The sequence below is a fragment of the Elgaria multicarinata genome, chromosome 2, assembly GCF_023053635.1.
Source record: "Elgaria multicarinata webbii isolate HBS135686 ecotype San Diego chromosome 2, rElgMul1.1.pri, whole genome shotgun sequence".
NCBI classification, from domain to species: domain Eukaryota; kingdom Metazoa; phylum Chordata; class Lepidosauria; order Squamata; family Anguidae; genus Elgaria; species Elgaria multicarinata.
In genome coordinates this window covers 110,328,861-110,400,949 of record NC_086172.1, presented here as the reverse complement: position 1 = coordinate 110,400,949, position 72,089 = coordinate 110,328,861, and positions in this window count along the sequence as shown.

The window sequence follows — 72,089 nt, the reverse complement described above, 5'->3', positions numbered from 1 at the left end:
AAATGCACACTCCATTGGATAAAAGATCATCACATGCTTAACTGTCAGTTGGCTAACAGCCAAGAGTCAACCAGAAGGATTAGAGTTAATGGTAAAGAGTGTGGGGAAAGACTATACATTTTGTTTCCCCTTCAGCATCACTTTCTCGCCTCCTCCTCCTCCTACTCCTCCTCCTCCTCCTCCTCCTCCTCCTCGATTTGATATTACAAAGCAGAAGATGATCACTAGGGGTTTAACAAACTCAAAATTCCAATGGTGGTTTTAAGGACTTTGATTGAAATAAATAATTGTTCTGGGAGCTTCAAGCATGATTTTTGGGTTTAGGATATTGATCCCACTGAACCACAGTTGCGGAAGAAGTTGCACTTCTGTTCTTATCAGATCATGTGTTGTGCATGAATATGAAAATAAACTCCCAGCTTTCACAGACGTCTTCTTCCAAGAAAAAAATGATCACCCAAAATAGAAAGAAAAAACAACAGAAAAAAAATGTTCTCGTATATTTTCACATTGCATGGGCTAATTAGTACAGCAACGACCCTGAGGCACCCAGTGCCACCCATTTCTAGTCAAATGAACTGACTGACTCTGGATTGTGGTTTGTGCTATGTGAACGCATGATGTAAAAGAACCTTGAAACACTGAGAAAGCATTGTGCCCTTTTGTAATGCAAATTTCGAGCAGCATTGGATTGGATGCTGACATGGAAGCCAGTGCCAGTTCCAGGTTTTTGGAGGGCCCTTGGGTAAGAAGCTTTAATGGATTTCTTTCAGTGAATGAGAACATCCCCCCCTCTTCCCCACTGTGTTGCTAGGATCATGGGAAGCTACTTTATACTGAGTCAGACCATTGGTCCATCTAGCTCAGTATTGTTGACACTGACTGGTAGCAGCTCTCCAGGATTTCAGGCAGGATTCTTTTCCTTGCCCTACCTGGAGAAGCCAGGGATCGAACCTGGGACCTTCTGCATGTAAAGCATATGCCTCTTCCCAACTGCTGCCGCTGCCTACTTGCTTCCAAGTGACACCACCTCTTGTAGAGAATAGGACAAGGCGTGTGGTGATTGGACCCCGTCTCTTTACCCTCCCTTTCTCACTGCATATTTGCTCAAAGAGGAAGATTGCATGGCTTTTAAACCTGTGAAGCCCCAAGGTGTTATGCATTTCCATTTTAACCTCACAACAACCCTGTGAGGTAGGATAGGCTAAAAGTTAGTGACTGCCCCAGAAGTCACCCAGTGGCCTTCATGGCCATGTGAGGAATTAAATCTGGTTCTCCTGAGCCACAAAATACAAAAAACCATAACTTCAGAGATATGATTTAGTGGGCTGGTTTGCATGATCGCAGCTACCCATCGTGGCTTAAATAAGCCATGGTGGATTGTGGCACGTGATGGCCACCATTGTGAATATTCCAACTGTGGCAGGCAGTCGCTGCAGCTTATCATGATGTGAAAACCCGGGCAGAGTGTCACGTTGCTGTGGTTAACAAGTGACTCAAGAGCCTTACTATAGCCCATGGGTTCTGGTGGCTTGGCCATGTGAATCAGGTCAGAATCTCATTTAAAACAACAGCAGGAGAACACTATAGTAATCTGCATCTCACTTTAAAAACACACACTCAGACACACTGTAGTGGGTATGGGGTTAAATATAGAACCTTTTAAAATAAAGTGTTAGATCAAGGTTCCACCCTTTGAATTTCCCTCCAAGTCCTTTCAGTTTCTGCCCAGTGCATTGCAGCAATAAAGAGATGGGTTTTTTTAGTCTGCAATAAAGTGTGAATACGAGTTTTGCTTGTATATTAAATGTTTTCTTTTTAGACAGACAAACATTATACCAAAGATGTATAATACACTCCAGGCACACAAACACACCTGACAACCTTTGGAACACTGCCACACAAGGAGAAAATTCCCCCAAATTCTCCCCCTCCCTGTGAAAGAGGCAGAAAATATAATGCCTCTTTCACAGGGAGAGAAAAAAGTTTCCAAAACTAGGGGGCAGGATTCAGCATAGCACTATTTTAAAGCCCTAAATGGCTTAGGACCAGAAGGCATCTTTCCTCCTGCATGTACCTGCTGAGACCCTGAGGTCATCTTTGGAGGCTCTTTGTGTGGCTGTAAGAGGGAGGGCCTTACATTGTTATCTTTTCAGCATCAAGCATTTTAGAGACCTAGGGGCATGGCTAGATGGGGCGATATACCGGTGATCACCCTGGGATCATCCCTGTGCATCCACATGATGCACAGGGCATCCTGGGAGCAGGGAGGGAAGATTTTTCTGCAGTCTCGGGATGATCCCGAGACTGTGGAACATGTGGCCCACCATCGCTGTTTTGTCCCTGCTCCTCGTGAGTAAAAGCGAGGAGCCGTGAACCAGGCATGGGGCACAGAGAGGAGCTCTGTGCCCATCGGGGGTGGGGGGGGAGAGGGAGTTGTTGTTGTTGTTGTTTTAAAAAAACACCTTATGTGGCATTCATGCACTCCTTTTCCTTTAACAAAACCAAAACCAAAATGGTGGCTGCAAGGTTGTGCACCGCGTGTAGACAAGGGGAACAATCTTGCGATCATAAAACTGTGAGATCATACCCCTCCAGCCCCCTCGTCTAGCCGTGTCCCTAGTTCGAGATTTTCATGGCTCTTTCATCAATTCCAGCGCTGTCTGTTGCATTGCATTGTATTCTTTTAAATACATTTCTATTGTATTTTATGTTTTCGTCTGTTTGAATGGCATTTTGCCTTTTAACTGTTCGCAATCCTTTCAGAGAACACTGGTTATTGTGTGGATTAAAAAGACAAATGAATAAATAAATACAGAGGAACACAAAATGTAGAATCACTATCCATTGTCCATCAACTTCCCAGTCAGATACTGTGTGTAAAATTACTTAGAAGTAAGTCCTACTGACTTCAGCAGTATTTATTTAAGTGTGCCTGGGATTGCAGTTTTGTTGCCGTTTCCTTTTGCAGATGTTTCTTGCCAGGAGGCTGCAACCAATCAGCAAGGAGCACTTCTACAGCTTATTTTCTGTGTTTGATCACTTGGAAGCTCTCACTGCATAGCACATTTCACCTGCAGCTCATTGTTCTTCCCAATAGAATTTAGCAACATTTTCTGAGGAAATCACCCCTCCCACGCAGTCATTTTTCTGTGCCTTGCCTTCCCCACAGCCTCTGTCTGTATAAGAGCCATAAACTGCATCTTCTGTTCCCTTAAAATTCTGCAGTAGATTCCATTTACTAATACTAACAGGAAATCCCATGAATCTGCCTCATGGCCTTTTACTGACTTCACAAATCCAATTGATACAGACAGAGCCAATTTCTGAAACTGCAGCTGTCTACACTTACAAAGCTCTAACTGTTAGATAAGGAAGTGCCAGCTGGAACAAGAAGTTTCCCTTACTACTCTCGATGCCATATTCTTTGCCAAGTGGGCAGCTGTCAGCTTGGGTGGTGGCAAAAAACGACATAAATGGGAAACCCCGAGATCTGATCCTGCGCCCTCGTCCCAAAGCAACGTTCTGTTGTAGGTTTTCAACTTGAACCGGCAGAGAATGAAAAGTGAGCTAAGTCCTGACTCTGAAGAATCAAGGGACAATTGTGCCTGTGCCTTAGATTCCCTGCATACTGTTGTGTGTTCCCTAAAGGCCAACAGGAGGGAAAGATCTGAGTCCTGGAGGTGAGGCTATTCAGCCCACATGCCAAGGTAACCCTTCTCACCTACTCTTATGGAATAAAAGGAAAAAAGAGGCATTTAGCAAAAACAGGAATGTTCGTGCCTGGTTTCAGATAAGCATGATTGCTGTGGCTTAATTATATATTTTTGTTTTTATTTTATTTAAAATTATTTTTCAGAATCACATTCTGCATGTGTTCTGATTGATCCATATTTGTGATTCCAAGTTATTTCATTGAGAAGATCCTAGATGGTGAAACTAAGAGATAGTCCTGTAGTTGGATAGAAACTCCAGTTGTATCACTTATTTTTGAGGTAAGCCAGACAGACAAATGGAGTTTTAAAAAGATAAAAGTAACACATGAAATAACTCAAGTGCCTAACTCACCTAACCTTTCTCCATTTGACTCCACCTTTGACTGTCATTTTCATTCCCCCTGAGCACTCCTGGAATGATTCTAACATGGGACATAGCTTCATCCAAAGGCAGCTTCTGGAGGAAAAATGGCAGCTACCAGTAGAGGTCACCATTTTCCCCTCTAGAATCTACCTATGAATGACCCTGCATCACAACCCAGCATCATTCCAGGGGCACTCTGGATGGAAGAAAATGGTGGCTAGAGGTTTCCATCTATCAGCAACACTTCGAAGTTCCAAGTTTTCAAAAAAGAAAGAAAGAATAAAAGGAACTACTGCTTTGGTGCTGCTACCCACAAAGGTAAAGGCTCTGAAAAATCTTGGCCAGATCTACACTACTGCTTTAAAGCGCTTTATAATAGTTTTGAAAACGGTATATGGAGTGTGTCCTGGGCCCCAACAGTTGTCAAAACTGTTATAAAGTGCTTAAAATGTTTTAAAACAGTAGTGTAGATCCTGCTCAAGGCTCAGTTCATAGCACAGATAGGCCATAAACCTAAGCCAGCCAGTTCAAAAATCCATCTCTATGTATACTGGACCACATGGGCTCTCAAATGAAAACTAGAGATGAATGGAAGCATTTGTTTCTGTTCCGGAAAAGTTCTTTTGGGTACAGGTTTTCATTCTGATGTCTGGCATCCAGTGGCTCCAAAAGCTTTCTTCAGTGAAGTCAGCCTCCTAGCTGAACATGCACAGAGGTCTCCCACACCCACGTGGCATGATGCCAGAAACCTCTGCATGCATATAACTTTTTGTGTGTGGGTGGTGGATCATACCATGCCAGGAGGGTAGATCATCATAGCAAGGGCCTGCCTAATAAGCACCCTGTTTTAGAGGTATGCTGCTGCTGAACATAGAGGTCATTCTCATGATTAACAGCCAAAGTGAGGATCACTGTGCCTCAGAAGCCTCCAGAACTGGGACAGAACTGCAGTAATTATTGGTGACTTCCCACTCCATTCCATCTCAGTACTGGCGTGGTTAGAATTGCAAGTATGCAGCCGAATGCTGTCCGTGATGGAAATCGGTTGGCAACATCTTATAAAATTACTCTGACGACGATAGAGTTCTCTTTTCATAATCCGTACATTCACTGTTGTAATTTGCTGCCCGGGGGAAAAAAAAAGAGTTCTTGAAGGGAATAGTAACCAGTGGTTGAAAATAAGCGGCGAAATCTCAAGCTGTAAATAAAGCACTACATGTGTTTTAATGGAAACTTTATATATGGACCCATACAGGTTGCGTCTTTGGAAAGTAGCTTGTGGCTTTGTGGGATTCCTAATATAAATATCTTTGACATAAAAATTACTATCTTAGAAGGCAATGTGAATGGATTGGAAAATACTTTCTTGTATGCAGACCAATGTAAACTATTTAATAACTAGGGAGGGACTTCTACACATTTTCTGAGAGAAGCCCTTCACTCCCCACCCCCACTCTTGCCAAGCCTTCGGCACCCATGCAATCTTCTACCTCTCACTCTTTTCTCTTCTTTTTTTACAAAATTGATCCTTCCAGCATAGTAATCAGTTCCAAGGCTTGCCTTTGGCTCAGTGCAAATTGCTTCTTCTCTCCTCAGATTGCTAGCTTTTTATTCCTTGAATTCTTTTCATAATGCCATAATTGCAACAATAGAAGACGAGCTTAAGAGAGCCACTTCTGAGTGCCAGGGCCACATAATAACTTAATTAAATAAACAGAAATATAATTAGTATGTAAATATTTCCTTTCTTTAATTCCTAGATATCCTGAGAGCATGGTAAGTGATATATATATATATATATATATATATATATATATATATATGAAACAACATTCAGCTGTTCCCCTTTTCACTGTATTTCCAGTCCTGCCTGCTTCAATGGCAGTGAACATAGCCATTTTTCTGTAAAGACAAATGTGTCCTTGAACATGAAAGGCTCTGATAGCTAAATGTGTTTATCACTGGAAAGGAACCAGGAGGAGTAAAATGTTCTGTCATGTATAACTGCTGAGTTCCTTCCTCAAATTATTTGTAACCAACCGTTTTTTCTGAGAACATAATGCTTCAGTTTTGTAAAGGAAAAGATGAACAGATTATAGTGTCTTTTGACACGTACACCACAACGGATACCTCATGGAGCTGCCCTAATGAGGTAAATGAGGTAGGGTGGTCTTTCTGTTTTGTGACAGAGGCACTGTGTCTTATTTATTCATTTACTTACTTACTTATTTATCTTTCTATCTAGTGCATTTACAGTATGTACGAAAGACAATACTAAAATTTAATATATAGTTCTTTACAAAATCAAACAAAAGGCCTCTCGGGCCAAGTGAAATTCTCTTCAGGAACTGATGGAATGACCTGCCTGTCCTGTCCTTCTCCCCTTCTGGCTTCCCTCAGGGCGCACAGTCCTTTAGTAGCTCTGGCAAATGTGGTGGAGGGGTTGCATCAACATTACTCTCAGGCAATTGATGAACTTTTCAGCAGCTGGCCTACAAATTGGCCTGAGCTTCTCAGCTTCTTTAATAGGTGCATGAGAGGTATTTTCATTTCATGGGGATGTGATGGGGAAAAAAGCCTTATTTGTACTTGTAAGGTAAAAATTATCATAATCTGGGGTAAGGTTATTCTTCAGTCCAGAGACTCCTGCAGTTATTTAAACATTTGCCCACTTTCTTTCAAGAACTGGTCAGTGATAAAGTGATACCAAGTATTGTCTTCACCAACATTGTGTGATACAACAGAGGACCTATCATCACGTTTTGAAAAGCACAGATGGAAGGACCTCTTCCATAAGTGCAACCTTCCTTTCCTTCACAGAGCACAAAGTTGGGATCTAAGCCATTGTTGTTTTCACAATTTTTTCCTCTGCTCCTTCTCTACTTACTTCCCTTGATGCTTTATCATTAGAAACCCTAATGCAGCACAGCTGACTTACCATAAGTTGAAATGAGGTAGTGCACATTAGCATCTAAAGATCCCCACCACACAAGAACCATAAAGAGTCTAAAATGATCTAATTGCACCACTAGCCAATACTTCAAATTGTGCCACTTTGAACTGAAAAAGAAAGAGCTATAAATATGGTGCATACATGATGGGATTTTGAGGAGGTAGTGATTCCAGAACCCAATGCAAAGAGTCAATTTTTTGTTTTAGCTGGAAATGGAGCACAGGAACCAGGATCACATGATGAACATGGAGGTAAGCATTAGTACCTGCTATGTCTGCAAATCACACTGCCATTAAAGGTGCAGGAGCAGTCAACAACCTAAACAGGGATTGTTCAAAGGTATGGATATGGTTGAGCAGCTAGAAAATTATAACCATGATGTATTTATACAAGCCTTGGAAGCTGGAGAAAAATAATATCATTCTATCAACCTGAGTTCAATAACCACACTTAAACATGAAACCCATGAAACCCACTGGGTGGGCACTATCTGTCATCTTAACCTGTCATGTGGATAAAGTGGCTAGAGGAAAGACCCACCCATGCCACCTTGAGTTGTTCTGAGGAACGAAAGAGTAAAAATGTAAGGGAAATATTTTCTAATTGGCCAGATGAAAAAGTGAGAAAGACCAGAAACAGCATAAATTCTAGGAGGTAAAAGGTAAGGAACACTAGTTATAAAGCAGGCAAAGCAAGCTAGACTTAAAATTTATTTTCAATGATGGCAATCTCTATGTGATTAATTGGTTGGATTAAAAACGCTTCATTAAATTAGAAGGCTGACCCAATGAATCCAACAGCAGATTATTATTTTGAAAAACTGAATAAAATTTGCATTATTGAATAAAATCTGCATTTATTTGCATATGATTTCAAATAGCTCTGGGAACCTAAACAGCAATGTTTTTCTTCAGGCAGGATTTTATTTTATTAGCCACCTCGAGCAGTATTTTTAGTTGAAAGGTGGGATATCAAATAAATGAATAAATAAATGTATCTTTTAAAGGTATAGGAGGAGCACTTATGAATCATAGAAGCTGTATGTATGTATATTTATTACATTTCTAATCCACCCAATTATGAATGTTCTCTGACGGGATTACAGAAAATTAAAATACTAAAATGCCGCAGAACAGTTATAAACAAAATACTACTGTTTTAGACAAAAGAAGGCATCAGAGAGGTACCGACCTACACTTGAATTATTATATTCAGGAGAGAAAGTGAAGAACTGTCAAGGTTTGACATGTAAGAAAATTACAAATAGGTCAGGCTGCAATTCTATACCCACTTACCTGAGAGTAAGCCCCATTTAAATTAATGACTCTTACTTCTCCGTAGACATGTATAGGATTGTGCTAGTAGGGCCAGGCGAAATGCAAAAGTTCTAGAAGAAAGGTAACACAAATAAGTAGCTTTATTTTATTTCAAAGGTAGCCATGGTTCACATCTATAATATACTGCAGCATTTCCCCAACCTGGTGTACCCCAGATGTTTTGGACTAAAACTCCCAAGATTTCTGACCATTGGCCATGCTGGCTGGGACTTTCAGTAAAGGTAAACAAGGTAAACATGATTAAGGCTAAACAGGCCAATGCAACTCTAGGTTGCAACAGCAAAAGTATAGTGTCTAGATCAAGAAGTAAAGGTGCTACTCTTCTGCTTTGGTCACACCTGACCAGGAGAATTGTGTCCTGGTTTAAGAAGTATATCAACAATCTGGATTGTGTCCAAAGAGGGCAACTAAGAGGATGAGGGACCCAGAGACGAAGCCTGTGAAGAAAGGTTAAAAGGGCTGGTTATATGTAGCCTGGAAAAGAGATGACTAATATCTGAAGGCCTGCCAAAGAGATGAAGGAGCAACTTTGATTTTTGTCACCAAGGAAGGCAGGACCTGAACCAATGAGTTATTAAAAAATCAAGGGGGTATCAGCTAAACATTAGGAAGAACTTCCAGATGATACAAGCTGTTTGACAATGGAACAGACAACTTCAGAAGGTGGTGGACTCTATTGGAATTGTTTAAGTAGAAGTTGGCTTGTTGGTCGCCTATTAAGGATCCTGCAATGGCAGCAGGTGGACTAGATGACTTTTGAGGTACCCTCCAATAGTACCTCCAATTACAATTTTAAAAAACAAATGATTCACGTCACTGAATATGAAAGTCAATACCGATGTGTGCATAGTGATCATATGTTGAACAGATCTTGGCAGACTTTGGTCTGTAGAAATGAGGTCACAATTTCCACACCACCATCCAATCTACTTTGCAGTGCTGTGCTCAATATTGGTTGAGATGCATCCTTCAGCTTCACCAGGTGTTGCTCTGAACTTTGGATCCTTTCAACCTGCATTCTTAAACATGTCAGTTGGGCGCTATGATGTGCCCATGCCAAATACAAATATAAACGCCACTGAGCATCCATGAAACAAATACAGTTATCACAATGAGTTAGGTGTTAAATGAAAGCAAAACAAAAATGTTGTACAAACGGAGCGTTTTCCGGTGCTCTTTCTTGTTTCATGGAGCCTGTGGTGTGGAGGGCCTTCTGGGAGAACAGTAGCAACAGGTGCTTACTTGGACACTCAGAATGGCCTTCTTCAGCAACAAAAGAATCAGGACTAGCAAGTTACAGAACACTAATTATAGCCAAACACTTTCCTTGGAGCTTCTGGCATAGCTTCCTTCATTTCACAGTCTAATCCCATTACTTACAGCTGACAGCAGCTCTCTCTCTCTCTCTCTCTCTCTCTCTCTCTCTCTCTCTCTCTCTCTCTCTCACACACACACACACACACACACACACACACACACACACACACACACACACACTGCAAATGCCAAAAACCTTAATGACACTCCTCAGTTTCCTATATCAGCATGTCCAGCCATTTTCCCTAGGACCCAACACATAGGTATACTAAATTAATTCCAAGCCAGAGTAAATGTCTTCCCCTTCTCATCCCTCTTTAGACTGCAACTAGGTTCCCCACCACACACACACACACACACACACACACACACACACACACACACACCTCATTCATAAGACTGAGAGCACTTTTTTCCCCATGAATCGTGTGTTTTGAAAGAATCCGCTGATGAAATGTCTCACATCACTGTAGGGGAAGTAGTGATGTAATCAGGCACAGAGCTTAAAAATAGATGTCGGGAAGCAGCAGCTTTGTTCCTCAAAGGGAAAAAGGAAGATCATGTGTTACTGCCGAAATTCATATGACCTATTTGATAAAGCAGCAGTGTGTCCACATTCCTATAGCAGCAGCACTCTCTCACACATGGAAGGAGGGGGGGCAGGCGGGAGAGAAAAAGGCACCAGAGAAAACTGTCAGCTAGCACAAATTCCAGCTGTCGTCTGCACTCACTGCTTCCTCAAAAGGCTTTAGTTCTTTCCCTCCTAACATAAACCTGTCAGTTTTCCTTCAAACAAGTTACATTTCCTAAAAGATCAATGAAAAATGTCTCTTTTTCTTATTACAATGTATACTATGGAGGGATCTGATGGCTCCAGACAGGATCGGAATACTCTTTCTTTTTTGTGCTGAAAAAACATACACGCACAATACCATAACATTTCAGTGCTGCAGCCTTGTCTGCTGGATTGGTCCTTCCACTGCAGTAATGGACATGTCCAGAGGAAGCTATATTTATGCGGGTTTGCATTGTGCGCTGTTTGATTGTTTTGAAGTATTCATCTTTCTAATCGACATAATAATGCCTTGACTGAATCCAAATATATAAACTCTTAAATTAAAACATCTGAGATGCCCGCTGCCTTTCTGAATGGTTCTTCCCATTCACTATATACTTTTTGCAATCATTCCAAAACCTCCCATATATTCTTTGGAAGGGAAGCCAACAATATAATCTCTTCTCCTTTATTTATTTATTGCATTTCTATACCGCCCAATAGCCGAAGCTCTCTTTAGAAACTTCTGTTCATACACTTAATTTCTTCAAGATATATAGAATTTGTAGATGACCTGGGGGGGATCCGCACGTCACTCCCAGAGCGCTTCTATGCGACTCCAGTGCACCCCGAAAACGATAGTCTGACTTCCCTGTAAAAGAAACGACGAAGAGCCGTCCATGACGAGGAGGAGGAGGAGGAGGAGAGCTTGGCAAAAGAAGGCGGGGTGAAGAGCAGAAGAAGCTCTCTACCCCACCTTCTTTTGCCGAGTTCTCCTCGCCGGTGGAGAGCTCTCCTCCTCCTCCTCGTCGGCGGCGGCATGGACGGCTCTTTGTCGTTTCTTTTACAGGGAAGTCAGACTATCATTTTTGGGGTGCACTGGAGTCGCATAGAAGCGCTCTGGGAGCGACGTGTGGATCCCCTCCTGCTTGTTTCCTGCTGTCTATTCTTTTCTATCCCCATCCACAAACACCTAAAAAGATTGCTCCTACTAACCTGAGCAATTTTGAGTAAAGCTGTACTAGTATGGCATGCATAACATTTTGTTACCATTCTGAAAGCACAGTGGTTCCTTGAATTAAAAGTGGCTTCCAAACAAGCTTCAAGTGCAATGGCAAATACTAGTAATCTAGCAATAGCCCCACCTCTGTGTGTATTGGTGATGTGAAACAGGGCCTTGTCAGTGGCTGCTCCCTGCTTGTAGAACTCTATTTCTGCTGTCCTTCGACCAGCAGGCAAAGACCACTTTATTCAAGCTGGCCTTTGGTGTGTAAGCGGGGCTGTTGGACTAGAGTTTGTTTTTCTCTGTTATTCTTGTGTTTTTACTTGTTTCACATTATTTTTGATGGTTTTTAATTGATTGTTTTATTATTTTTATGAAGTTTTATTAGTGATTGTAAGTCCCCTTATCCACATTTTTGATAGAAAGGTGATGTGCAAGTCAAATAAATAAATAAAGCAGAACAACCCTTGCTTCTAGGAGAAAGCCTTGTGGCTGGGGAATCAATACATTTTTGTTTGGTTGTTTGCTGGAGACATATTCTGTGGGAGGGCAGCAGTTGGAATTCCAAAAGCAAAATTAAAATAATATAGACATCCATGTTCCTTTAACCAAATGGCACAGATAAGCAATGGCAGAACATATAAAGACAATATCATTTGGGAGGAAGAACTTGGGATTAGTAAGTTATTATTATTATTATTATTATTATTATTATTATTATTATTATTTATTTATTTATTTATATAGCACCATCAATGTACATGGTGCTGTACAGAGTAAAACAGTAAATAGCAAGACTCTGCCGCATAGGCTTACAATCTAATAAAATCATAGTAAAACAATAAGGAGGGGAAGAGAATGCAAACAGGCACAGGGTAGGGTAAGCAGGCACAGGGTAGGGTAAAACTAACAGTATAAAGTCCGAGCAACATCAAGTAATGACACAATCCAGGCTTTAAGAATGTGCAGAAATGGAACAGGCCTATACAGAGTTTCTCCTAATAAAGGATTTGGGACAGACTTTTACTGTCCTTCCTCCAACTAGGGAAAAACCAACATAAGAACACAAGAAGAGCCATGCTGGATCAGACCAAGGATCCATCTAGTCCAGCACTCTGTTCACACAGTGGCCCACCAGCTGTTGGGCCTACAAAGCAGGACATGGTACAACAGCATCCTCCCTCATTAAACTCCAATCCCTTAGGAGGCAGAACGGTTCTGCAGCTATCCTCAACACAATCTTCAAAGTTGTTTCCCTGCGTCTGGTAAGTCTTTCAATTTGTGGGGGGTGGGGTGGGGTGGAGCCATTCAACGGCCACTCTTCAGCAAATCAGTAAAACCACTGCAGTGTCCCACAGATTCAGTGTCACATAGTATTGCAAGCAACCACTACTGACCAGGGTAGAGAAAGTTGGGTGGCCAATTGTCCTCTTTCTCAGAGAACAGCCTACTATTTGAAGGGCTGCCAGATGACTGTCCTCTATTTCGATGGAGTCCTCTATTTTGATAGTCCTCTATCAAAGTCCACTTGAAAGATAAAGAACCACCAGAATAAAGAGCTGGGCCATTGATGTTGCCCATCTATAGCACCTGGAGAGCAGATTGAGCAAGGCATGTGGATCACCTGGTCACATTCTTCCACACTATGGTGAGATGTACCATATTTCCATTTAAAGCATAACAATAATTTCTAAATGTGCATCTATACATGTAAATTAGCATATGCACATTTTATGGCCTCTTTTGTCCTACTTCTTGGTGATGTGTGACCACTTTTTTGGCAATACATAAGTGGCCACCCCAGAAGAAAGTCTGTCCTGCCCTGTGTTTTAGTTAATTACAAGGCCATTGCTTGGCTGGCTAAACACGGGAGAGAAATACTTTGAGATTTTGAGTTCAGCCCCTGATGACAGTTATGTCATTGCTGGAGATAGAATTCCAAACATGATTTAAAGTTCTATTGTGGCGAGGTATGGATCGGGGAGTGCACAACAAAGATAATTTTAAAGAAAGGTTTTACAGAGAATGTGAGCTTGATAAAAGGTACGAAGTTATTTGGAATACAAGGAAATGGCATGAAGCTCAGAGTACTGAATATATAGGAGAGTTATTTTACATAGGATTGCAACCATATGTGCTATTTCAGTGATATCTATTGGATCTAGGACAAGGTTATAGTCCTCTGCACACTTACCTGGGAAAAAGTCCAAGTGAACACAGATCAGACTTTCTTTTGAGTAAACTTATATGTAGAATTGCACTGTTAGATGATTGAGGTTCACAGAAAGAGTTGTCAGTTTAAGAGATGAAAAGATGGAATCTAATCATATTGGAAACACAATGTTGAAACTAGATATGGACTGAACCTAAGAGATGATTTGCAACTAGGCTCGAAAACTGGAATTCCTATATCACCTCTCTTTACTACACCTACATACTTTTCTGGTAATTAGATCAGATCAATAAGTAAAACCCACCAATGACATTACAGGCCTTTGGGCCAGATAGTGGATAAGGGCAAGATAGATGGTCAAGATCGTGAACCTTCCAGATCGACTCCCAAGTATTAGTTTTAGGTAACTTCCCACAGATGGATTGGGTTGTGTGTGAGTAAATGAGACCAAGAAAATAAAGAACCAGAACTGTAATTTCTTTCAGACTATAATTAGCTGCATTTCCTTTTGTAATCTCAAAAACCTAAGAAGTGTGCAACCCTGTCATTGGAGCAATAAGATAATTATTATAGTACAAACTGTTAAAAGTAAAAATGTCCTTCATTTTTCTTTGATGTCTAAGGGAGAATAATTAATTCAAAGACATGCAAAAATTAGGGGAATTGAAAATACAAAACAAATGTAGTCTAGTCTTGTCGAGATACAGTGCGCCTTTTATAGACATTTTCTAGCTTGCCCCAACCACAATGGAGCCCCTGTAGCTTTTCAGATTTACTCTACAGGGTAGTCAGCTTATCCTAGAGTACAGCAGCATAATTAAACTTCTCCAATTAAAATGGCTCTGACTTTAAAGGGCTCTTTTCGGCAGCCCTGTGCTCCTGCTATGAACTGTGTCACTTCCGGAATATGGAACTTAAAGGAAGGGGAACTTACTCCTTCACACAATAGATCCTATAAGACAGAGTAGTCAAATGTTTGGGGGGGGGGGTTATGCCATTGCTGGACAGAGTTCAGGTTTGTTGAATCTGTTTTGTTTTTTTACTAGAATCTCAAGATTCACCTACCAGAGTTAGGTTCAAGCCCAACACACACCATGCACAGAGTGCTTCTGAGTTTAGGAATATGTTGTTCGTACCAGAACAGCCAGTGTCGTGTAGTGGCTAAAGTGTTGGACTGGGAGTCAGGAGATCTGGGTTCTAGTCATCCCCCCCATCCACCATGGAAACCCACTGGATGACTTTGGGGCAGTCACAGACTCTCAGCCCAGCCTACCTGACAGGGTTGTTGTTTTGAGGATAAAATGGAGAGGAGGTGGATTATGTATGCCACCTTGGGTTCCTTGGAGGAAAAAAGGCGGGATATATATGCAATAAATAAATAAATAAATAAATAAACAAAAATAAGTAAACTGAGCTCGCAATCATTTCACACATGTAAGTCCACTCCTCCTGGTTACCCCAGCACCTTTCATTCCAGAAGCCTAATAAGGTGGGAAACATTTTGTTGTTGCCATTGTTAAGCACTAGGGAGTCAGAAACCCTTGTCCATCTCCTGCAAGTCACCCAGACATCTACAATCTGCTCCACCCCTGTTGTAGTCTACTCACTACTGCAGCTCTTGTGAACCTAGTCCATTGTTTAAGGGCTTCTTTCAGATGAAAGGAAATGCCAGCACAAAAACACATATTGGGTTATACTTTGTTGTGAACAGAATCCGTGGCAACCTGTGGGAACTGCCTTAAAAGTACTTTTTTTAAAAAAAAAATGGCTTTGAGTTAGCCTGAGAGTTTTTTACATCAGGTGTAGCAAATCTTTTTCTGCCCAGAGGCCACTTCCCAATTTGTGAAGGGACTTGAGGGCCACATTCCAGCAGTAGTGGGGCTAAGGGCACAGGGGTTGCGCCCTTAGCCCCACCACTGAAGAGTTGCTGCCAATCGTTAAAGTCAATGGTGAGCTAGATGGTCTGATATGGTAGAATAAGAGTCGTGTTCCCATAGAATTAGAAAATTTAGCATGAGCATTTGGAATTCCAACACATCCATATCTCTATGCACAGAAAAACATATATAATTTTCCCCTCCACTTCACTGCTTTGCCATGAAATTTGCATATATTCACCAATCCGTTGTTGATGTAGGGACCAAAGAAATAAGATGTTCTGCCACAAAGGTGACTGGGAAACATACTAGGACCTGGCAGGAGGACTGAGGGGTGGGGGGAACAAGCCATGGAAAGCTGCAGAGTGCCTGAACACAAGTAAACAACGAACACGATGGCTTCTGGGTTGCTTAGCATGATGTGTGAACTTGGTCAGTATTGAACTGGGTGGACCAATGACCTGATATAAGACAATTTCTTAGATTCCTTGATGTGTAATGAAAATATCCTTGAAATGAAAAAGCCAAATGCTAACAGACCATATCTGTGCTGTTTTAATTGCAGTGTGACACTGATGTATGGCAAATAACTCCAGTTGTTTAGTCTAATGGTTGCTTCCTGTTAACTTCCTCTAGGTTAGAATAAAAGGTCATATATCTTCCGTCTGGACCCATGTTTTGTCACACTTTATCAAACATTGTGTAACGATTGATTATATGGCTTTTAGTATAAAAGTCTTCAAATTCAGTAATTCTGATATATGAATTTTCCTATCATTCTAAGATTTCCATATGATTAAGGGAGTGGCTACTTGAAAATGTTGACTGGGTTTGCCATATAAAAAATGTACCTTAAAACTGTTCCTAATGGGGTGTGCAGAGTGGGTCTGCTCCTGCCCGAAATTCGGGGTGGAGCTCCAATAGACGATTCCCCACCCTGATTTTTGGTGGCTCTGTCTCCCTGCACCGATGTATTACTTATCGGAAAACCACTCCGTTTTTGGAGATCCACTCTATTAGCATCAATGGGAATTAACAAAAATGCTTACATCTCTGTCATTTATTTGTGAAGATGGAGAGTTAATACTTACATTTCTAACATTGCAGCCATGTAATAAGCAACGTTACCAATATAAAATACCCCCAATAAATCTTGAATGTAGAAATGCATGTAAAGGATGCACCCATAAATAGTGAATCAGATCTGATAATATACAAAATATAATTTGTAAAGTGAATAGGGATAGGTAAAAAATTTGTTTCAGTTTGGGGTGTTTTTAATATAAAAATTGCCATAATTCGCAAATGTCTTCATATTTGTGATGGGAAAAACTTCAGATTAAAAAAAAAAAAATCTGCATTGGGAGAAACCAAAAACTGAGAGATTCATCCATCCAGTCCCAGGGTTTTGAGTGCTTAGTTCTTAAAAGTCTGGGTTTGAACCCTTCTGAATTCAACCATATTATCACCGAATAGCATTGCCAATGCCACCTCCTTTTCCTGGCAGGCTCCTCATCTTTAACAGTGATATGGCTGGCAGGTATAACATGGTCCTTCCTCTACTGGAAATATCTGAACCTATTGAATGCAGCCGATGCATTCAGTTCTTTTTTCATAAAAAATCATCAAGATTCACACATTTTCTCATATCCAGGATGGAAAGAACTTGGGATTTTTTAAAAATAAAAATCCCTGTGGGAGAAACTGGAAGATTCATTTATTCCTAAAAGGGTGTGTGTAAAGCTGTAAAAACAGACAAACAAACAAACACAAACCGCCAAACGGTGGAGTAAGGTAATGCCTTACTACTGAAAGAAAATCCAAGCTACATTGCTGTGAATGACTTGTATGTTGGGTGTATCTACAATATATTCTTAACTGTAAATGTTGCAACGTGTTAATAATTGCTTAGTTCAGCTCCTTGACTCCCATTGAAATGTAACGAAGCGATGTGACCTTATAACAAAATTGTATGTTAAGGTGGCCATCCTCAAAATTTTTACTCTGGAATCTAAATAACCTTGTAAATAAATCAAGCATTCCCACTCATTTCAATGGGGCAGTCCCAGTGCAAGTAATTTGAGGCTTGCAGCTTGAGTATCATTTCAGTTCAACCAAATTTATTGCTGCGTCTAGGGAAACTGGAATGCACTCTCTTTGGTTTTGTTTCTGCATTGATTTGCAATTAAGTTCTGTTGGCCTTCGTAAATGAAACAGCATGTCTATAATGGAGGTACATATGATGTATATTATGAATACAGAGAGCACACCAAGGTTTGCTTCAACTGACAGTCACAAGTAGAGCATTTTACTCATTTCAAACAGGAATTTGTAAAATTCTCTCTGCAAAGCTCTACATTAAACAACAAATGTCCATTGTTTTTGTGATCTTCATCATTAAAGGGAATTGTTTTATTGTGTTACCAGTTAGCAATAGAAGAATGCTAAAAAGAAAAAGAAAAGGTGCTCACAATAGTCTTTTGCTGGTTGTTCTGTTTACTTATTGAGCTTCATCCCATGTACCTGCTTCCCTCAAATTATCTCCGTAGTGCTAAGCTTTTGTCGTTGTTGTTGTTGCTACTGGGCGGCAGTGATCCTTTGCATACCAGGAAGTGAGTTTAAGGGGGGAAATGTAAAAAAATCATAAAAAATCAACCGATGACCCAATCCAATTCAAATTTGGTATGCTTAAAGCTCTCCCTAATATCTATTACTGTACCAATTTTGGTATCTTTATCTTTAAAGCTTACAAAGATGTAAGCATTTCTTTAAAATCCTTCTCCTGCGCCCCAGCGGCGGCTTGGAAAATACGCTCAAAAAGTAGTGGCTAAATATGGCGAGTCTTTTGGCTTTATAGCACAACTAAGGCAGGATGCATGGGAGTACTTCACAATCAAAGCAGATTATAAGGTGGAAAATTTCTGAGTCCTTTGCACACAATTTGCAGTGATTGCACAGTAAAACGCTGGTATGATAAAGCTCATTATCTTAATGTTCTTTTCTACTTTTTGTTCTATCCAGATAAGCAGAATGGTTGCATGAACCTACACAAACTGCCTAGGCATATGTGGGGATGGGCTCAATGGTTTTGCAAGGAGGATAAGAATTGATGACTCACTCAGACCCCCCAAGCAAGTTAACTTTTCATCTGAATCAGTATCCTTGTTATCAAGGGTGTCTTTGTTAAAAAAAATGTATCTTTAGTTTAACTTCACAGGATATTAAAACAAGAAATGAGATAAAATTGGAAACTTCTACTATGTTGTTGTGGGAAGTCATAGCGGTCGTTGTTGATGATGTTATTATTATTATTGCATTTATATCCCATGTTTTCTCCTCTTGCAAGGAACTGGAGGTTGCTCACATGGTCCTCCTCTTCTCCATCTTATCCTCAGTTGCAGGGAAAGCAAATAATGAAGCTAACTAATGAAACCGGAGTGTTTTTAAAATTTACTGTCATGATGCCCAGAGAGGCTGGCATGGACTCAAAATTCTCTCTTAGCCCAACCTGCTAAATTACCTTTTTTTCAGTCTCACACAAGTGAATGGGTAAAACTGTAAAAAAACAAAAAAAACCCATAAAACACAAAATAATGGAAAGTATTCGTGCATGATTATCATAAGGAAACCCAAGATCATTATGAAGGAAAATGTAAGTATGAGGTAGGCTCCCTTTGGGGAACTACATCCGATGTTTCTTGGTGGTGCTATACTTTTACTGCCATGGGTAGGAGTCCCATTTGTGGGACACCCTGTATAGGGAGGGGACACAGACATTTATATTAAAAAAAAAATCACCATGGGTGTGTGTGAGAGAGACTACTAACGTTCTCCAAAGAGGAGAAGTCAATCCTCCAAGACATGGGTAACAACTGTTGGAATAGCCCAAGAGATGAAAATATCTCTTGCTGTTGACCAACCCTGTTCTTCTCCATATTCACAAGTACCTGTACATTTTATTCTCCTGAAATCAAATCCAAGATGCTAGCTTTGGACTGTTTTTGCCATTCTTTTCATATCGGGACCACCTTGCACCCTACAAATAACATGATTCCAGGAATCTGTGTTCTGTTGTGCTTACACAGAACATCTGGTTCTGATTCAATCATTTTCATTGAAGAAAAAAAAATCATCTAAAAGCAGTGCGGCAGCAAAAACTAAAATAAAAAAATGTGGAGGCCCCCTGCAAGAGAATTCATGGGGGGCCTTTTTCAAGACATCAAGCAATTGATCAGTTTATTTGCAGTGATACCTGTTTTCATAATTTATTAATTTTATTACTGAAACTATATTCTAGAGGAAAAAATGTATGTTTCCAAACAAAATTAACTGAATATATGGATTATGTAGTTGTACATTTGTATATTATGTATAACAAAATGTTGTTTTTTAAAAAAGGGACCAAATATTCTCAGAAGATTCATACTTATTACATTAGTTATTTGCTCTGAGGATAATTAGTGATAGACAAATCCCCACGGCTCTATTTGGGATTGGACTGAGTAAACTGAGCTATTTTCCTGAAAGGTTAAAAAACTACTTCAGTTTTTCCAAACCCAAATATGAACTTTGAGACCTCATTTTGCACTCTGAATGACAGCATTGGGAGCACAATGGAATTTCTTCCCACAACTTCCAGAATGCACAGTATCCTCTTCCCTTCTCTCCTTGCCTGGCCAGGCTTGGCAGTGGCTGCAGCAACAGTGGTGGCAGCGGAAAAGAAGATTTGGAAGCCTGGGGTGCTCCTTTCTCACACCTTCCTGTCATCTTCCAGGGTTAGGGTGGCCATGTACGAATTGCCGAAGAAGAGGACCCAGATTGGCATAAAATGTGTGTATAGTCATTTATACATATAGGTGCAAATTTTAAAATCAAATTCAAATAAATTTGAATGGAAATACAGAATAGGAGAGAAATTTGGAATAGAATAGAAATACAATACATCTTAGTATAGTACAGAAGAATGTCAACAGGGGGTGCCTATATGGCACTGGGTTGCCACTACATTAAACAAAACCCAACACTTTCTCTGCTGTGGGGTGGCAGCAGCGAATCCTGATGCAGAGAGAGGGCATGGGCTTTCCAGCAGCCATTCCACTTGCTGGGCCCACACTCTGCCTGGGCAGACAGTGACCAATCAGCAGAGAAGGTAGAGAGATTTCAAGTGTGAAGGAGAAGGTAGAGAGATTTCCTTTCCAACTCAGATTATCATACAAGCCAGGGAGGGAATTTTGGGAAGCAGGGTGCTTCGTGTGTGCATGTTTATGAAGGAACCGTCAATCTGGTGAACTCCTTCACCTGCAATTAGAGCTCATACAGTACAGCCATAGGTTTTCCATCTCCATGAGTTTTAGGCCTATGACAACTTCTATTATCATACCCATAAAGTTCAGCATCCTATAAATGTTAGTGCTACCTGTATATAATTGACAGACACTGGCACCTTTCAGTAATTATCCTCCATGCATTCAAAACATGGACGGAGAGGACCACATATACTAGCCTCATCCCAAGTGTCATAATCTCCTTGGCCTCTACCCCTGTATCATCATGTGTTGAGAGAAAGGCTTTTAAGGTAGGGTGACCATATTTGGGAAACCAAAAAAGAAGACACCTAGTGTGTGTGTGTGGGGGGAAGCAGCTTTCTGAGTCCTGCAGAAAGTGCGTTATTTCCCCGCCACCTTAAAGTACCCGATTGGAGTGGAGGAGGGGAAAGGATTTCATTCTGCACCACCACCATCCACTCCAATTGGGGCCTTTTCTATAATGTCCACAAATGACCCACTTTCCCCTTTAAGACCTCAATTGGAGCTCGGGGTGGGGGAATGATGTGCCTCAAGAAAGCATGTCATTCCCTCCTGCCATGCTAATGGCAGCCTTAAAGAGGAAGGTGTGTCATTCCAGGACATTATTGAAAATTATAGAAAATCCCCTCTGACACCATGGAAAGAACAAAAACCAGGACAAATCCGGGGAAATCCTGACAGTTGGTCACCCTATTTAAGGGGGAACCTACCTGCATAGCTGAATGCACATTGGCTCCTGCACACAACTGGGAGGCCCGATTGTGCACGTTTGTGGTTGGAGCTTGTGGAGACAGTGGCTCTGAAGACAAACAACAGCTCTGGGGAAAGCACCTGTGCAGGCATAACGCTAACTGTAGTTAACCTACACAAGAGGGGAGGTGGGGAAAATCCTGTAGGACATTCTTTATCTTCTTACCCAGCCATTTGGGTCGCAAGAGACAATCCATGAGCACCCCCAAAGTGCACCCCCGCCATCCAGAACTGGCTATATACAGACATGGGAACCATCTACCCATCTAGACCAGATGGTGCTCTAGACATCTTCACTGGAACTGTATCCATAGTGGTGTCAGGTTCAGAGTGAGAATACAAGCCTCTTTATCATTGAAGTGCTTAACAAATTTGTCAAAGCATTCCTTAAGTTGTTCCAACTTCCCCTTCACCGGGTCCCCAGGGTCCTTTCATCACTTGAAAAAACACTATTGGATGACTAACCTGAAGAAGTGAAATCAGTTTGTTTCAACATTCTCACCACCACAAAGTAGGCACAATAATGTCCTCTTACGTGTGTCTTGATGTAGTTGTTAAATGACTTGGGCCAACTGCGTTCTAATCATCATCTTACTTGTTTCATTGCCTACAGCTTTCTGGTAAGGCAGAAGACTGGTGGGGGTTAACAATGCAGGAAAGGATGTTTGGGGGGTGATTGTGTCAACAGCCCTTCACACCTCACTATTCCATAGCAAGATGAGAGCTCTGTAGGAGTATCAGCCATGTCTACATAAAAGTTCCCCAGAATATTCAGGAATCCATTGGTTTCCATAACTGTCCAGGAGCATACTAAGGCCCAAAACAGATGTTACTTTAAAGCAGGGATGGGCAACCTTTGATCCTCCAGATGTGAACTCCCATCAGCCCTAGCCAACATATCCAATGGTGAGGGATCATGGGAGTTGTAGGCCAAAACATCTGGAGGGCCCACATGTTGCCTATTCCCACTTTAGAGTGACTTCCTTTGATTTTTACTGTAGAGTTCATGTAGGGATGCTGATCCAGATTGTGACTGTAGTGTGCATGGTGTTGGCAGGGCCGGTGCTACCATTAGGCCAACTAGGCAGCCGCCTAGGGTGCAGACCTCAGAGGGGTGCTGTACTGCCCTTTAAGGGTCACAGTTTTATACAAATTAGCTGTTTTAAGAAAAAAAACATAATAAAAGGAAAATATAATAGTTCAGAAACTCTTCTTGAACAGCTGAACCGAAGTTGGCAATTTTTTTGGGTGGGGTGCATGTAGCTCACCTTGCCTAGGGTGCAAAATAATCTGGCACTATCACTGAGTGTAGGGGGACTATCTCTGTGCTATGGGCCCAGTCTGGATTGGATCCCCTGCACCTGCCATTTCTATTGCAAAATATTTATCCATAAAGGAAATGGTAATATCTATTTTGGCCCCAAAATTAAGCCTGGCACTCCTATAGAGGGGGAAAGCCACTGTCAGTCTCAACTTTACCAGGAAATAGTCTGATATAACAAAGGAGTTACCGAGTGTGGGTAGGGGACACACACACTGAGTTCTAGATCTCCCATTCAGTCAAGTAAACTAGCTCAAGGATGTGTCTTGCAAAATGTGTTGGACCAATGACATATTGAGATCATCCCATTGTTGTCATGGCAACCACAAAGTCCTGAGCAGGCTCTCCTAAACTGGCCCCAATGAATGTAATCAAGTTAATTGGGGTTTGGATCAAGCTATCCATGGTTCTGCATGGACATTTGAAGAGGCCTTTTATCTGAGCTACCAAATGCTTGAGTAAGCAAAACTCCAAATGTAGTACTGATAGAACAGTTAAAAATTGACTGTTACTGAAATGGGCAATCTTATATTTGGTCTGAATTAAGCATGCTTCAATATTTGTGCTACAATGGATATACTATGCACAGAAAGGCAGCTCATATAGGGTACAGGGCAAAAAACGGAGGCTTGAGGCTCCAAATGGGGAAAGTTAGAGGAGGGGGAAAACAGAAAACCCCCAAATAAAAAATAAACCATATGGAATCCACACTCAGATGCCTTTAAAACAACCACAAACATTCTTGCTGCCTCAAGCTGCAAATGTCGTGAAACAATTACTGGGCTGGGGGACTTCAAAGGTTCACTGAGAGCAGCAGATTTATTTTTCAATCAAACACAGGAATGGCCTTTTTTCTCAATGAAACTGCAGCCAGGCTTCCTGATTTCAAAAAACCTTGTTCCGCTTCGCTTGACCACTCCATAACCTTAAGAGAAGCTCAGAAACTTCAAAACAAAAACTGTGAGTCATTTGGAGAGGGCAAAAAAAGACATTTTTATAAGTTTCATGAAAGTTTGGAAACTGCTGCATTCCATGTTTGTGAATTTATAGGAAAGGTACTTAAAGTCTGCAGCTGCTGAGTGTGTTAAATAACTTTCTAGTATAACTCTAGATGGGTGTTTAATTAGTTGATGTGGCAATTAATGATGAGATTCACAGCATTGATAGAATACAGAATGAAGTTTTACTTAATACCATTCCCTAAAATACTGTGATTTTTTATAAAAAAAAATAACATAAAAATAAAACAGCAACATTTTGTTTATGAAGGATCTACTTAAGAAAATGATGCCATTTTATTTTTATTTTAAGGAAAATTGATCTTTGTATTCTTTATGGATAGAAGTGCAATCCTAGCCCCTTCAGATATTTGGTATGAATGGGTGAAGGGGCTGTCCAGAACAAGTGGGCTAGCCTCATGCAATAGCCAGCCAATAATGCTGAAAAAACATTATTAACTTTCACTTGAATAGGCTTGGCGGCTGCATAGGACATGGATGCTGCCCACGCCCTATGTTATAAAATGAAGCATCCACAAAGAATGTACTGGCAGTCCAGATCGACTTATTTACAATGGAATTAATCTTGCAAAGGGGAAGGCAAAAAATCTTGCATCACCTGCTATCTCATTCCTCCTTCCTGGCCCCCATACCTGTAGGGATGGAAGGGTACAGGGTACACACCATGGCACAAACCACTAAAGTGAACCCCTTTCCACTATCCTGGATGTGGCCAGCTGCAGCCTCCATGTTGGTCTGGTCTTGGGGATACATCTCAAAGATCCCTTATGAGAATCTCCATCGTGGCGTAGTAGGGAGCTCAATCCTGCTCCCCCTCAGCAATGAATCTAGCCCAATGCCTGTCATGCTTCCATAGTTGTGAGAAACATTATGTAATGAAGCATCCACAAAGAACTTACTGACAATTCAGATCAACTTATTTACCATAGAATTAATCTTACAATGAGGAAGGGAAAGAAACCCTGCACCATCTTTGCCAAACTGTATGCAGGTAAAATTCCTTCCCAGGCCATTAAGTATCAACTGCTTCTGCCACTGCAAGAAATCTTGCTACACAATGACTGCAATGCTGCAGCCACCTCAGAGGCCTGCTTTTTGGGGCCTCAGGTTGAAGTGGAATGAAAAGAAAGCAGAGAGATCTCATTCTGGTGGCCCCACCCCCATCATTGGAGCTCCAATTGGCTCAGCAGTCCTCTCCTTGGGAAGACACTGACACTGTGGCTCCGCAACCACTCCTCACCAGCCTTTCCTCTTTTTGCTGCTGGCCTGTGCAATCGCACAAATCACAGCTCTCTGGCAAGCAGAGAATTCAGCTTATGACCATCAACTTTTACAATTTTAGTCTTTCTTTTCAGGAAGTTCCAGTGCTGCAAAGAAAAAGCCTCAACAAAAAATGTAGCTTCTGTCTGTTTGTGAGGAAGTAGTTAGGGCATGAAAATTAGAGCTAGAGTCAAAGTAAGCATTCAAATTCAAATACAAAACTGCCAGTACAAATACCAGAGTTAAAACTATTGCAGCAGCAGCAGCAGCAGCAAGAAGAAGAGGAGGAGGAGGAGGAGGAGGAGGAGGAGGAGGAGGAGGAGGAGAAATGTTTGTGAGTTTTGACTTTTCGCTTCAAATTATGAGATCTCAGGTTTGGAATTCCAGGCTTTAGTAGCATAAAACTTCATATTCAAATGCCAAATTCTGAACTGACTATATCAAAAGTATAAAAATGTTCAAAACTTGGCACTTGTGTGAGGTTTCTCCCCCAACCCCATCCCTCTGCCATCCCTAGCCCAAATCAGTGTTCTTAAAACTGCAAGGCCATGTTTGACACAGCCTTTACAGAGGCCGCCTTTTCGAAAGGCTGCCATTTCCAGAAGACAGGAACTCCACAGCTGGCCGTAGCCTTTCCTCTGGCTTTGCTTTGACCCCTTTGTATAAAGTCAGGCATACAAGAATCACGCTGGAATAACATGCTTCCCCCTTCCCCTGCCCTTCCCCACCCCCACCACTTTGAAGAGAACTGAGTCAGATTGTTAAAAATGAAACTGACTCATTGTAGAAGAAGTGGTCACTGGAATGGCATCTCCACAACGGCTGTGGTAAGAGAGGAAGCAGCCCAACCGCAACTGCCTTTGTGCTTGTTCTAGCTGTTTAGGTTCTAAAAGCCACAAAACCCCATTTGAAATTCCACCATTTAGCCGGGTTTGTGTAATGAGGTTACAATTCATAATAGGATCATTGAAAACTGAAAACAGGCAGCAGAAGTCTTATGTGAGTGGACGGCTTTTGCAAAGTGCTAGCAGAAGCTTGATGATGTCATTTTTAATTAGAACTCTACCCCTGCCTCGTGTGCATCAATAAATAGGATACAAATTAAGGGACATGCGTTGAGCACCCTTTTTCCCCGGCGATAGGAAAAGCCTGCTGACAAGCACATAGACACATCATCTGCGTCTACCCTATTGGGCATATGGCATGGCTTTAATGGAACTAATCCACAAGTATTTTGCTTGTGTCATGCGTGTCAGAATACTGTTTCCCACACTGAAAAGAAATTAGTCAGAAGCGAATAAGGGCTGAAAGATAATCAAGTGACAGCACCTTGATCGTGTTTAGTGCAGGAGATATGCAGCTTGCAATAGAAATTTGGGCAGTTGTGCTGAGCAATGTTCCATAGGATGCAACCTGGCACAGTTCCAATGGCTGAGGAGTTATGACACCTATTTATCCCACGCAAAGATATGACTAGGTTTGTTTCAATGCCTAATTATTACACTTTGTTTTCCTTGGCTGGGGTCACATTTATAGCCTTCTTTATCACAAGGGCTTATGGCAGGTGCCAGCTAAAGCCTTTCTGAAACATTGACTGTAACAAAACAAATGTGAAATATTTGCTGTGCTAAAAAAAAATAGATTAATTTTTATTATAAATTTCAACAAATCTGGACCCTAATCTGGACCCGGAAGATGTTAACAACTACAGGCCAGTGGCTAATATCCCTTTCCTGGGCAAGGTGCTTGAGCGGGTGGTTGCAGGACAACTCCAGGCACTCTTGAATGAAACGGATTATCTAGATCCATTTCAATCGGGTTTCAGACCTGGTTTTGGAACGGAAACTGCCTTGGTCGCCCTGTGGGATGACCTCTGTCGGGAGAGAGACAGGGGGAGTGCGACCCTGTTGGTTCTCCTGGACCTCTCAGCGGCCTTCGATACCATCGACCATGGTATCCTTCTGGATAGGTTGTCTGAGCTGGGAGTTGGAGGTACTGCATTGCAGTGGTTCCGCTCCTACTTGAATGGCCGATTCCAGAAGGTGGTGCTGGGGGATTATTGCTCTGTGCCGTGGCTCCTAAGCCATGGGGTTCCGCAGGGCTCTATCTTATCCCCTATGCTGTTTAACATATACATGAAGCCGCTGGGGGAGGTTATCTGGAGATGTGGACTGAGGTGTCATCAATATGCGGATGATACCCAGCTCTACCTTTCCTTTTCATCAAACCCAGGTGAGGCAGTGACTGTTCTGAACCAGTGCCTGGGCACGGTAATGGACTGGATGAGGGCTAACAAACTGAGACTCAATCCAGACAAGACGGAGGTACTGTTAGCGGGTGGTTCATTTGTCCGGCGAGGTGATGTTTGCCCTGTCCTGGATGGGGTTGCACTCTCCCTAAAGGATCGGGTCCGTAGTTTGGGGGTGCTCTTGGATCCAGAACTGTCACTTGAGGCACAGGTGAACTCAGTGGCAAAGAGCACCTTTTATCAGCTTAGGTTGATATACCAACTACGCCCTTATCTGGACAGAGATAGCCTAGCTACAGTTATCCATGCTCTGATAACCTCTCGCTTGGATTACTGCAATGCGTTATACGTGGGGCTGCCTTTGAAAACGGTCCGGAAGCTTCAGCTGGTACAAAATAGGGCAGCAAGGTTATTAACAGGGACTGGCCGGCGAGATCACATTATGCCAGTCCTTTTCCAGCTTCATTGGCTGCCAGTCCAGGTCCGGGCCCAATTCAAAGTGCTGGTATTGACATTTAAAGCCCTAAACGGTTTGGGGCCAGGTTATCTGAAGGAACGCCTCCTCCCATATGTACCTACCCGGACCTTAAGATCATCTACAGGGGCCCTTCTCCGTGAGCCCCTGCCAAAGGAAGAGAGGCAGGTGGCTACTAGGAGGAGGGCTTTCTCTGCTGTGGCACCCCGGTTGTGGAACGCGCTCCCCAGAGAGGTCCGCCTGGCGCCTACACTGTACTGCTTTCGTCGCCAGCTGAAGACCTTTTTATTCACTCAGTATTTTAACACTTAATTTTAACTTAAATTTAAATTTTACTGTTTTAACTCTGTATTTTAATCTTATATCAACTTTGCTGTGTGGTTTTATCCTGGTTGCGCTTTTTATACTGTATTTCGTAATTGTGTTTTAACCTGTTGGGTGTTTTATCGTGGTTTTAATTTTTGTGAACCGCCCAGAGAGCTTGGGCTATTGGGCGCTATAAAAATGTAATAAATAAATAAATAAATAAATAAATAAAACAAAAACAAAACAGAAACAGCAAGCTGTAGGCCTTGTCAGAATCAGGCCTGTTCTCCCTTGTGTAGGGGAAGGAGTTTTGAGGCCTGAAACAGACTCAGAAGGAGGAGGAGGAGGAGGAGGAGGAGGAGGAGGAGGAGGAGGAGGAGGACGATGACGACGACCAGGACCAGAAGTATATTAGCCAAAACAGGAAGCGGGGAAAGAGATTCTCCAAGTCTCTTCAGGAGTCAAGGATGAATCTTCCCAGGAGCTTATTGGTTGGGATGCCAAAGGCTCAGAGATGCTCACCAAACAAAATGCTGCTTGATCATGTAGTTCACAGCAATTTTGAATAGCCAATTTTCTGAAAATGTTCTACAAAGCAGCCGGGTTTTTAGTTCATGTAATTTCTCATGAATCAATGAATGTTCCATCAAGAGTGAGAGGTTAATATTAAAGCTTCCCAATCATTGGGAGACAACACTCCACACATATAGCTATGCACATGTTCTAGCGAACATATAGGTCATGGGTAGCACATGCTGCTGCAGTGTTATTCCTTTGTCTTCTACACACTCATTTAACCCCTTTTTCACATCTGAAAAGGGCATATGGGGATTCCATGTTCTATAAGATTAGGAAGAAACTACTTCAATAGAATATTAGCTAGCATAATTGAACTTTTTCATATTGTAGTTCATGAATGTTTTAAATTTGTAAACTGTGGAATGTCCAAAAATGTGTGCCAAGTCATCATAACTAAAACAGGTATGGAAAAGAACTAGCATGTTTCAATGGTGCAACCTCAGTTGTGGTGTTAGAAAAGGTAATGTTTGTCTTTGTTCACTGTAATTTCAGAGAACTTCTTTCTCATGTCAGTGAATATCAGCCCAATAAATAAATAAATAAATAACCATCTGGTAAATTAGCAGCTGTTGGACTCAAGAACTAAATCAATGCAATGTCCGTAGTCTGAAGTAAGAGGATGATGTGGTTTTTCTTATAATTCTAAAGATCTGTAGATTTCACCAGGCTCTTGTGAATACCCCCTCACAAGTATCCCATATCTAAGAATGAATATGTTGAAGACCATAGTGATAATCCTCAGCACAAATCACCATGATGTCACCATCAGCAAGTATGGCAAAGAAGAAAACGTATACAAAATGTGCAACTTTAAATGCTTTAGATCTCTTGACAGAGGATTTTTCATGAGAAAGAAGGAAGAAAGGAAACAAGGAAGAAAAGAAAAGAAGAAATCTATGCCTAAATTGATAAAGTTTAGATTAAAATTTATTTATTTATTTATTTATTTATTTATTTATTTATTTATTTATTTATTACATTTATCTCTCACCTTTTCCTCCAAGGAGCCCAAAGAGGCATTCGTAATCCCCCCTCTCCATTTTATCTATTGGATAATTCCATTTTATCCAGTGAAAGGATAAACTCCAGCTACTTATTGGAAGGTAAAGGCTAAAATAGGTAAGTATATAGACATGATAAGAATGATAGTGTCCAGTTGCATTGTATAAACCATCTTAAATGTAAGAGCTACTGACCAGAAACATGTAGAAGTATTTTAAATGAGGAACTGTTGCAAATTTTAGGGAATTAGTCTTATTGATTAATGAATACAAGATGTATATGCTGGAAGAATTCATAAATAACATATGGAGATACAAACTCAAGTGTTTTAGTCACTGAAGCCTAGCAAACACCTAAAATTCAAGAATGTAGGATGGATGGAGGTGAAACACAGGGCACTTGAAAATATAAATTGATGATCTCAAAATCTAAACCAGGCTGGAGATGTTGCATTGCAGTAGAACAGCAGAGAACAAATAAGAAGGGCTGTACGTTCATGTAAAGAAGATTCCTTAAGTACATAGGGAGCTGCCAGATTACTTGTCCATTTAGCTCAGTATTGTCTACTCCAGGGGTCCCAAATGTGGCACCCAAAGGCACCTCCAATGGTGGGTACCTTATTTTCCTTCATAGATAGATAGATAGATAGATAGATAGATAGATAGATAGATTTGTATGAAGTGCACACAACTTTCTAGGAAAGATACATAGGTTTCAACAAGAGTGGACCAAAAATCCAAATAAGTATCCATTTGAAGGTCACGTCTATATATCACCTTTTGAAATATTGAAAGTGTTGCAAGGTTCTCAATCCATTGCATTATAAGAGATGTTGTAATATCAGTCTTTTAGCTGTCAAAAGGGCAGGGAGAATCCATTTACGCTGACTATTTGTTAATTTTCATGAAGCAGGTAATTTAAAAGCCAGTGTAGATCAGTGAATATTAAAGACTATTCCAGTACAAAATTTAGCTGTGTAATAACCTCTTCTCAAATAGAAAAGACTACTAGACATTGCCAAAAGATGTGTTTAAAAGAAGCATTAGCTATATTGCACTGCCAGCAATTAGACGAATTAGACAATCCCTTATTAAAGAGACATTGTGGTGTCTAACAGACACAAAACAAAAGTTTTTGCTAAATAAAATGCAGCATAAAATCGATTGGCGTGACAGGTAGATGCCAAAGTGGCAATGCACGATTAGGCATGTTGTGGTGGTGCCCACAGCATGATCTCAAATTCTCAAACGTGCGCATGGGTCCAAAAATGTTGGGGACCTCTGGTCTACTCTGACAAAGCAATTCTTCAGTATTTCAGGCAGACATATTTCCTTTAATCTGGTGATGCCAGGGAGTGAACGCAAGGCTTTCTGAATACAAAGCTCTGAGCTATGGTCCCTTAGCACTCAAGAAAGAAGGAGAGAATGGATAAACCCAAGCATAAGAATTGTCAACAGTTTATGGATGAAATCAAGCCAAAGTAAAGCAATGTAAAGGTTATTCAAATGCTTAATTTTCTTTCCTTGAAATTAATGGGACTTTTCAAAGATGGTTGGCTAGATTGTGTATCTGCTGCAAGCTTCTTTGTTAGAGATACTCAGGTAAAGAGAATGCCCCCATTTAACAACAACAACAACAACAACAACAACAACAACAGAACTGATCAACTTATTCAGCTGGCAAGAAGGAAAGCCTTCCGATATGTTTTCATTTGTGAAGAAAACTCCAGCTGGGAAATAGCATTTATGGGCACAGATCAAAGTCAAGGCAAATGAAATGCTGGAGTTCCATATAAATTACTTCAGGACCAAACACTTGATTTTTTCCCTTCTCACACACGTCTATTCAAGCTTGCCTCACCTAGAGGTACATAGCACAGCTCTTTTTGAAAAGGTGGTATACAAATGCACTTGATTGTTATTTTACACACAAGACACACACACACACACATAAAAGGCTTTTGCCTGGTGTGGATGATTTATTTATTTATCTATTACATATTTATACTGCCCAACAGCCTAGGCTCTCTGGGCAGTTTACAACTAAAACCATAAAATCCAATTTAAAACTTTGAAATCACGTAAAACCAGAATAAGTTACAGTCCAGGGAAGGCTTGTTTAAAAATATATGTTTTTAGGAGGCATTTAAAAGTTATTACATTTTCCGCCTCCTGAACTCCACGAGGGAGGGCTTTCTAGAAGGTGGGTGCCGTTTCAGAGAAGGCCCCACATTGAGGTTCTTCATGGAGACATTCTCTTCGTCTCGGAATGACAAAGATCGTAAATGTCGCCTGGGAGTATATAAGGGAAGGTGGTCTGCTAGGTGTTTAGGGCTTTGTAAGATAGCAGTATGGCCTTGTACATCGCTCAGTAGCTAACAGACACCCGCAGAAATGAAAGGGAGTAGGACACGCAATATCTTAAAATCGTGCAGCCTACTCCCTTTCATTTCCGGCGGCGGCACCAGAAGCCACTGGAAGAAAGATGGCAGTGGCGACAGAGGTAGCAGGTAAGGAGACAAGTGGGAGGCTGGGGGGTGGGGGAAGCTCTGAAGTGCTGAGGCGGCCCGAAGCTTTGGAGCCAATTGCTTCAGCTTTGGGCCACCTTGGTCTTTGCCCAAACTGCCTCAGATCCGGTTCAGAAGGGTCCGAACCACCCCGATCTGCTTCAGATTTGGGGTTAGGATCTGGGGTGGTGCACAGCCCTAATTATGACAATCATAATCATAATCATAATAAGGCGTACATTCACTACACCAACAGCCAGACACAGAGAAACAAATACACATTTTATTTTTCTCCCCCACCATCTGAGTGTGTCAGGATGGGGAGGGTTAAACCTCTTCTGCTCTGCATCCTGAGATCCCACCAAGCCTCTTTCCCCTCCAACCAGTGCTGGGCACTGAGAACAGCACTTCCAGTGCCAATTAACTGATCATAGGCTGGAACATGTTTAGGATAGGAAGGGAGGCAAATGGGGATGGCTCTCTCCCATACACCTTCTTCTTTCCCCAGCTAAATCACACTCCTGCTAGCCCACCAAACAGCTGTTTGAGCTGGCCAGAGCGTGATCAGGTGCATGCGGGTGACTCTGCCCATGGGCCTCTTTCTCATCATAATCCTACCACCCCATAGCCTGACAAACAGCTAAGCAGTGGGGGCTGGCAGGTCAGAATTCAGCACTTTGGGCACCTGTGGCAGGCGGCAGGCCACAGTTTGCCCACCTGGGGATTAGATGAACATTTGGATTGGCATTGGTTGCATTCTTCTTGCATGAAATGACTACTTTACCATCTATGTGGGAAATGGTTGTAGCTTTTTGTAGAACTTGTGGTTCTAGCTGAAGAAATCTTGTTCAATTCATTTGTCTAGTTCATATCTTTGTGAGTTTTATTCCCACCATGTTTCCTAGGTCCGACACAGACAGAGGTTACATTTGCTTTAGTGGGACTCCTCTGGAATAGAGGTGTCAGAGGATTTCAAGATTGAGATTTTTCAGGTATGTGTTGTGGCTCGGGGAGCAATGTGCTGAGGACTCTCAGCCTTCAGTGCTACGGGAGAAGAAAAGCTAGACAGCAGAAGAGTGTGGTAACACAAAAAGAATGTAATCTTGAAGGAGGGGAAAATATTTTCAAATGTATAATTGCAAACACATACCTTCAGCAGCTAGACCAAAGCCCTTTCAGATTGCAAACCTAAGAGCCTGGAAAGTATCCAAAGTATCAGTTTTATACGACAGATCAAAGCATTAAAGGAAAGAGACCAGAATCAAATATGATTGATAAAAATGACTTCCCTGCTCAATTGGCTTCTATTCCCTCCTCCCCAGTTCCTCCTCCCCAAGTCACAAGAAGGAATGTCAGATCTGGGCTTTGTCTGCTAACACATACTTGAATCTTGAGATGTGTCTATAGAAGAACACCTGCTCTTGCACATACCTGCTGAAAGTCATCATAGCTATTCAGCTTGCACTCTCTGCAGGTTATCATGATACAGTCCTGTTAACCTTCCTTTAAAAAAAAAACCAAAAAAAAAAAAAAACCCACAACCTTGTGGGTTGAGTTGTGAGTTGTGCAATTCATCTTGGTCAATTTGTGCTCACAAGCACAAATAAGACCCAAGCAATTTAACACACAGCACAGCACATTGCCACTAAACTGTAAAGGGCCATTTCTTGATCAGGCCCTTTCTCCCCTACAAGGCTTTTGCTCCTAGAGATAACTGGGCAAGTCACTCAGCCTGTCCACTCAATTCAGATGTCCCCTAATGCCCCCAAAATAACCTTCTGCCACCAATTGATTTGTAGAAAGCAGTAGGACCCTCCCTAACTATGCCTATCTGTATTTGTTTTCTTTTAAATTTATTTTTATTGTAAAATTTTAACAAAATAAAAGAAAATAATATGGCTATTTAGGTTTGAATATATCAGTTTCAATGAATATATGTGTGGGTATGGCTGTGGTCTTCATTTCATTACAGAAGGTGAATGTTTATCATTCCGGTGCTGTAATATCAGGCTTTTAGGTGTCAGAAGAGTTCAGAGAATCTATTTGCACTGACCATGCATTAATTTCCAGGAAGCAGGTAGATACTCTGCATTAGTAAATATTGAGTGTTCCAATACAAAATTTATCCATATAGTGACCTCTTCCCCAAAAGGGCAACTAGAGGGCATTGCTAAAACATATGTTTAAAAGAAGCATTAGCTATGATACACCTTCAACAATTAGCTGTCTTAGACAAACTCTTATTAAAGAGTTCCAATAGACATGAAACAAAAGTTTTTGCTTAATAAGGTGCAATGTGAGGTCCACAGATGCATCAGATACAGATGCCAAGGCAGAGATCCATTGATTAGGTAAAATGGGGCAATCCAGTTTCCCATTCTCAGTTCATTATATTTATTCATCAATAATAAGTATTTATGGACAATGATCGTAGGTCAGTTTACCCGATCTGCCTCAATAAATTATTTAAGGGAGATGCAGAAGCTGTAAAGGGTCAAACCTAGATACTAACAAATGTTGCAATTGCAAGTACTGCCATTCAACCATAGTTGGCAAATCATATTTAGCACGCAAAATAGAGAATGACAAAATGTCATCAGCAGCACCCACCAGTTGATCCAAGGAAAAAAATTGCCTTATTTCTTATCAATGTTTAAATCTGGATTGTCCTGTGAAGTCAATTTAGCATGAAAAAAATGGATCAAAGTGTAATGGATGTGACATTATGCGCCACAAATCTCCAACAAGCCTTAACGCTACGCTACATCCTCCCTAAGGAGGCAGAAAGTGCAAGTGAAATTCTCATTCTCCCAAAGCAGATAATCCATTTTATTTTATTTATTTTATTTATTTATTATTTATTATTTTTATTTATTATTGCATTTATATCCCACCTTTTTTCCTCCAAGGAACCCATGGCAGCGTACATAATCCTCTTCCTCCTCTCCATTCTATCCTCACAACAACCCGGTGAGGTGGGTTGGGCTGAGAGTGTGTGACTGGCCCAAAGTCACCAAGTGGGTTTCCATGGCTGAGTGGGGACTAGAACCCAGATCTCCCAACTCCCAGTCCAACACTTTAGCCACTACACCACACTGGCTCATCACATCCTGCCCCATGAAGACAGGATGGAGAATATGATATGCACAGGTGACTGTGGGGTTGTGGAAAATTGATGATGAATAACTTAGGGCCACCTACTTCTCTCTTTTTAGAACAGTCCTTCCTCAACATGGAGCACTCCGAAGATGTTGAACTACAACACCCATCATTGCAAGTCAGGATGTCCCTCAGTCAGGAATGCTGGGACTTGTAACTTCAAACACCTGGAGGGCAGCAGGTTGGGAAATGATGTTCTATATTCACAGATCTAAAACCAGAGCATGTGCTGGGCACTTTCCATTTTTTTCAATATCCTGCCCTTCAAAGAGCCTTTTTTTTTTCTTAAAATGAGTTTATACAAAATATACTGTTCACTCCCCACAATCACTCCACAATACGTCATCTCATGAAAGTGACTGAGGAGCAGAAAATGTTTAGTTTGACTGTCTTGAATGCCTTTCAGATGAGATTAGTTTGCAATCCTATACCACTTGGGAGTATAGTGAACTCAGTGGCACTAACTTCTGAGAAGACATGTACAGGATTCAAGCGTAAACCAACCCTCCCCAGCCTGGTGCTCTCCAGATGTGTTGCACTTCAACTCTCATGTTATGTGTTATGGGGGAGACAAAAATTATTTTCATCATTAATTTTAAAATAATATTTAGGCATTATGCATTGGGTGCTAGCTCTGCCTTTGATTTCACACTGCTGAACATGTAAGAAAAATCCTCTATATTAGTCCCCCAACACCATATATCTGATATTCAATATAAAGAAAACCTATGTCATGTGTTGAAAACTAATCTTAACATCTGAAGAATTGCCTGGATTAAGTATTCAAGATTCATTCATTGTCACTTCATTTGGTTTAAGACATTCTATTTAAAGTGATGCAGCTCTTTTGGAGTTCCATGATGGATCACATATCTTAATGCTGGAAAACATCAAACTTTAGAACAGATTTGGGCAGAAAATAGACCTATCCTGATGTTTTGGACATCAACTCCCAGCATTCCTGAGCACTACTCATGCTGGCATGGGCTTTTATGAGTTGAACTCCAAAACATCTGACAATCTACAGTCTGCCTGCCCTTGCTCTGGAACAGCCTTCCCCAACCTGGTGCCTGTCAGATGTGTTGGGTTGCAACTCTCAACGTGAGGAGATGGTCTAAAAAAAAAGAGAAGTAGGTGGCCCTAAGTTATTTGTCATCAGTTTTCTGCAACCCCACAGTCACCTCTGCAAAAAGAACCAAGAAACACAACAAAATATTGATTGAATCAACATGAACCATAAGGTGCTATTGCAAGAGATAGTATGCAAATTGGGGACTACCTTCTGCACATTAAAATCAACCACATAATTATTGTGTAAATAAAATGAAAAATAATGGTAACATCCTCTCCAACTTCTCCTATTTATTAGGAACACTTCCTAATTTCTGCTTCCAGCCCTTGGTAAATCATTGTCTCTATTGACTTAAAAATATGCCTTATTAAAATGTTGTCAGTGTGAGTTGCAGGAATTGTCATTCTTCAGGGTCCCCCTCCCTCCCCAGTGAGGGGACACATTTTGTCTCTACTACACATGTAGGTAAATGCACATATAGGACCTTTTCAGAAAGTATTTGAGCAGTGCATGAATGGGTGGATGGCTACCTGTCAGAGATACAGTTGCATCCTTCCTTGAAGATCCTGCATTAAGGAAGGGGTGGGATGAGATGACCTCCCAAAATGTGCATAAGAACATAAGAAGAGCCATGCTGGAACAGACCAAGGCTCCATCCAGTCCAGCACTCCATTCACACAGTGGCCAACTAGCTGTTAACCAGGGACTCACAAGCAGCATGATTCTGTTATATTGTAGGATGATATGAGCTCACTAATATTCCTAATGAATATGCAGTGGAAGTGAAGAATAGATTTAAGGGACTAGATTTAGTAGATAGGGTCCCGGAAGAACTATGGACAGAAGTTCGCAACATTGTCCAAGAGGTGGCAACAAAAAACGTCCCAAAGAAAAAGAAAACCAAGAAGGCAAGTTGGCTGTCTGCTGAGACACTGGAAGTAGCCCAAGAAAGAAGGAAAGCAAAAGGCAACAGTGATAGGAGGAGATATGCCCAATTAAATGCAAAATTCCAGAGGTTAGCCAGAAGAGATAAGGAATAATTTTTAAACAAGCAATGCGCGGAAGTGGAAGAAGACAATAGAATAGGAAGGACAAGAGACCTCTTCCAGAAAATTAGAAACATCGGAGGTAAACTCCAGTCAAAAATGGGTGATCAAAAACAAAGATGGCAAGGACCTAACAGAAACAGAAGAGATCAAGAAAAGGTGGCAAGAATATACGGAAGATCTGTATAGGAAGGGTAATAATATCGGGGATAGCTCAGACGGTGTGGTCAGTGAGTTAGAGCCAGACATCCTGAAGAGTGAGGTTGAATGGGCCTTAAGAAGCATTGCTAATAACAAGGCAGCAGGAGACGACGGTATCCCAGCTGAACTGTTTAAAATATTGCAAGATGATGCTGTCAAGGTGATGCATGCCATATGCCAGCAAATTTGGAAAACACAAGAATGGCCATCAGACTGGAAAAAATCAACTTGTATCCCCATATCAAAAAAGGGAAACACTAAAGAATGTTCAAACTATCGGACAGTGGCACTTATTTCACATGCCAACAAGGTAATGCTCAAGATCCTGCAAGGTAGACTCCAGCAATTCATGGAGCGAGAATTGCCAGATGTACAAGCTGGATTTAGAAAAGGCAGAGGAACCAGAGACCAAATTGCCAATATCCGCTGGATAATGGAGAAAGCCAGGGAGTTCCAGAAAAACATCTATTTCTGTTTTATTGACTATTCTAAAGCCTTTGACTGTGTGGATCATAACAAACTGTAGCAAGTTCTTGATGGTATGGGGATACCAAGTCATCTTGTCTGCCTCCTGAGGAATCTGTATAACGAACAAGTAGCAACGGTAAGAACAGACCACGGAACAACAGACTGGTTTAAGATTGGGAAAGGAGTATGGCAGGGTTGTATACTCTCACCTTACCTATTCAACTTGTATGCAGAACACATCATGCCACGTGCTGGGCTTGTCGAATCCAAGGCTGGAGTTAAAATCACAGGAAGAAACATTAACAATCTCAGATATGCAGATGACACCACATTGATGGCTGAAAGCGAGGAGGAGCTGAGGAGCCTTATGACAAAGGTGAAAGAAGAAAGTGCAAAAGCTGGGTTGCAGTTAAACCTCAAAAAAACTAAGATTATGGCAACCAGCTTGATTGATAACTGGCAAATAGAGGGAGAAAACGTGGAGGCAGTGACAGACTTTGTATTTCTGGACACAAAGATTACTGCAGACGCTGACTGCAGCCAGGAAATCAGAAGACATTTACTTCTTGGGAGGAGAGCAATGACAAATCTTGATAAAAGAGTTAAGAGCAGAGACACCACACTGACAACAAAGGTCCGCATAGTTAAAGCAGTGGTATTCCCCATAGTAACCTATGGCTGCGAGAGCTGGACCATAAGGAAGGCTGAGCGAAGGAAGAGAGATGCTTTTGAACTGTGGTGTTGGAGGAAAATTCTGAGAGTGCCTTGGACTGCAAGAAGATCAAACCAGTCCATACTCCAGGAAATAAAGCCAGACTGCTCACTTGAGGGAATGGTATTAAAGGCAAAACTGAAGTACTTTGGCCACATAATGAGAAGACAGGATACCCTGGAGAAGAGGTTGATGCTAGGGAAAGTGGAAGGCAAAAGGAAGAGACCAAGGGCAAGATGGATGGATGATATTCTGGAGGTGACAGACTTGACCTTGGAGGAGCTAGGGGTGGCGACGGCCGACAGAAAGCTCTGGTGTGGGCTGGTCCATGAAGTCACGAAAAGTCGGAAGCGACTGAACGAATAAACAACAACAACAGCAGCATGGTTAGGCTCTTCAATTTTAAATCGCTGGAGGAGAGGCTATTTCAGAATAAATGAAGACAGTTTGGGCATGAGGAGCCTTCAACTTCAAGAACAGGAATAATGGCAAATGTGTAGCCCTTTGCAGTGATCTTCGGCATGTGAATTGGGATGAGACAATCATTTACCTGTTTTTGTGTATGAAATGTTGAAAGTCTGTAGTATAGCTTACACTTTAACTGCAGCATCCTAGGCCCCATATACACATTATATGGAAATGCATATAAAGGTAGACAAATGACCTCTTCTCCCATCATTTCTCTATTCCCAACCATCCCCATCGGAAGTAGCTTTCCCTCCCCTAACCAGGCTTTGGGGCTTCAGTTACACACATTTGCATCTAATGTATAGCGGGACCATGGCAGATTATCTTCAAATAACAAGTAAAATGCAGGAGGAAAGCCAAATTGTAGTGGGAAATGAAGGAACAAACCATAATCCTATAGACTCACTCAGGTAAGGAAACAATTATCCAATGAACTGGTACAAAAGGATATTCTGTGATGAACACCCAACCTAAAGGTAAAAAGAATCAGGAAAAAACTGTAAGAAGCTTAGGCACAAGGGAGAACAAAAAGGCCAAAAGTCAGGTGAAAGGTAGCTCTATACCTTGTTGAAAAAGGTTTTCTGTGGTTGCTGGTTGCCCTACAATAACGATGCAATTTTGGTTTTGGTTTTTAAAAAAAGCTATGACATCATCAGAGAGATTAGACAGTAGCACCTACAGACCAAGTCAGATCGACTTATATTATTTAAAACATAGTATTATAAGGAGAAATTGTACATTATGGGCGTTATTGGGATGGAACTGCATAAATGTTAGCATTTTACTGCAATTAGTAATTAATCATGACCATTATGCCTTATCATTTTTCAATTTACAACCTTTATTAAAGCGTTCATAGAAGATGATTATGGCAACATTTTACTTATTTTGGATTTGCAGCACAATTCTGATGGGGGGGGAACACCTTTCAGCTGGCGGGATGAATTCGTGTGGTGTAGATGAGAGCCAGTGTGATGTAGTGGCTAAGGTGTTGGACTGGGAGTCAGGAGATCCAGGTTCTAGTCCCCACTCGGCCATGGAAACCCACTGGGTGACTTTGGGCCAGTCACAGACACTCAGTCCAACCTACCTCACAGAGTTGTTGTTGTGAGGATAACATGGAGAGGAGGAAGAGGATGTATGCCGCCTTGGGTTTCTTGGAGGAAAAAAGGTGGGATATAAATGTAATAAGTAAATAATAAATAAATAAATTTTGGAGATGCTCTGATGGGCCACAGGCCAGTGGTGAGTGGGGCCAAAGGCAAAATGGGGCACGGTCAAGGTGCCAGCATATTTTAACTTCAAGCCCTTACAGTCAGTAACAAAGCCTTAGGTGAGGCATTCAAACCTTTTATAATAGGGGGGGACTGCACAAAAGCTGAGAAACCACTAAATGATTGGGGAAAAGGGAGACAGGCCAAGGGAAGGGGTGGGGCTTCTGGGGAACCACAGAGGGACTGATTGGAGGGCTGGGTTTGGCCCCCGGCCTGAGTTCTGCAGCCTGTTTTCCTTAGAGTGCTTAGGGTGCTTCCAAATAGAGGGCTCCCAGCACTAGTGATCTGAAGGCATTGTGCAGCAGTTTCACCTTTTTCTCCTTAATGGTTTGTCTACTTTAAGGAACAGGATGGAACAAACAGTAACAAAACACAGGAGAGTCACAATATACTAGATGGGATAGGTGGGGAGGGAGAGAGAGAGGGAGGTGGGAGAGAAGGAAAACAAAATACCTTGGGGTATTTATTACAAACAGTCTAATGTTGGATACAACCCATAGCATACCCTAAAAGCTCCAGCCGATGAGCGTTTTACTGCACACTCGTTACTGAGCACTCTCAAATTACTCACATGATGTCATCTACCTCTCGCCTGTCTTCTGCCCCTTCTGGCCATTACTGCACCGCAAGAAAAACCTCATTGCTGCTCTCTCCTACTGGGCTTAATGGGGCTAATTACTTCCTGTTTTCAGGAAGTGACGTGGGAGCAGCGACAGAAGAAGCATGGGAGCCATGCATTTGACTAGATGTAATGAAGCTTCTAATCAAGTAAATTACAAATAAATAAATAGCAACAAAATCCATATAAAGGGCACAAAAGAAAGCAGTTACTTTTTTAAATCACCTGAATTTTTAAGGCTTTACCTTTTCCCAGTAGGTTTGAGATACATCCCCCCACTAAGTAGTTTTTGAAACAAGAAAATCAGATGCCCCTGCTACACCAAGCAGGCTATAACACTTTGAAAACAGTTTGAAAATGGTATATGGAAAGTGTCCTGAGTCCAAACAGTTGTCAAAACCATTATAAACTGTTATAAAGCAGTAGTATAGATCCTGCCCAACTTTCCTGATGAGAAACAGTGATGTGTTACTGATAATAGCTGTGATGTCCAAATATTCCACTTTTCTAACTAGCACTGAACCAAATTTGAGGGGGAAAAATATCAAATTTTGAAATCTAAGAACTTTGAAAAATAGGTAACATTTCATTTTCAGCACAATCCTATGTATGTCTACTCAGAGGTAAGTTCCATTGGTTTTAGTGAGGTTTACTCCCAGGTAAGTGGATATAGGATGTCAGCCTTAGGATGCAATCCTATGTATGTTTAGAGGGGGGGGGAAGTCCTACAACTCCCAGCATTCCCCATACAGCTGTGCTGGCTGGAGAATGCTGGGAGTTGTAGGGCTTTTTTCTGTCTAAATATGCTTAGGATTGTGTCCTTAATGTCTCATGTTTACCTTTCCACCTGCTTTTCAGTTTCGAGTGCTTTCTGCTCCCAAGGTTTGGTATTAATTTCAATCATATATTTTAAACAAAAGATTAAGATTCCATGGCTACTGAAAATAAATGTACACCAAATATTATGCCTTTCTTATTCACTATTCACTTTGGCTACCAAAGCAATTTTCTGTTGCAATGTAGTGGTGCCATATGAAATTATCAGGTACATTGTCCTTTATGCAATAAGGAAAAGTATAGAAAATATCTGAACAACAGTGAAATAATAATTTGGCCCACATTAGTCAGTGACTTTTATAATAGGTAGATTAGCCATTTTTTCAATGGCAAAAAATAATTAATTGGTGTACTGTAGAAGTACCAATTTTTAGTGGACAAAGATAACATAATGGAAGTATATTATACTCTCATAGATTGTGATGTACAAACAATTCAAACTACTGAAATTCTTGGAAATTAGCCAAATGAACTAAAGGCATAGTACTTTAAGTGGATTGTGCATCGGGGCACTTTTTTTTTTTTTTTACACATTTCATGCAGTAATTTCAAAACGCTATGATGCATTAAAAAGGATTAATTGAACCCAATGAGAAAAGTCATTAGACATTATGGGCAAACTGATCTACAAATCTGGATCGGGCCGTTGTTAAATTGGATCTTTTGGTAACTGCGGCAATTAATGAGACACCATTTTTCCTCAGTCCAAATATCCTGGTTTATCTGGTTTGTTTAGCAGGCTCTAACGGCTTCTAACCATTTCCTTCAATATTTTGTGCCTGACTTTAACGGCTTGCCTGCATGATTACGAATGCTACAGCCTTGATCCACTTTTGATGATAATGTGTTCCCTGTCAATCAGTGTTTTGATGCTGAAGTTTAAGGTTTCTGTCATTTGAAGAAAAGAAAAATCGTGTTGAATGTGAATCAGATTGAATTACCCTTTCTCCCTTTCACTTTTGCTTTCTTAAGTATTTATTTACATTTCCTTTCTGTTTACCTCTGCCAATGTCATCAGTGAAACAAACTAGCACTACATCCTGTACACTGATACCTTTATACCCTCAGACATTTCCGAGTCCCTAGGGATAAAAAGATGCAAGGAATTTTGCTTCCTCCCTAATTACATTTCCCATGGCTGGACTTGCTTTAACCTGCTTTAAAAAGACACAATGGCACCACCTAAAGGAAGTATTATGTATAATTAGCTATAAGATTGCTCGTGTATTCTCCACTGTACTGTGTACTGTTACAGATACTAGTTAGAAATAAAAATAAGAAATGGCACAAATCTTAGTTGTACACCTTGTGTCAAATCATCATGAATATGGAATAAAAAGCATGAAATAACATAATGAAAGCAGTATATGGAATGTATATGGATTGTGCCCCAACAGTTATCAGTGCACTTCAACGCTGCTATAAAGCAGGAGTGAAGATCTAGCCCTATTCAGCAGTGTCCTTTAAGAAAAAAAAGTAAAAGGCACCATGAGCCGTGTTCATGTACATGAGGTAAAATCAGAAGAGCTGTGACATTAAAACAATTACATACTTAGTATTACCCTATTGGAAATGAAGAGAGACAACTTCCATGATATAACAAATTAAGTAGTTTAGGACGGGGAAGGGAAGAAAGAGGGAGTGATTAACCGATGAAGCTAAATGAAGAAGGGGGCTTTTTGTCATAGAATCAAATAATGGAAACATAAATACAGAAGAAAAGCTTTCAACCATTTGTACCAGTCTCCATTTTACTCATTTATACCTTAATCCATATCACACTAATTAGGAAACAACACTGAGTTCATACCTAATTCAAATGCAATGCTAGGACTTAAAAATACAACACCTCTCCTTGTGTGGGAATCCATACAGCTGGAAATGTGTTTTAAACCAGGTTTCTTTTGTGTGCCCATGCAGTGTTCGAGCTCCCACCCCCCACCCCCAGGATCCACAGCCCAGGTACATCCTACCATCTGGCAAGTGAGTGCTGCATTTGTAGGCAATGGTGACCCGATTTAAATGTGATGCTGGCCCCAGTGCATACCTTTGCCAAAGTCCCATTGATTATGGTGGCCATTGAATGTGTGTAATTGTGTGCTCCTTTGCAATCATAAGCTGTATAAAGATACCATTGATAGATTTGGAACTTGTACAGGAGTAGCTGCATAGGATTTCAGGCCACTAAGGAGAGCGCCTCTTCAGGGACGGCACTCTGGTTGTGGATTGCGCTCCCCAAACAAGCTTGCCTGGTGCCTACATTGTGGTCTTTGGGGTGCCTTTATATTTTCCCAGGACTTTTGGACTTTTAGTTCAAAAAAAATATGTGTTGGTATGTTTTAAAATCCTTCCACTGCTGCTTTTACTTTGGATTTTTAAAATAATAATAATAATAATAATAATAATAATAATAATAATCTGGTTTTATTCTCTTTTAAACTTGCTCATGTTTTTATCTTATCTTTAATTTCATTAGGCTATTATATTTTATGGATTTAAACTTCGTTTTGTTTTGTGAACCAGCCAGAGAGCTTCCACTGTTGGACAATATAGAAATGTAATAACATAAATAATTAAAAGCTAAGGTTTTGTTTTTTTGAACCTATTAGAATGTAAGCCTATGTGGCAGGGTGTTGCTGTTTTATTCTTTTACTATGTACAGCACCATGTACATTGAAGGTATAATAATAATAATAATAATACTCTGTGTCACAGCTACCGTACTGCAGCCTATAGTGTTCCAGAGGGTCCTACAACACTCAGGAGCAGCTTTTCAATGTGGGATGGGGGGCAGCGGGTAGAGGGATTGGTGGAATTTAGATGCCCCATCTTGTGCCAACCAAATTGCCTTCTCAGAGCACCTTTATTTATTTATTTATTTATTTATTTATTTATTTATTTCCAATATTTATATACCACTCCACATTCAAAGATACAACCCATTGGATACAACCCATCAATTATATCCTGAGTATGATTAAAGAAGTGGCTTTTCCATTTTTGAAATTCAGCTTGAACTGGAGACTGGATAGGTTGATATTTAAACACTAGTACAAATTGATTTAAGAATAGAAAAGTGGAGATCAAAATAAAACCTACAAACACACATACACACACACCTTGTGCTGAAAGCCGTATTACTTTTCTGATTGTTAACACAGCATATTCTAAATATTTCAAGCACATTAGGCGTGCTCATTCAATCATTCACAACACTTTAAAATTACACATCCACCGAATTCAGTACATATCCTTAACACAAACCACACATGCTTTGGTTTGCTTCCCCACCCCTGCAAATGCCTTTGACCACAAGTATTACAGGTTCTCTTTCCAAAGGAAAATTAGAACTGCCATCCCTCCAATATAATATGTCAAATACATGAAACCAAATAAATGATCATGTGTAGAAAGTTGAAACTATATTTTTGATACAGCTGAGCAGAATTAAAGGAGCTCTATTCTCCACAAAAAAAGTGCAGGGTTTATTTTCTCTCTGTGTGTGTGCAGACTCTTCTAAACATAACACCACTGAATTGCTGATCCAAACAGCAATTATCCCTCCACATTCTGATCTCTGTGAAGGTCAATATTTATTCTAATGCCTTCATTCCTAGGATCTATCAATTGGAGTGCAATCAACTTTCTGTCACCGTTTTACTGAGAATGGCTGCATATTTATTGTGTTGCTTTCCCTTTTTTATCCTAAGCCCACTCATTTACATGTTTACTTTTACCCTAAGCATTTAACATTTGGAACGAATGAATTTAATCCTTCATATCTTTTCATTGTCATGTTTGTACCCCACTTTTCCTTCCAAAAGGACATCTAGAGCAGCGAACAATAACATTTCAAAACTAATACCATAACATCAATAAAACAAAAAACAAAAGCCCCACAAAAAAACCAAATACAATATTAAAAATTATTTAACTGTAAAAAATCTATAAAAACCTACATCAATAAATTTTTAATTCAGTACCTAAAAGGGGGAAATTAGCAAATCGATTAATCAATGTAATACAACATTCAAAAGTATTAAATTGATACATTCCTCACTATAATCTGTTTACAACTTTGCAACTGCCAATGATTGATAGGATGGGGCAGTTCAAAACTGATGGTTTTGAACCATGCAAATGTAAGACAAAATGGAATGACGGATAGACATCAGAATACAAATAAGAAGAAAACAGAAATGTTTCTGTAAGAATAGGTATACAATTATTCTGGTGTTTGGGAGAGGGGCACTAGACTCAGCATCAGCTCCAATAAATGCTTGGACTGCCTAGATGTGTGTCATGGATCCATTCACCATCTACTTCTGACAGCCTAGATAACGCATGTCAACAGCTCTGCTCATGCTTTTTCGCTCACCATGTGCATTTTCAGTCTCTCTGGAATCACCTTTTCCCAATCAATTGGCTAGATTGGCTGCAGCAGACCACAGTAGGAATCTCAGGCAGGAATCATGATATAATACAACGATAAAAGGCAAGATTGTGGAAAAGGATAGTGGCTTGGAGATATGGTCAAGAGGTCCAGTTCCCATCTCATTATGTGCTGCTGATGGTTTATTTTGGTTCATTAAGCAAACCATGGTAGGGAAGCTGCTGGTTTCTGTTGCTATCCCGGAAAGTGTCAATTGGGACCTGTCCATCTCAAATAAAACAGTTTCTGCACAGCATTACAATATCAGGACTAAGTGCTAGCTTGAGAAAACCAATGACACATATACTAAATCTCCACTTATCTTCCCTTGTCCTTTCTTCTACCACTGAGCAAACCATTAAAGCACTCAGAGCTCTTGGGAGGATAATAACAGAAGAGTGCTTATGTACTGCAGGGTATCCAATGCCTTCTATCAGCTGATGGTCAGAAGCCATTGATTTAATGTATTAAATGTATTAACAGTAGCTTCCATAGAGAATGCCCTATGAACATGCACCATACATAATCTGCAGATCACATGGAGACCCTGAGATACTTTTATGCAACCTTTGATTGATGCCTCTAGCTGTCCTGGTTTTATTAGTAAGTAAGACTGGCTTATTTGTCTATTGTTCACGTTTGTATCCTGCACTTCCTCCAAGGTGTAAACTTATTATTTCATCACAAGAACCCTTTAGCTTAGACTGAGAGAGCTATCCACTGAGACCAAGGCCATCCAATGAAGTTCATGGTTAGTTTCTTCATATTCCCCATTTCACAATAGATTAGTGGGCCTATCTGCTATGGGGAGGCTATGTGCTGGTAGCCAGCAAAACAGCTGATCGTCAAGAGTGTTCCCTTGCTTGGAGCAGATAGGTACTGCAATGCAGTGTGAAGCTGGAGCTGTTCTTCAGCCAGCTACACATATGAGACCCCATTATCCCATGATGTAAGAGGAACACACTGCTTTATACCACAGCAGCCCAGAGGGGCACTATGTTAGAAAGCCCCTTTCCAAATCTTCAAAAGCAAATTCTCAGGCTGGTCATCCAATGAAACTGACTGACAGTAGATTCAGGAGGGACATAAGGAACTCCTTCACATCATGCATAATTAACCTATGTAACTTGCTGCCACAAGATATGCCAATGGCCCATTCTCAGGCTTTCTCTTGGCACTTTATCTGGATGTGCAGTCCAAATAAATGCTATAAAATTGGCTTATAGTTTAATAGTAAAGCACATCTATTGCATCTGTTGCATGGCAGTTTAGTCCCTGCCATCTCCAGGGAGAGTTGGAGTGCTTGATTTTAAAGGAGAACCTAGATATAGTGGGCTTTACAGAAATCCAGTGGAATTGAGAAAGCCAAAGGGATACGGCCATCTTTCAATATAAAATCTACAGGAGGGACAGGGAAGGACATACTGAGGAAGGTGTTGCTCTAGACATCCAAGATGGCATCGTGTTGAGCAGACTAGAACACCTTAAAGGAGTAGACTATTCCACAGAGTGGGTGACATACCGTGCCCCAAATCTAAGTTAGTGCCATGAATGCTCAGGGTGACCTTGAGATGTAAAATGAAATCAGGGAGCTCTCCAGAAGAGAAAGCGTTGTAATAATGTGTGACTTCAATTACCCCACATTGACTAGATAAATGCATACTCCAGTCATGACAAAGAGATTAAATTTCTTAAAGCCCTAAACCAACCCGGGGGAGAAGATCCTGGATTTAAACCTCTGTGGTGTTGCCCAAGACCTAGTATCATATGTAAATGTTGTTGAACAACTGATAACAGTGACCACAGTGCTATCAGGTTCAATATATATATATATATATATTTAAATGGGAAACTGTCCAGGAAGTCCAACACAGTCACATTTGACTGCAAAAGAGGAAACTTCTCTAAAATGAGTGAACTGGTGAAAAGGAAGTTGAAAGGGGGAATCAAGAGAGTTAAATCCCTTTGAAATTATGTAAGTGATATGATATTTCCCATATGCTTCTCTTTTATGTCAAAATTGCAATGGCCATGATGCCTTGTAAAAAAAAAACACCCACCATTCATTTATATAATATTTGTATTGTATATAGAACATACATATCACTTTGTTACAGGGCAAGTTCATTTACAAACAAAATACCCATGGTGGTTATTCATAAATTGTTATCCGACCAGACTAAAGATGTTCAGTCTAAGCAGTTGGCTGGCTAAATGTGGGCTTCTTGATGCATTGGCCATGTACAATTGGCATCAATCTTAAGGGCCCCCCACATGTATATGGATTTAAATGTGTAGGGCTTCTTCCATGGGGAAAAACACTAGTTCTCATGATCACCCTGATTGTGTGTTGGCCAACATGTATGGCTAATGCACACATTGGTGTCTAATAAACAGAGCTAGCCTACACATTCTAGGAAGCCCATTCAAGCACTTGGTAGCCATGGATACCAAATGACCCATGATTAATTAAAATTTTGATAGGTTAATATCATTACATCATAAAGGAAAACCTTAGCTTCTTGGTTTTCCCAAGCAAAAGATCTCATGTTCAATCCAAGGTGTCCCCAGTTATAGTGGGAACAGATTAATCTCTGAAATCTTTGAGAGCTGATGCCTGTCAATTTATACAGAGGTGGAAGCTCTTGGGACCTAAATTCCAGTAGCCAAAGGCATAAAGGGAAGGTGCAAAATAAAAATAAATTAAATAATAGCATACTGTAGCTAAAAATTCTTACTGCCAGTAACTAAGCCTTAAAAACTGCAGAAAAGCTAAACTTTAGACACCCCTGAATTAGATGGACCAATGATTAAAAAAAGTTCAGTAAATTCCAACTTCATGTGTATGGACAATTTACTGAACATGCCAAGCAGAATTCAGAAGCTTGTAATGCTAATTAAAACATATCACCACTGTAATTTTTACTCAAAATATCACAGATTAGTTTCCTTTGAAGTTGGGGAAATCATCAATTTTCAACCTTCCAAGATCTAGCTGATCTGTGTCTGCATGCAACAATTGTGTTTTATGAGTTGAGCATTATAATTACTGAGGTAGCTGTGAGGATGAAAATCAGTGTTTTGTTTTGTTTTTTGTCTAGAGATAGGAATGAGTTATCTTTATAATAATATAACTCAGGCATTTCAAAAGAATTGTAATAATCTACTTGGTCTAGTGCTATGTAATTTAATGGAATTGCCGATGGCATTACGTCAGCAAATGTATCAGAACAAATCAATCTTTATATTCTGTCTGAAGCAATAGTTGCAACTTGTCCTGAATATTCCATAGCCTCTGGCCAAAAAAGCTCAGGATTGTTTTATTTAAATTACATGCTAGAGAAAAACAGTAATATGTTCAACCAGAATCCATAGATTCACATTTGGAAAGCAAATATATGCAGATTAACAGTGGGACTTTACACACATTTGTGCACGGTAAATGCATGTAAAAGAGGAAGAGTGATTGTGCCTACTGTCTCTGCCCTCCCACTGTGTTCAGTCTACAGGGCCAGCCCTACCATTAGGCAAAGTGAGGAGGCCACCTCAGGCAGCATATGCTGGAAGGCAACAGCGAGATTGCTGTGGCCGTGCAGCCTGTCCTATACCAAGCTAGCCTGCTGCTTTCAGGTATGGTGAAAGATGTTGTCCCATTGCCAACACTTAAGAATGATTTCGTAGAATCAGAATAGTGGAGTTGGAAGGGGCCTAGAAAGCCATGGAGTCTAGCCCCCTGCTCAATAACTAAGCCTTAGAAGAAGCAGTTCAATCTTTTAGAATGAAGGAGGGGATTCTCAAAAGCTAGGAAACCACCAAGCAATTGGTGGTTAGAGGGAAAGGATTTGGTCCAGGGGGAGGGCCAGGATCATGTGGGAAACTGGGACCCCAGGAGATCTGGATTTTACTCACAGGCTTGAGATTCTGTCCTCCCACCTTACATGCCCTGACTAACTGTACATACATGTAATAGTCTGACAGTTTCACCAGTGACCCATCTTTTTTCAAGGTTTGACAACTGAAGCATTCAAAGTTTTAAAGTTTGACAACTGAAGCATCCTTTCTCTGGTAAAGATAAGGATATTTCTAAAGGCCACCTAAGAGGGGGATCATGTTTCCATATGTAGTATAATCTGTTGACTGCACAACAATGTGCTATAAGGGAAGACCTTATTCTGAAAGCAAGAGTCCCTCTACCCTGATGTTGTCAATTCTGACCAGACAAGCCTTCGCCATGTGATGTCACATGGGGCAATCTGCCCTGTTACTCCAGTTTTCTGCAGTGGGGTTGCCAAAGATGGGATCTGAAACTTCCTGTCTAAATGGGTAAGTGTGTGTGTGTGTGTGTGTGTGTGTGTGTGTGTAGGGGTGGCTCATTTATGTGTCCCTCTGCCACTACTGTAGCAGCTAGCATGCAGTGCTAGCCATGAGAACAGATAAGGGGGTTAACTGTGTTAGCTGAAGAAAGCAAGTATATTTTTCTCCATGAAGGTAATGTGAGGGTCCACACATTTCTCACCATAATTATCAATGGAGGCCTTTTTCCTATGCAAATTGTGGCAGGGAGGGGCTGTTTCTGGTTCAGGACCTCAACGGGATAAAACTCCTTTACCCTCATGTAGGGGTGCACTAATCCATCCATTTCCCTTCATCCTGCATTCCAAACTTTAACTCTCTCGTTCTTTCTCTTCCAAATATGAAGATCTTTGTGAATTTTGAAAAATTCTCATTGAAAACAAACTGAAATAAACTTCTCAGTTATTCCTGGTATGGAGAGGACCATGATGTGCCTGCCTGCCCCATAGCTGTTAAATATGAGAAGCCTTGTCAGAAAAAAAAGAGGTGGCAACACTATTTCAGCCATAAGAAGGTTGAATACACAAGGATTCAAACCCAGACTTTTAGAAACTAAGTACTTAAAGCCCTGTGCCTGGTTGGATGAATCTGTCAGTTTTGGTTTCTTCCACATTCATTTTTTTTAAAGGTCTTTTTGTTCCGAATATGGAGAATTTTGCAAACACTGATAAATTCATATCAAAACCAAACTGAAACAAAATTCTCAGCTATCCCTACCTCTCTGCAATGGTTGCTATCCAGAGTCAGTCCCTTGTGCTTACGTCTAAGTAAGTTGAAAGAAGAATTCATACTTCCTACATATTCAAGATAATGTTTACTTAACTCTGAATCTCCTTAGAAAACCAGCTCAGAACCTCCACAGAAGTCTCTCCTAATCTCCTCAGACAAATGCTTCCATAATCTCCTTAGCAAACCTTCAGTCCCCTATCTTAAGGTCTAAAGGGGGCTGTTGACCATAGGGGGCTACACCACACAGGATTTCATGTATGACCTTTCCATGGCCATATCTACACCTGCCTTTCCCCCCAGGATCATCCCAGGATCATCCCTGTGCATCTAAATGCCACACAGGGGATCCTGGGAGCAGGCAGGGACGATCCCTCCATTTTCCTGGGATAATCCTTAGGTGTAGAAAGGGCCCATGTACACAGAGATTATGATATGGGGTACTTTAAAACACAAAGTCTCCCTTATGGTACAGTTTTATGGGACACTGTACCACATGAATAAGCTTTGGATTCCACAAAGCTTATTCATGTGATAGAGTGTCCCATAATGGGCTCTTGAGGGTACCAATTTTGACTATGGAAAACTTCCTTCATGTTAGGAAGACTGTGACAATTAATTTCTTCATGTTTAATAAGCACTTTCTTGTTGTCACCTTTGAGGCAGATTTCTTTCACTCCAAAAAAAATGGACAAAAATGTTGTGCAACCATGAAATATTAGTGTCAGGATCTGGCAGGTACATTGTCTTCCCATGATATGTTTAATGGTACAGGAATCCATCCATCCTGTCAATGACATCCAGAACAATATATTATTTAACACTAAAATTCATGGAGTTGAAGCCTGGTTTTGTACTCCTTGTAAAACTGGTTGGTTACTTTTTGTCCGGATATTAAAGTCTTTCCATGAGGCCCTACTTCAAGTCCTATGGCCTTTTGAGATGAGGCGTTGCCACTGGTGAGCAGACTTCTGCATGCAAGGTAGGACTTTCCTTTTTCCTCCTCCCCACTCCCATGCCCTCTGTGTTCATAAAATTTCCCCCAGAGGGAATCCCATTTCATCTCTTCTCTAATGATGTTCTACAGGATGGTAAAAAGCTTCTTTTTTAGGAAGACATTTGGGCTGTTCAGTGCTGTCTTATTGGATCTGTCTTCTGCATTTGGTTAAGGAATGCTTTTGACTGTTGTTTTGTTACTTTTTTCTGCCGTTTCGATATTTTAGGACACAATCCTAGGGATAGTTGGACAGGAAGAAGTCCTACAACTCCCAGCATTCTCCAAGCTGGCTGGGGAATGCTGGGAGTTGTAGAACTTTTTTTCTGTTGAAACAAATATAGGATTGCGCTCGTAATGTTTTATTGTGGGCAACATGCAGAGGCATTTCACACCACCACCACATTTGCTGCAGCTGTGAAATTAGCAGCTAAATTAGCCTCTGTGGTGGCAGTGGCAAGAAAAATCATGGCAATCACGGGAAACAAGGTGCAAGGGGAGTGTGTGCTGGGATTCCAAGCAAAATTGTGTTTCTGGGAAGCTTGAGGAAGCGTGATTATGCTTGCAAACAAGGCATGCCCTCCCTGTATGCCCTGTTTCTTTGCAAAATTGATGGAAGTTTTGTCACCACCATGGCAAATTTGCTGGCAGTAGCAGGTGGTGCAGAAACAGCCATTGTTTAAAATGGCTAATTTATGGTTTTATCCTTGTTTGGGGCTGTTTTGAGCTCTCCAGGGGAAACGCTAGGTAAAAATATTTAAATGCACCCATTTGAAGTATCTTTCATCTTGAACAAAATTAATACATTCTCTTGGTCTATTTAGTATCCTCAAATATACATTTGCTTGTATATGGGGATGGAATCCTTGCGGAAACAAGTCACGTGTTTTGAAATGCAAACATATTGTGAAGTACGTGTTTACCTGATGCTGATAGATAATAGCAGCCATGAAGGAGCCTTTCTAATCTGCATGGTAATAGTTTAGTCAGTCTTCTAGGCATGCATGCCAGCAGGCATCCTAACTTGCATAAATACTGTACTCTTTCCAGATGCCAAAGTACATATTCAGACAATTCAACTCAAGGTATTACGTGGGCTACAAATCATGTACAGACTGAATGGCTTTGGCTTTGTGAAACAGGAGTACAGTTGGGGTGGGGTGAATATTTTGTCTATGTCATCAGCTCTGCCGTGAAATAAGCTCACATTTCAACAAGCAGCAACAGAAGGGTGTTACTACTTATCAAGTATACACCATTTTACCATATTTATTGTATTCATAGTAGAGGTGAATTTCATTCGTCTTTCATTGAGTTATTTTTCTTGCCATAAAAGACAACACAGCAAAAGAAATTATTATTTTACACCATTATATTATACTAGCTCCCTTTTCTGCTTCAACCCAGCACAAATACGGAGAAGCTAGTCATGGAAGCTATGTGAGGTTACCTTCTTCACGTTTGTCCCAGGGTAAATTTCAGAGAGCAGGAGGGAAACCACCTTTGTTTGATATAGTTATAGTGAGGTTATTATCCTTGGTTTTGTGCTCCCTGCAGTGTTTATACTTCATATGGGAACTATTCCTAAGTAGGGTGTGGTCCTTCCTTTAATAAAACCTTTGGTTAATCTCCCCATTGTGCCACATGTGCTGCCATGAACCTAGCATTCAAACAGCTCATTCTGCTGAGAGAAACCAGTGATATTTCTATTTATGGTGTAGATGCCCTCTGTATAATGACTAACATTCAGACAATCTATATTTCTGTCTGTCAGCATGTAGATTCTTCTAACAAACCAGTGTGAGAGAGAAAAGAATCAGAACTTAGGCCCTTTCTACACCTACAGGTGTAGAGGGAGGGAGAGGGGGCAATCCCAGACTTACCTTCTTCCAGGATCATCACCCTCAATCTAAACGGGCCATGCGATGTCACAGGAATTGTGCCCATTGTGGCCACCATTTTTTTTAAAGGGCCATTGCTGGAGTGCACTCACACTCCAGCAGAAATTAAAAGGCAAGGGGAAAAAGCCCAGCTCCCGCTCCCCACCTCACCCCCAAGGGCCCTGGTCTCCCCCCAGTCCTGGCTCCTTTCCTCTGATGACCCCCACTACTCACAGGGAAGAGGGAAGAAGCTGGGATGGGAGCCCACACTGCCTGCGGTCCTCAGGATCGTCCCAGGACCACATGTAAAACCAGGATAACTGAGGACTTCGTTATCCTGGGGAAACAAAGGGATCATTCCTCCCTGATCCAGGGGTCCCCATTTGGACATACAGGGATGATCCCTCCAAAAAATGATGGTGTAGAAAGAGTGTTAGAAAGACATTGGAGAAGTTACAACCTTTCACCTCGGAAACAGCCCCAAATATCTCTTCCGCCAGTACAACAAATTTACCTAGAGTGCTGTTATAATGTCAGCAGCCAACTGACCAATTACCTCCTTCATCTCACACCTGTTTGCATGTTAGCGATCCTCACTATCAAGTGCCATGCAGTATTATTGAACTAATTCAAATTGTGCCAGACAACCAAGGGGCTATTACTACAGAATGTACCATGCATGCTTGGAGGAGTGCTGGACCAGAAGTAATAGCTGTTATATATAATGAGTCTGAAAGGGCAATGGTTGCTGAAAAATTATTATATGCCCTCGGTGGCTTAGTTGTCAGGCCGTCTTTCCCCTTTCCTAATATAAATACACAAGAAAGGATGAATGAAGTCAGTAAATGAACATTACCACTCTGTAAGTTCAGGGCTTCCACATAAGAGGAAAGAACAGAAGAGGAAGAGGGAGAGGGAGAGGAAAAGAAGAAGAAGAAGAAGAAGAAGAAGAAGAAGAAGAAGAAGAAGAAGAAGAAGAAGAAGAAGAAGAAGAAGAAGAAGAAGAAGAGCCAATTACTATAGCAAGGAAAAGGGATTTCCATTTATCAGTGTGTGTGTGTGTGTGTGCGTGTTATGTGTGTGTTTCATTCTAATAAAGTTTAACACATTTCCACTCAATTTCAAACCAATTTGTAGTATATATACCCCTTGGTTAACCCAAACATACCATTTTAATTGGCTTCAAATTGCCAGGCCCCCTAATTTTTAATGTACCATTCCCTCCATCTAGGGATTACGTTTACTTTTCCAATACTTAGAATATAATATCCCAGCTGCTGAATGAAAGGGGGGTTGTTGTTGTTTATCTTGATATGCCTTCCCCTTTAAAAATGTTAAAAAGACCAACTCTGCATCTAGAGGTAGTCTTTCTTCTAGGATGTTGTTAATAGCTCTTAGAGTTAGAGCATACTTCCAGTATTTTCTCCACAAGGTCACCAGCACCGACAATGAACAAAATCTGCAGCCTTCAAGCATAGATCTGAATCAAAAGCTTTAATTTTAAATCGACTTTGAATGCCAAGCTACACTTTACATGAAATAGCTATAACAATAACCAGATGAGACCCTTTCAATGGCCTGTTCCAGACAACACGCTAAACCATGCTGCTTAACCACAAAATGGTTAACGGAATTCCGTTAACCATTTTGTGGTTAAGCAGCATGGTTTAGCGTGTTGTCTGGAACAGGCCAATGAGGAACAGCCAGGTGTGATAAGAAGAGAAGAGGCAGGGGGCAGAAGTGGTTAATCTTTTTTTCTATCTGCAGTTACCTCACATTCAAAAGCATTGGGGGAGGGGGGAGAAACTCACCCAGAGACAATTTGGAGCTGGGAAATTCCAAGTGGAGAAAAGATGAAGTACTTGTTCCCCTTGACCCTGGGTCAAATTCTATTTCAGAGAAGATCTCAGGGGCTGTATTCCATTGGTGGATGGGGCCAAAATGCAAATATGTTTTAGCTTAGTGCTCTCACTGCCAGTAAAGAAGCCCATAAGAGAGGCCTTTCAACCTATTAGAATGTGTGTGGCGGGGTGGGGAGAAACTGCACAAAAGCATCAAACAACCGATGGCCAGGGGAGAGAGGGTGGGACCAAGGGAAGGCAGCATGGCCTTCTGGGAAACTCCAGAGAGCCAGAGTAGGACTCTGGCTAGGGTGGATTTGGCCCCTTGCGCCTGCAGCTCTGCACCCCTGGTGTAAAGTGAAGTTTACACCCCTGGTGTAAAGTGAACTTTTTAGTCAGATAAAAAGCCAAGAATGTTATAGAGGGAGGGATCCTTGGAATTCTCCAGATCACCGATTTGAATATACATCCAACTGAAAACACGAATAATAAGTTCTGTGGTCAAACATGTGCTCATGCATACCTAATTCCTGTGGCTAGGCAAAGAACAGTGCGAGTAAACTTTAGCTACTGGAATATCGGGTCGAAAAATGAATTTGAATGCGAGGCTCCTTGATGGCTGGAAACGATTACCTCTTGGTTTCCTTGAAATAGCTCCCTGATGGCAGGCGTGAGGGGGTTTCCATATGTGTTGCCTTCTCTGGACCTAGCCTAGCTGGACTGGCCATTTAACGCTCTCTGCCACTTATGACAAAGTACTTCCCCCTGGATACTGTGGAGGGAGGGAGGATGTTTGCCCGCTTGCCACTGGCCCATAGCAGAATTACAAGCTTGTAAGTGACTCCACTCCCTCCCCACCCCCACCCCGCCGACACTCCCGAGCAACCAGGAATTCGCAAGCAGACATAATGTAAAACTTTTCATGCTTCCTTGGAAAGAAAATAAACAGGGCTGCGATGTCCACCTTGGGACATGAATGCATGCATTTACGAGTGATTTTGTTCCACTCCCGTATGTGAAAGAGTGGTGGGAGGTAAGAAATTGGATCATCCTGGGCAGCATTTGTGTGGTAGAGTGTCTGACTGGATTGCTTAGTTGTAAGATTAGTTTAGGCTTGTAAACCACTTTGTATGGTTGTAGGGATGGAAATATCTTAGATAATAGATAGATAAGCCACATGCATCTCTCCTGCAAGGACAACTCTCTTTGGGAGCAGACTGACAGTGATCCAGAGGGAGAGGCGGGTAACAAATATATTATTATTAATATAATAATAATATATGTATGTATTGTGCCCAAATAAATGTATGTATGTATTGTGCCCAAATACATACATTAAATTATATTAAAGGATTAGGGCTAGGAAGAGACTAGGTAGATCATAATTTCTAACATAAATGTCAGATATTACTATTTACATTTATATGCTGCCCCATAGTCGAAGCTCTCTGGGCAGTTTACAAATATTAAAATACAGAACATTAAAAACAAATAAACAAAATTTAAAACCATAAAAAGCATAAAAACAGATTGCATACAATATCCATCTGTTCTGGGTCAGTTAAAAACTCAACGTATGCTGTTAAGTGCCTGGGAGAAGAGAAAAGTCTTGACCAGGCACCGAAAAGATAACAATGTTGGTGCCAGGTGAGCCTCATTGGGGATGTTGTTCCAGAATTGGGGGGCCACCACTGAAAAGGCCCTCTCCCTTGTTGCCGTCCTCGGAGGGAGGATGTCCTGAGGAAGACATATTGCGTTAGAAGGCAGCCAAATGGGGTTTATGAAATGGGGAGTGGTCAGCATGAAGGGCTGCCTGCCAGCATACTCTGCCGTGGCTGCACTGAGACGTAGGGCAAGCTGTAGCAGAGCCAGGGCTCACAGGGACACAGTGCTGGCACTTCTTTGAGTAGCAGGGACACTGACATCATCTGCAAGCCCCTCAGAATCACCTGCTCCCTCTGAGCTTCGCTGCAGTCCTCACAGTAGATGGTGCAGGGAATGAATTTTCTCAGCAACAATATATATAGCTGTGAGAAATCTGCAACAGATTCAAATAAGTTCAAATTTCTATGAATCTGACCTGCAGTTTCCATCGGGTACTGGCTTTTCCCACATTACACAGATTCCATGGACTTGTGGACCATTTTTTAACTTTTGGAAGGAGGGATTTGCACAAATCCGTATTTGTGCTAATGCACATTAACATTAATGCACATTTAGGGGTGGGAGAACTCACCCCTGACTGCCTCGGCAGGCACTCACCCTGTCGCCGCCGCTTCTGAGACTCAGCTTAGCCCGGTGAGCGCTCTGCAGCTGCCCGGTGTCACGCCCAAAATTGTACACTCCCTGCCTGCGTTAGTAGCAGCCGCCACTGATGCAACAGGAGAATTGCATAATTTCCAGAGCCTTCGTCAATTGCACACTTCCCCCATTTATGCAAGAGTAATGGTGCAAATGCTCTGTTAATGCCTTTAACCTTGCGTAAATGTGGCCTACACAGCTGCCATTGATGAAGTGTGCAATTTACGGAGGCTCCAGAAATTGCACAGTTCCCCCTGCTGCGTCAATGGCAGTCACCATTGATGGGGCGGGGGAGTGAATAACTGTTGAGCACTCTAGGGGCCTTGCGGGCACTTGAGTGGGGTCTGCACTCACTCCAGGAGCAGTGACTGGGTCTGGATGGGACATGTGGGGGAGGGAGGGAAATGCCGGATTCCCAGACCCAGTCGGGTGGTCACAACATCCCTATGCACATTAGCACTAATGCACACTTGTGGTAAAGCACACTTGCACGCGTGGAACAAAATTCTCGTACATCCCTTTAAAAAAAATCCGTTAGTGATCAGACAGTGGAATAAAAGATGCTTAACAATACACGGAGCAGCTTTAACACAATCCATACATCCCTAGTTGTGAACTATCCATGTTGTAATGTTGTAATATTGGGGTGGCTTGCTCTAGAATGGGCCACTAAGACCCAATTGCTTTAGAAACAACCTGGCCATGGTACAGATGAAAACTACTAGGACTGGTTTGTTGATGTGGATCTGCAATTTGGGGCAGGGCTATGAAAACTGTCACGATGAGCATCTGCACTTCAAAATATACTGCCCTGCCACTGGGCTTGGACAAATCACTTTGTACCACTGGTAGGGATGAGCAAAAGATTCTGCTACAGGCTAACCACCCCTTAGCCTTATTGCTGTGCCACAAGATTTGTCAGCTGTAAAATGGGACCATGGTCTGAATTAGCAATAACCAAGCGTTTGGGGGCATGGGCGCATTTGGCAATTTCAGAAACTATCCTGGCTGCTATGGGAGGTATGCCAAAGACAAGTAACCCACCCAAAGACTAGTACACACTAAACAACTCCTTTGAATCCAGTTTTCCAAAACCAACAGAAACCTATTTCACAGCAATCCCAGTTGCTGGTAAGAACATGTGTTTATTTTATTTTTAAGTGGGAATGGGTGGGGGCCAAGAAATGTAAATGGGGGCATGTTGGTGCCCACAGCCACTACATTGCCTACCCCTGGTCTAAGTGGTATAGTCATTTATTTTATTAACGATATAGCTCATATATATAGTAGATACAGACAGGATCTACACTACTGCTTTATAATGGTATTGAAGCGCACAGACAACTGTTGGGGGCCATGACACATGCCATATACCATTTTCAAACCACTTTCATGGTGTTATATGCTGCTTGGTGTAGATCTGGCCTATGTGTATTCCTTGTATTATGCAACTTGGGGCGTTCCTAGACGAGGCCTTAGCGCGCCTTGAGAGCCGGTTTCCCTGCTGTGCTTCCACATGACGCACAGGGGAATCTGGCTACAGGCCGCACTGAAGCCTCCTCTAACGCGCCATAAGCGAAGTCGCCTCAGGCCGGAGCTGCGGAACGTCTAGAGACTTCCGTGGCTTTTTGCGGCTACTCGCTTACTCACGAGTACATCGGCCGGGGGGGGAGATCCCGGGGGGGGAGAAGGGAGCACAGACGACACAGAACACACACACACACACACGGACGGAGAAGGAGCACAGATAACACAGAACACACACACACACACACACAGAGGGAGAAGGAGGAGAGACGACACAGAACACACACACACACGGAGGCAGAAGGAGGAGAGACGACACATGGGACACGGAGGGAGAGAAAGATCAGGAAGGGATCAGGAGCGGATGGAGGTGGTGTTTAACTAAAAAAAACCTTACCTTCTCCTCAGTCTTCGGGCCGCACGTGGCCACTTTAAACTTAAAAAAAAAAATGGCGGACGCTGCAGGGATCCCAACATCCCTGTGCGTCCCGCGTCTGGAAGCCCGGGCAGCGCGCGCTAACATCAGCGCGCCGTCGCCCCGCCTCCCTGCCGGCTTATCCCGGCAGGTCTAGCAAAGCCCTTGGTTTCCCATTTTGCTCATCTGGAGCTTTGCATTTAATTTATAATCTGAATTGTGTTGATCCCAGTCCCTGTCTCTCCACGGTCTCTAGGTCACACCTCTGGGCCTATCCCTTCAGCCCTTTCACCCTGCTCCTAGCCCCACCCAGGTACCCATACTGCGAATATTGGGGGGGGGGCTGTAAAAGGCACTTGATATTGTCACATGAGACCACTGACCTGCAGATGACAATGAAAAAGTACCTTGTGGTGACTTTTTGAACATTCCAAGGAAATGGTTTGAATGTTCATCCAAGGAAATGCATTCAGGAGAAGCACTCATGCATTCTTTCATGTACCCTCACACAGTCCCACCACACCTTTCCCTGGAAATTATTTGTTCTCCATGAAATCATTAATACAGAGCCTCTGTGTTTTATGTACCAACGCCACACCTTTATTGGATTTGCCACTGGGACATTTTTCCCCCAGGCCAGCATTCTTGGTGATAAGGAAGTGTAGCAAGACTGACTTGGTTTGAAGCATGCAGTCTGCAGCCCATAATAATGCCATCTCATCCAGAAGGGTCAGGATATGTCTGTCCAATGTTAGCTTGCATAGTTTCCCCTAAGGTAACAAAGGATTATCAACAACAATTTCAAATGCAGAATGAACTTGGGTTGCCTAGTCAATGCTCTACAAACATAAAAAGTGTTGCAAGCAAACGAACAAAAAATTCATATACAAAAACATGCATTACACTTACAAAATCATCTCCTGAACAGAATTCCTAATCTTGTATTTATTTTATTTTATTCATTTGCAACATTTATGTAACGCCTATGGAGACAAAGTTTTCTGGGCAGTTTTGAACACATCCAACCGCATACATTAAAAATCATGATAAATTATTATCTCATCACCTATAAGTTGTCAATAGTTTCTCTTGCATCTGATGACAAAATCTAAGGGTGGCAAAGATAATTATACCACCTATTCCTTTACACTAGTGTCAAACAGAAATAAAGAAGCAGCATCCTAGATCAGCTCCGCTTCAAATTGCCTTAGGGCTTTGTTATGCACACATAGTTTGGCTTAAGTTTTTCAACATGAGTCATGGATGTGATGGATCAACAATATTCTTCTCTAAGAGATGTGGTCTGTCCACTTTCAAGGAGTCAGTGGTCACCTCTGCAGATATTTCCCCAGAGTTTTCTTCACAAGTTTTTAATCAATAGGAAGCATATGGATCCTTGGGATGTAATAATAACAATGGCTTGGGGTGCAACTATGGGAGAAGTCCAACTGTGTGCATCCATCTGTCCGTCTCCTGCCTGTAGCCCCACCCCACCCCACTGCTCCTCTCTGACATCTGCTCCAGAGGTTTAGGGGACTCATGCAACGTTGGATGTTGCCTATCAATTGTCAGTTTCTTATGGCTGATATAATGCAATAATTACAGCATCAGGAGAATATAGGAGGCTACCCTTGGAGCTGGTATAGAAACTACAACCAGCACAAAACTTGGCAGCTCATTTCTTGAGAGAAGTAAGATGATGGGAGTATATAAGGCCAATACTCTGCCTGGCTGTTGGTAAATTTCCAGACACAATTCAAGTTGCTGGCTGAAAAGCATAGGAGCTGGACATCAGGCCCACAGGCAAAATCTGGCCCACTTGGAATCCTAATCCTGCCCTACAGGGTTCCCCAGATGGCCACACCTCCTTCCCTTGGACCTACCTTCTTTCCCTGGGGAATTGTTTGCAGTCTCTCCCCCTCACCCCATTATAAAAGCCTGAAATGCCTCTCCTCTGGTTCATTACTGTATCTTTAACAGTTGTATAGAAAAAGGGATTTCAGCAGGTGTCATTTGTATGCATGCAGTACCTGGTGGAATTCCCTCTTCATCACAATGGTTAAAGCTGCAGGACCTATACTAGAGTGATCAGCTACAAAAGAGGGCAGGTCTCCTGCAGCTTTAACTGTTGTGATGAAGAGGGAATTTCACCAGGTGCTGTATGCAACCCGCTGAAATTCCTCTTTCAACCCAACTTTTATACAGAAGCCCTGTCCTCCTTTTCATATGGTCACCCTAATTACTGGCAGTAAGAGCTTTAAGCTAAAATATGGTGGCAATTTTGGCCCTGCCTCCTTTTGCCTTCAGCCCCACCCAGCGCTGGAATGTGGCTCCTCTGAAGTGGATGTCAGCCCTCAGGCTGAAAGAGCTTCCACACATGTGCTGTAAAGCTTCTGTGCCTGAGGGAGAGTCTTTTCCTTTATCAGTTCCCTTTCCCATTCAGATCGTCAGACAATGCCCAGCTCTGGAGCTACGAAGGCATGGAACACTGAACAGTCCTTTCTCAGCCCTCCCCAAGAAATCACACCTTTTCCTTCTGCCAACTCTAGACGTTCGGTTTTGGAGCTGTTCCCCTGAGAACTATAAACTTGGCATCTCCCTCATTTGCTATGGTATTATACTGCTAAGCAAAGCCATGATCTATAGAACTTTCAGGGCATTTCCTTTTCCAGGGAGGTGGTGGACCTTTTGTGTTTGTTTACTTCCTGTGTGCTAGGTTTTTTGTTTCTCCTGGCAGAGATGCCTGTGGTGAAGTTCTCACTCAGCCTCTAAGCTATTCGAGAGCTGGCAAGTTTCCTAAACCTCTCATCTGTCATGCCCCAACCATCATCGCCCTGGAGTTGCATGAACATTTACAAAAAGGAACAAGGAACTCTTGCCTTAACCTCTGAAAGGCCTTTGGATAGATATCTGCTTCAGCTGGGACATGACATTGGCCTCCAGCCTGATTATATTGACAAAGGCTTCACATCCCATATAGACAGGTCCCGTGGATGATCCATATAATGTGGGCTGTTAGAACATCTTAGAAGTGAAAGCGACCGCCAAGAAATACAAATGAAACCACACTCTCTTGGTGCTGCCAGATGGAGGGCTCCTGACTCTACCATCCAGAAGGCATCATGCAGCCATGCTGGCTTTATTATTATTATTATTATTATTATTATTATTATTATTATTATTTGGTAGTAAGAAAGAAAAAAGACAGAAGATGCCGTGAAAAACACAGAAGGTTTTCAAGCGAAATACACTGACATTTGGGCAACAGGCCCCCAGTAAAATTCTGTGAATGAAGGAGGGCGACAGGGCTATAAAAACCTCATCTGGAAACATCCTAAGTTATCTGTGCTAATAATGCTATTACAAAATGGCTCAATGCAAAAATGACCAACTGGGGGCCCCCAATGTCACACCTCAGCCACACTCCTCCCCATTGCAGAATAACTTCCAGAGACCTCTGGGAAACATCTCAGGGTGCTTGGAATGGCACTGTATCATGTCAGAAATGGCACCCAACTTGCTCACTGCTTTTCCCAAACATCACCACTCATTGGGTTGGGTCCAGATTTAGGCCACCTTAGAGTAGACATATTGAAATCAATAAGTCCTCAGTCATGACTTCCATAAGTCCCATTGATTTCCATGGCTCTACTCTAAGGATGACCAAATCTGGATCCAATCCCCATCCCAATTTATATTCATCAAAGAGGACTCTGATTCTAGAGCATCTTGGTTGGGGAGTATCAAGCCCTGCAGGATGAACAAACTGTTCATTAGTGCTATACACTATCAGCATCATTGGTCCCAATTGTGTTTTCTTTTAGGGATGATAGAACTGTCAGTTTCAGTTTCTCCCACATTTGATTTCTTTTTAATCTCCAGATCTTTCTGTCCCAAGTGTGAAGAAATTTGTGAATTTTGATAAATACTTACAAAATACAAACTGAAACAAAATTTTCAGCCATTTGCAACAGGCACCTTCAATAGGCACAGCTATTCCCAGGATGGAAAGGGCCATGTTGTACCTGCCTGCCATAGCTGTTAAAGACAAGAAGCCTGACAGAAAAATGAGGTGGCAGCACTAACAGGGTTGAATGCATAGGGATTCAAATCCAGACCTCACCACTAAACCATCAACGCTCTGGGCCTGGTCTCCCACAATTAATAAAGTGTCCATGGCCATTTTTGTCCACAATGATCTTGACAGTTTAAAAGGGGAAAAGGTTCTCATGATCAAAGAGGGAGAATGGGACACTGGCCTGAATGAGGGGAACTCAAAACAGACTGGTCTAAACTAATAGCAGGAGGTTCTTCCAAATGGTAAAGACATTCACGCAACAAACCTACTAATGACACCAGGATATCATGCATCAACCCAGGAAGGAAAGGGCTAGGCAGAGACAATCAGTGAAAGGAAAGGTCAGTCTTCCCCAACTTGATGCTCTCCAGACATGTTGAATTTAGGGGTGTGCAAATCAGCAAAACTGAAGCTCACTGAAGTTCTCCAAATTCCATCTCAAAGATCATTCTGACTTGAATCTGTATAAGATTACAAACTTGGAGGGGGTGGTGGATTTTGCATGAAAATTCATGTGTATTTTTGTGTGCATCAAATGTGCACATCTTTGAGATGGTCATGTTCTTAGCCCATTGAGTAAAGTGTATTTGTGTGCATTTTTCATGCACATTTTTCAAATGTACGCATGCTGTCGAATTTATTTTGGGGGGAATCCACAAATGACATTGTAAACTCTGAAAAGTATGGACTTTGAGAGCAGATTGTGTCAAGTCCGTGTTCAGTCAGGAAGGTACCAATCAGGTAAATCCTGATCAAAAATGAACTCAAATGAATTTTGCATACATCCCTAGCTGAACTGCAACTCCCATCATTCCATGGGAATGATGGGAATTGCAGGCCAACACACCTAGGAGGCACCAGGAAGCCTACGATAAGAGGTGGGGTAGAGTCTACACCAGGTGTTAATGCCATTTTCAGTGGAAGATCACAGGAAAATGACCTGGTGAAGACATACCCATAGAAAGAGAGCAGTATTCAATAAGAGACACAGTCCAGCTAATGTTAAGTACGTGCAAGTGTCAGGAAGCTTCTGGGAGAGAGTGGAGCACATGTTTAATGTCACTGAGTAGTACTTAACTTCGGCTGGAATGTGCCCAGATGTCACTATGTTAGATTCAACTTTATTTAATGCACATTTACCTGGAAGGAGGAAGCCCCCTTATTTTCAATGGAAATTACTTCCAAGGAAGTGCCCTCTCCCATTCATGCCCATGGTTCTCCTTCATCCTGCTTCCATCTCAGTTTCATCCATTTGATCATAACCTTAACTCCACGTTTGGTTGGTTGGTTGGTTTTTTGCCTTTAAAATATTAAGTGGAAGTCCATATGGTGAACCAGGAGTCACATCACATCATGACGTTCTTCTTTTAATGCATGACTGTGCATGTACAGTCATTACTCTTATTCATCGGAAGCAGTGGGCATTTGAGAACGCATTAACTAAGGTGTGTCCCTGATATCCTTTTCAAGGCCCTGTTTGAATCCATGGGGAAATAAAGAACACTGATACAGCAAAATAAGGGAGCCTAACAATTGCTTGGGTTGTCAAGAAATCAAGCCGGAGTTCACAGGAGAATGCATTCAAATCCCTGGGCTTTTCTACTAAAGAGATAACGTGACTGGTGGTAACTATTCTCCATCAACAAAGGTTTTGGCAAATGTAAGTCATGCTTTGCATACCTTGCATTTATTGACTAGCTTCCAAAAGCGAAGCTTTCCCATGGGAAGACAAAGAAACAATGGCAAGTTCTTCTGAATGAAACTCTCTTTACAGGTGAAGGGTAAACATGCAGGGCACAGCCTGAGCGCTTGCTTTTCACCGCAGAAGTGGCCAATTACATAATCATATAAAACAGCTATGAAAGGAATTCCACGTGGGAAGGTGGAAGAGGAGAATACATCAAAAAAGAGAAAGTGGCAGGTAGCATAAACTGCCCAGATAAAGAATTCTGTTTGACAATAGAAAGGGCATATCATTGCATTGACATCTATATGCACAAGGTCAGATTTTAGAATACTGCACTGATTTTACCAGTTGGGTATGTGCATACACACAACATGCACAGAGAGAGTCGGAATTATCCATCTTAAGAAAACACTTTAAATTCTTCTCTGATTATGATCTATTGGAATAGAGACAATTCTTGCAACATTTTGGTAGAGTGGAGCCCATGATGAAAAAGAGAGAGAGAAAACCAGTATTTGTGGAAATGCTGAAGAACAGAAGCTGGGGAAAGAGGATAGACAAAAACTTGTAGGACGCTCGACTGCCACAGCAAAGATATTCCTCACATGTTTTCACAATTTGCACCACTGTCCTGGCAGCTAGACAATTCCTTAAAATGAAGGGCTGGCTCACACATGAACCCAACACATAATGCTGTACCTGTACATAAGAATGTAAGAAGAGCCATGGTGGATCAGACCAAGGGTCCAGCATTCTTTTCACACAGTGGCCAACCAGCTGTTGACCAGGGGCCCACAAGCAGGACATGGGTGCAACAGCATCCTCCCACCCAGGTTCCCCAGCAATTGGTTTACATAGACTTACTCCCTATAGAGGGCTATGAGTGAGAACCTCAGATTCATGCAGGCCTCCCCATTTGTTAAATAAGATGTACACACATCTTAAAACTGGTATCCCTCACCCTTACAATATGTCTGCCACAAAAAAAGTAATAAATGGATTGCAGGGGGAAGGAGAGTGGATTATGAATGTAAGAATTTATATGTTCTTCCAGTAGAGGGAAGACTGTAGAATGCACATGCAAGCCAATACATAAACTGGCCCTGTGAGAGGTTCCCAATTCTATGCATAGGACACATTGAAGTGACCGTGGAACTTCAAGCGTACACTGATGAAATTCCAATTTATTGGGCTGGCTACAGCAAAAACTCCTAGACACAGAAGGATTCCTTCCATAAGTGATCCCCTATTTCCCCCTCCCAAAAGGCATTACAGAGGGTTGGGGACCCTCCAGAAAAGTGGGAGAGGTGACGTTCTAGCTGGCAAGAAGAAATCAGTGAAAATCTGATACCCTGCTTTCTGCCAGCAGGAATCTTCTTGATGGAACACAATGAAAACTCTGGATCCAGCTCATTGTATTGGTTCCAGATTTAATCATGCATAGAGTAGAGCCATTGAAATCAATAAGGCATAATTTAGTCATGACTAACTTAAATCCCATTTACTTCAGTTGGCGTACTCTATGCATGACAAAGTCTGGATAAGGTTGGATCCAATCCATTATATTTATTTATATTCTGTTGTTCATCCAAGGAGCTCAAGGCACTACCCATGGCTCCCCTCTTCTTGGCCTTACAGCAATCCTGTAAGGTAGGTTAGACTGAGAAATTGCCTCTGAATGTATATATTCCATTTTTGGCAATCATAATCAATTATTCCATACTGAAAATCACATCATTTTAAGTTGTCTTAAAATATCAATATACTACATGGTCTTTAATGGCCGTTTTGGACTCCTCTGCCCAGGACAGGTGTCCCTATGACTCCACCCAATTACACTATAGCAACTTTCCCCACCAGACACCCTACAGATGTGTTGGACTACAACTCCCATCACAACTCCCATCACTCCAACCTGGTTGCTGATTGGGGATGTTGGAAATACACTAGAAATATAATCTTGCATCTATCTGTAGAATCAAACAACCATGCCAATACATACTTTTTCAACAAAACAACAACTCATCTCCTCTAGGGTTTAATTTCAGTTAGGATTTAGCTGCAGTGCCTATTTTCAAGGAGAGGGTTCATTCCTGGGACATACAAAGTACTTGTGAAAATATTCTCTGAAAATTAACCATTGTTCCCCTGTCAAATAATCCAGATTGTTCTGTGCTGTTGGCTAAGGACGAGGTACAATACTTACTCTGAACATGATTGCAACATGACCAAGATATCTTGGATCAAGACAACCATGCGCCCACTGCAGCACTCCACCCCTAACAGTGGCCAGCCAGCATTAGGAAGCTCATGAGTGAGGCCTACTGGACATAGCCATCCTCTCTTGCCCGCACTGCTTCATAATCTGCAAAAAGGTAATGCAGGCCTCTGAATGTGGATGTTTCATTTTTGAGAAGTTTGTCTAAGGGCTTGCTTAATCCCTGCCATTGCAATCCAGTCTTCATGAGAATATTTTTACAGTACTCCCGGGATACGATTAGGTTCAATTTTTCATTAATGGTCAGGGAAGTGAGCTCTGCAGTTAGAGGGTACACTGTTTCACATTTGGTACACAAACGATCAATCAAGGGTAGGGATGTTGGAGAAATCTGCAACAGAATCAAATTAGTTTGGATTTCTATTAATCTGACCTGCAGATTCTGCAGGGGACCAGCATTTCATGATTCACACAGATTCCGTGGACTTGTGGACCATTTTTTGAAAATTTATGCAAATTTAGTCATAGAAAAGTACATTAAAAAGAAACACTGGCTGAAAATGCGCATTTCCCCCATAAGCTAAAGCATGAAAATGTGCATTTGGGGGGTTGTGCATTTGGGGGGGATTTGCGCATTTTCGCCAGTGCCGAATGAAATGACAGTTTCCCACTGATGGAACGGAAGCGGTGGTGGCCTTCATCGGTTCCCCCTCCCACGGCAGTCCCCTGTGCCCCTCTCCCAAACAACCCCTTGAAGGACTGTCTGGAATAGAATGGGAGGTGACACTGGGAGCCACAGGGGAAGGGGAATCAGCAAAGATCACCTTTGCCCTCCTTTCCACAGGCAGGAGACTTCTGGTAAAACTGCTAAGGGAATGCTCTGGCCAGAAGAAAAGAAGCTGCTTCAGACCCATTGAAAGTTCCTTGAATTACTCTGAGACATCATGAATATAAAAGCAAATCATGTATGATATTCACTGCAAATATGCAAGACTACACATTTTCCATGGAAAGAATATATGCAGTACAGTGATTTTATCAATCAATAGCTCTGTGAATACACTCAAAATGGGCTGCTGCACTCATGCTCAGAAAACAGCGCCAGTAGTTCTAGATATGCTAGGTCAGTCACTATCACTTTCTCTGTGTGGTACATTCACAGGGTTTCTCTGCATACAGAAGCTTCAACAATATGAGCTGGATCACAGAATCAATATATGTGGCCGTACAATCACCAGCTATCAACAGCACCAACAATTGAGGTGCATTAAAAGTATCTTCCCCAGTGTTGGATAAAATGGGTCATAAGCTAAACATTAAACTGACTTTCTTCAGGCATCAGTTGATATAATTTTTTAAATAAATAAATAAATCATGGAACTATTTAGATCAAACTTCCAAGTCAAAGAATGTAGTTTCAAGATGGGATCATTCTGCACTCAACTTCTTTTTATCCTGTAGATATCTATGTTAGATAAAACAAATATGAAAGGAAACTTCCTAAGGCCTTTTTATGCAGCATTTCATACCAGTCTTCTCAATGCATAACATTCATTTCCTTCTGGCTTTTTGTGAGACACCCAGAAGTGTTACAGTATTTCTTAAATGTCCTCCCAATAGAGTCAGTTTTGACAAGGTCTTTATTATCTCTCTCACACACCATGTATGTAAATGTCTGACCTGAAGGTTAACTACCAGAGGTTACATGTTTTAAGACTTGCTAATTCCAGGCGCTAGATTTTATACTGGCTACTACATTCATTCCTGGTGTGTGGCAGGGTGGGGTGGTGGTGTTGAGAGAACTCATTTGAATCTGTTGCAGATTTCTCCAACATTCCTAGTTGAGCCAAACAGCTTCTAGATAAGGTTATTTGGTGCAATCCCCTTTTTGGCTTGGAGGTTCAGCAATGATTTGTCATAGCCGGGTTGCTCAGATGACTGTCTCCATGAACGCATGAGGAAGGTTCTGGGGCCAGGCCACGTGCATATTGATGTATAAACATAGATGTCCTCCACACAAGGGAAGGGGTTAACTGAAAGCTCTACACAAAGACATCTCATGCTCATAGAACTTTTCCATCCTGGCTGCATCTACAGGTGGTGGGAAGTGATTCCTCTGTGGTCAGGGGATGTGGGTATGGCTAGCTAGTGTAAATCTCCCCTCACACATTATTTCAGAACATGCATCACTTTATACTGATTTACATTGAACTGCACTTGCTATTTTGTTTCTACTCAACAAGCTTGGTGAGCTCCTTTTAAATAGGGTGACCATATGAAAAGGAGGACAGGGCTCCTCTGTCTTTAACAGTTGTATAGAAAAGGGCATTTCAGCAGGTGTCATTTGTATGCATGCAGCACCTGGTTAAACTGCAGTTAACTGCATCACTGCAGTTAAATTATTATTATTATTATTATTATTATTATTATTATTATTATTATTTATTTATTTATATAGCACCATCAATGTACATGGTGCTGTACAGAGTAAAACAGTAAATAGCAAGACTCTGCCGCATAGGCTTACAATCTAATAAAATCATAGTAAAACAATAAGGAGGGGAAGAGAATGCAAACAGACACAGGGTAGGGTAAGCAGGCACAGGGTAGGGTAAAACTAACAGTATAAAGTCTGCACAACTAACAGTATAAAGCTCTCCAGTGACCAGATACAAAAGAGGGCAGGGCTCCTGTCGCTTTAACTGCTGTGATGAAGAGGGAATTTCTCCAGGTGCTGCATACATACAAATGACACCTGCTGAAATTCCCTTTTCTGGGCAACTGTTAAAGATACAGGAGCCCTGTCCTCCTTTTCACCATACTTTTGAAGTTCACCACTGTTTTCCCCAGCCTGGAAGGTTTTTTTTTGTCATCCTATAAGTTGGGCACCTCATGTGTTCGCCTCTGACTGCAGAACATTAAAGAACAAGTTAATAAGCACCAGTCCCAATGCAGATCCTTGGAAGACCCAACTTCTTACTTCCATAGATTACGAGAAATATTGATTTCTTGGGTACTTTCTGTTGCTTCATGTTTTTTAACCTGTTACCACTCCATAAGAGGATGGATCTGCTAAGTCTACTCAGGAGCATTTGATGAGGTACTTTGTCAAAGGCTTTTTGAAAGACCAAGTATGATCATCTCCACTGGATTACCCTAAGCCACATGCTTGTAGACACTCTCAAAGAACTTTAAAAGATTATCATCTTCTCACAACATAGTTCCCATATCCTCCCTCCTATGACTTGCCACTCTTTCTTAAATATCTAATCGCTTTGCAGTGCCATTAATCTTATTGTATGATTAAGCTCATAACAGAATTCAGTTTGCTTTATTTAACACAAAGCATTGTTCACCTGCTCCAAACCTTTATAGATCTTTACATCCTGGTATTAGCCCATTCTGACCGAAGAGATAATGAAACAAGCTGATGAACCTACAGGCAAATTTATGCTAGAAATTACCTATGCAAATGACTGAAACAGAATAAACAA